General features: G+C 30.8%; 3 protein-coding genes and 2 long non-coding RNA genes across 7 annotated transcripts in view; 2 read left to right on the top strand and 3 right to left on the bottom strand.

Annotated features, from left to right (window-relative positions):
• Nucleotides 1-2,691, bottom strand: part of LOC141449112 (putative inorganic phosphate cotransporter) — a 19,399-nt gene extending 16,708 nt beyond the window's left edge. Inside the window, exons 1-2 of the mRNA XM_074118197.1 lie at nucleotides 2,558-2,691; nucleotides 2,214-2,389 (exon numbers count right to left, since the gene is read on the bottom strand). Coding sequence (XP_073974298.1) covers nucleotides 2,214-2,389; nucleotides 2,558-2,582 — 201 coding nt within the window. The 5' untranslated portion in view covers nucleotides 2,583-2,691. The remainder of the gene's footprint in view (nucleotides 1-2,213; nucleotides 2,390-2,557) is intronic.
• Nucleotides 2,692-8,142: 5,451 nt separating this feature from the next.
• LOC141449130 (uncharacterized) lies at nucleotides 8,143-33,505 on the top strand. Its single transcript, XM_074118242.1, has 7 exons — nucleotides 8,143-8,383; nucleotides 8,542-9,276; nucleotides 11,604-11,675; nucleotides 12,764-12,864; nucleotides 28,512-28,645; nucleotides 32,784-32,910; nucleotides 33,187-33,505. Exons 2-7 carry the CDS (start codon nucleotides 9,084-9,086, stop codon nucleotides 33,340-33,342), a joined length of 783 nt encoding a protein of 260 aa, XP_073974343.1. The 5' UTR covers nucleotides 8,143-8,383; nucleotides 8,542-9,083; the 3' UTR covers nucleotides 33,343-33,505.
• On the bottom strand, nucleotides 15,481-23,752 carry LOC141449167 (uncharacterized). Of its 2 annotated transcripts, none has more exons than XR_012455373.1 (3): nucleotides 23,681-23,752; nucleotides 18,403-18,638; nucleotides 15,481-17,561 (listed from the first exon to the last, which is right to left on the bottom strand). It is a non-coding gene; the product is annotated as an uncharacterized lncRNA (long non-coding RNA). The 2 variants fall into 2 exon arrangements; XR_012455379.1 differs by lacking the exon at nucleotides 23,681-23,752 and adding an exon at nucleotides 18,732-20,219.
• Nucleotides 33,506-39,605: 6,100 nt separating the features above from the next.
• LOC141449027 (uncharacterized) lies at nucleotides 39,606-51,263 on the top strand. 2 transcript variants are annotated; one of them, XR_012455303.1, is made up of 3 exons: nucleotides 39,606-39,905; nucleotides 44,348-47,701; nucleotides 50,264-51,263. It is a non-coding gene; the product is annotated as an uncharacterized lncRNA (long non-coding RNA). The 2 variants fall into 2 exon arrangements; XR_012455302.1 differs by having other exon boundaries at nucleotides 44,348-51,263.
• LOC141448960 (glycogen-binding subunit 76A-like) lies at nucleotides 48,096-71,662 on the bottom strand. Its single transcript, XM_074117883.1, has 5 exons — nucleotides 70,866-71,662; nucleotides 57,500-57,849; nucleotides 56,960-57,270; nucleotides 49,524-49,799; nucleotides 48,096-48,758 (listed from the first exon to the last, which is right to left on the bottom strand). Exons 2-5 carry the CDS (start codon nucleotides 57,845-57,847, stop codon nucleotides 48,614-48,616), a joined length of 1,080 nt encoding a protein of 359 aa, XP_073973984.1. The 5' UTR covers nucleotides 57,848-57,849; nucleotides 70,866-71,662; the 3' UTR covers nucleotides 48,096-48,613.
• Between the last annotated feature and the right edge of the window lie 427 nt (nucleotides 71,663-72,089).

The raw sequence follows: 72,089 nt of genomic DNA, 5'->3' as shown, positions 1-72,089 counted from the left end.
CCGCACCATCTAGCCAGGATTGGGGTGGAAACATCTCACCAGTGTTCCTGTGTAATAGCAGTATTACTTCAGGAGTAATAGCAGACGCCAACCATCTAATCCTGGAATGTACTAATAATACTAAAGGAAGAGAGCGTTTGTGGAGGGCAGTGATAGCGACGGGATGTCCGTTACCTGCCAATTTAAATACTATTCTGGCAGCTGATGATGGCAGAATTTACACAGAGCTCTTTGAGTTTATAACAAACAACAGGATAACTCTGTAAATATTCAAGATGCTAAAGAAGAAATTAAATGGCTGATTTGCTTGCTCAAGAGGCCAATAACAAAGGAAAAAAAAAAAAATTTAAATTGTTAATTTAGTGAATTAAAGTAATTTTTAAACCGCAACCTGGAAAAATAACAAAGAATGAAAAATGGTTTTATCAGAACAATTTAATTGAAATATTAAAAAAGTATTTTACCAATAACATACGAGAAAAAATAAGTAAAGCTAAAATTGCACTAAATAACTTTAATAGTATTCTCTTCTCCAATAAGTGTAATTATAATTCAAAAATGAAATTATATTACGCGACATCTCTTATAATCATGACATATGGTTTCAAGTTTCAATGTGGAGATATAATCATATAATCAAGTTTGGATGTGGAGACAAAATGAATGACTAGAAAAGTGTCAGAGAATGTTTTTATAAAGAGAATCTACTGTCTTCCAGTAAACACTCCAAATTATTTCTAATTGCTTGAATCCAATGTAAATAGTATGTTTGCGTACACCTTTCGCCTTCACATGAAATACATTTAAAAAAATTGTTAATGAAATGGACAATAATCGATTACAAAAAATATTAGCAATGTCAGTAATAAGTAAGAAGATTTGTTGGGCCAAAGGATGGTCGAGCCTATTCATTGAATTCAATTTAATTGACACTGCTAATACAGATGTGAAACAATGGGTTGATCGTCTGATGTTTTACTTAAAAGTATAATGAATTAAGTATAAAATCATTTAATATCCAAAGTTCAAAATAGTTCAAATCATTTATTGTATCCGCATTTTGAATTTAATTTGAGTAAGCATTAGTTAAATTTGGACAATTTTCTGTTTACGAAATTGATTACTGGCGTAAGATCGGAGATGTTGAATTTGACTTGCAACCCCTATAAACCTGTTAAGTCTCCCTTCTGCCCAGTGTGCAGTATGAACGTGAGGGAAGGACCTTTACCATTTTCTGCTTGAATGTTTTCTGCTTGTACCGCTGAGAGAGCGGTATTTGGGTAAAGCGGTATTGGCTGCTGAGGAGGGGTTGAATGGAGACGGTTTTAACTGTTGCAGATCCTTATGCTGGCCATTTTCATTCATAATTTTTCTGTTAGAATAATAAATGTGAATAACGTAGTTATAATTAGTAATAAAAAGGCACTTTATTTTAACACTAATCCAAATTATTCTTATGATTTATCTTTATTATGCCCATTATACTGAATAATCATCGCATAAACGCACATTAAAATAGATATAAAGAAAGTTAGAGTGCGTTTATGCGATGTTTGTTCCGTATAATGGGCATAATAAAGATAAATCATAAGAATAATTTGGATTAGAGTTAATATTTTAACTTTATTAAGTGCCTTTTTATTACTAATTATAACTATGTTTATTATTATTTATTTATTTAACAAGAAAAATTATTATGAATGAAAATGGCCATCATAAGGGTCTGTGACATTTAATAAATTCTATAAAATATCTAAAAATTAAAAAAAATATATAAATATAAAAATACATATTATATCAATGTTGTATTTATGAAATGATGGGTACTCGCTGATTTATGAACTTTTTGTCGTTTAATCAACCCTTGTACTTAACTTTTTAAACTGTAAGTTTTTGTTAAGATTATTATATGTATTAATTATTTGTTTAAATAACATTTGTTTGAATTATAACATCCCTCCTAACATCTTTTTATTATTTTTAATAGTATAGAAATTTTAATAAGGCAGATAGATACAAAAGAATAACTTTAAGAAGGAATTTTACCCTTGTTTGTCCAGTTTGAAAGATTGTTCTTTTTTCAGTTGGTCTGAAATTCAAGTTGGATTTGAAGGAAGAATTTATTTTTAAATCTTAAGACGATTTTTTTTTAACTTAGTTTTTTATTGCTCATTAATGGTTATAGACATATATAAATACGTAAACTGAAGTACCTTTTTAGTTCCATTTAATTGTTCTTCAGAATAAGGGCAAGATTTGGGATCCACTTTCGCTCCATACACTAAGGTCATTTCGGTTATTGTAAAAGATAGGCAGAATCTCATCATGTAAGAGACCACGAGACATAAAAAGCATTCGAATGATACCACATATCTTTGCGGCAAACATGCTGCGTACACATATCAAAAAACAAAGTCTAAATGGACATCTGAACAAAAGCTAGAATCTAATTAAAAATGTATTAAAATTAATAACTAGAGCTAAATTTAATTAAAACTGTCCGGTAGGAGAGTTGTATAAGGGTTGTTTTAATTTAATTAGTTTACTTTTAACTTACATGAAATTAAGTGAGGAAACTTCATGAATAATGAGCTCAAAATCTCCAACAGAACACCAAGTAAACGTATAGTAAATAATTACTTAAATATACTGTACAGTTAATCACATGAATGGTCTATATTAACAAATGCATGCCTAAAATTATAAATTTTTCCTTGGAAACGTTTGAAAATAAGGCTTTGGTAGAATACGTAATAGTTCAGAGCTTACCATAACTTTGTTCGAGAGTTTCTTGAAATATCTGCGAGGAAGAGAGAGAAGGTGGGAAAAAAAGAAAAAGGAAGAAGTAAAGAGAACAGAAAGGAGAAAAAGATTGTCCTTGCTTCTGGACACTTTAACAATTAAACCTACTACATTTAAGAAATTATGCTATCATTTCGTTTTAAACATTTTTCTTTAGAACAACGTGAGCAATAATGTATATTTTTTGAGGACTGTTTTACCTCCACCTACCGATTCTAAGAATAACAGTTCATATTTTTGCTATTTCTGGATTCTCTTACCCCCCCCCCCCCTAAAGAGGAAGTATTGCAACTTGGGATTAACATCCGTTTTGACGTTTTCTAAGTACGTAATATTGGTTTTTATTAATTAATTGTTTATTTGTATATTTGCCATAACTTACAATTATTCTCCAGTCCTGTATTCCCTTTCTATTTCAGTTTTGTCATTTTCCTTTATATTTCCGATTTCAGTTTGATGGCTTGTATTAGATATTTCCATTGAAGCTTCGAAACTAGCCTAACTAGCCTCTGCTGTGTCCCATATGATCAGTACCCACTATCACTTAGAGTTTATTGCAGTCGATGTATGATATGAAATTAAAAGTTAATTCTTTTAATAAAGAATGAATAAAAAAAGCTTAATTTTTCATCTTTTATTCGCTTAAAACATTTAAAAGTTAAAATTCAAGGTAATTATTTTGAAAAAAAGTTAAAAGTATCTAGATAAAAGAAAAATGGAAAAATATACTATCAGCCTGAGAAATTAATAAAATAGCTAAAAATAGTGTTCTTTAAACCTCATAAAATAAACTGTAATAATAAAAGTAAACAAACCCACTTTATGGGTAATTAAAAATAATGAATTTTTTTAATTTTCAAAAAAGTGTTTACACTAATAAAAACATAGTATTTACTTGTGCGAAAATTTCTTTAAAAGTTTTTGGAATTAGAATTTAAGATGTGTCAACATCTATAGTAATTGGTTCCCGGAACTTTTTTTTTTAAATCACCACCGGCCTCTGAACTGTGTTCTCTCGTTACAATAAACACCGTTCTTTCCCAGACAAGTGATTTGTAAGATCAATGAAACAGCTATTCTTAAAAAAATAAAATAATGTGATAAATGCATTAATTAAAATGGCTTACTAAAATAAAAATGGTATTAATAATAATAATAAAGCCTTTATTTATATAAAGGAAATAAAAAATAATACATATTAATTTAAATAAAATAATTTTTCTATAGATCAATAATAAACAAGAAATATTAAAACATTTTAGTTTTCATTTATTTTTTATTTATTTTTATTATTTATTAATTTATTTTTATTATTAATTAATTTATTTATTTTTATTTTATATAATTTGTTTATTTATTTTTTTTATTTTTTCCTTTTTTGTAATTTTTTATTTTTTACTTTAATTATAATTTTTTCCCCTTTTGTACCAGACAAAGGTAATCACTACCTTTGTATCACTATCACTACCTGCCTTTCCCTGAGGGTGTAAAGGTCAGACTTCCCACGGAGATCAATCCTACTGGGAAGCAGAGTGCACTGCGAGCTCTTTCCATTTTCTTCTCCAAACATCTCAGTCCCTGGCTACTCTGGTCCAATGCTGGCCTGCTTCTTGCCGGAAAAAGACAGCCCACCTCTTTGGTTGCCGACCTCTTCTTCTTTTCAGATTGTAGGGCGTCCATTCTGTCGCTGTCAAGGACCATCTTTTATCAATTCTTCGCATTAATTGGCCAGTCCAATCCCACTTCAATTTATTGATGTTCAACAGTACGTCTCTAAGGCCCGTTTTCGTCCTGATTTCTGCACACCTTATTTTGTTTATTTTATTTTTTTATGCTGGTTATGCTTCGCTCAACTGTGTGTTTTTTTTAAATTTTTATTTCTGCATGCTCCATACAATGTATAAATACATTGTATTGTTGTATAATACATTGTAATGCTGGTATAACATTTAACATCAATAATCAAATAATAATTTAGAGTAGAATAGTAATAGTTGATAATACTAACAAAATAATAATATTAAATTAAATGATATAATAAAATAATAAAGAATATTAAAATCATAATAATCAAAATAGAGAGAATAAAAGGATAAATAATAAAATTAGAAAACTGCACTTAAAATAATCAAATGATAAAAGTAGCTAAATTAACTTGAAATAATGCAAAAATATATAGAAACTTGAAACAATTACAGAGCAACCGAAATAGAATTGAAATTAATATAATTAAATTAATTAATTAAATTAGTAAAATTAATAAAATTAAAATGTCAGTACACTTTTGGGTCGATTGAGTGTTGCCATACACTTATTTTCCTTTTTTCAACAGCTGTTAAGGACCACGTCTGACACCCATAGTAAACCACTGGTAGGATACAGCTTTCAAAAATATATTTTTTGGCAGCCATCCCAAAGTTACCCTTCGTAATATCTTTTAAGGACCAGTATTTTTGCCATCCAGGAGCCAGTCTTTTTTGGATTTCTTTGTTGGTTCTCTCCTTATAGGAAATCCTTTGGCCCAAGTAGAGATAATCTTCTACATATTGTGAAGCAGTCCCATCTACTGCAATATCTCTTTCTTCACTATTTGTCATTTTTTGGTTTTACTGTAGTTCGGCTGCAAACCAACAGTGACGCATCTATTAATTAATTCCTTGATCATCTCAATAAGTTCATCGTCTTCATTGGAAATGAAGACCACATCATCAGCAAACGCCAAGTTTTAGATATCTTCCATTTATCCGTACTCCGTATGTATTCCATCCCAAACTCCAGAAAATGCTTTCTGGTATCATAATGAAAAGGAGAGGCGATAGGGGATCCCCTAGTCTTACGACTTTCCTTATTGGGAATTCAGGTCATCACTGTTTATCTAAAACACACGTAGACATCCCCTCATACCTTTCCTGATTATTGTTATATATTTGTATTCCACTTCTATTTGATTAAGAACTTCGAATATACGTACAGTGATGATATACATTATCGAAGGCCTTTCTGAAATCAATAAAACAGAAATACACTGGAATATTGTACTCTCTCGATTTTTCTATCAATTAATTAATTGTTCGCAAATGATCCGCAGTTGAGTTTGTCCTAAAACCCGCCTGTTCCTTTGAGATTGAATCCATTATCTTGGCAGAGAGCCTCCTTTTAATGATATGAGTAAACAACTTTGCCACTGAAGAACATAGAGATATTGACCAGTAGTTATCTAAGTTATTTTTATCCCCTTTTTTATGTAACAAAATAATTTTCAGCGTTCTCCATTGTTCTGGTAATTCTTCCTTGTCAATTATCATACTAAATAGACCAGATAGAGAGGAGGTTCTCCTCCCGCTTTCAATATTTCATTTGGGAAACCGTCCGGACCTGGACTCTTGTTTAACTTTAAAGTTTTAATTGCTTCCTCAACTTCCACCAACTTATTTAATTCGGTTAGTGTATCTACTCCATTAACTTATTCATTATTTGATTCTTTACTTACTTTTCCTGTATTCTAACAAGTCCATGTTTCTTCAGATAATTTACTACATTTATTACTTTTAGTTTCTGAATCAGTAGAAATCAATTCGTTCAAAAGTGATGCAAATCTGTTGAATTTACTTTGTACATTAATTGGTTTACAAAAATCTCCGTTACTCTCATTTTGTAATTTAAATCTGATTTTGTTTTGATAAGTTACAATCTCTTCCTCTGTAATGAACTGTTGTTTCCTTTTTATAATTTTGAATGGCCTTTTCTCGAATTTATCAATTTATGAATTAATTCTATTCTTATCATGCGGTGATCGGAACTAAAATTTAAATTCATTATTACCTCCAAACTTCTCAATAAACTGCGATTACTTATCAAAAAAAAAAAAAATCGATTTCAAAGGTCTGGTGAATTCCAAGGCCACTTTCCTCTTGGGTTATTGTTAAAATAAGAATTTCCTATTACCAACTGGCTAAAAGCAAAGTCGCTTCCTTCATTTCTTCTTCCGTGTGTATTACCCATTATTCTTTCTTCTCCATCCGATCATTCCACAAAGCGGCCATTGAAATCCCCTATCACTATAATACAATTATTCTTCCTTCTGAAACTACCCATTAGTTTATCCAGCTCATCATAGAACTTGACTTTTTCCTCATCTGCGGTTTCCGCTGTCGGTACATTTACTTGTACTATTTTGATTAATTTAGTTTGCCAAAATTTAGTTTCAAGACAACTACTCTGCAATTGATCTCAATAAATTCTAATTTCGAGTTACTATGCTTATTTGATATTAAGAAGCACACTCCATATTGGCCGTTATTAGCCAGCAGTATGCATGAAAAAGTCTCCGTTTCCCTTTTCTATTATTTTACTTTTTTTCCTTCTCACTTCTGCCAACCTGTAACATCCTACTTAAGATTTTCTATTGCAAGTTTCAAGTTCTTCTAATCTCTCTTCTCCCCTCAGTGTCCTAACATTTAGTGTACAAATTCTAAGAACATTCTTATTTGCTGCCTCTTCACTAGCTTATTTTCCTGTTTTATACTTTTTAATTTTTACTTTTCTTCTGTATTTCAATTGCCATTTAGATATCCGATTTGAAAGCCGTTGTCCTCCAATAGATCCAACGATTGCTATACTCTGACCACACATTGATACGAAACATTTAGAAACTCCCTCTCTTCCTCCTTTTCTTTCTCGAGTACATTCTTCGTTCTAAAACATGTATCTATTGCTTCTAGAACGTTTATCTATATTCGACACTCTTTTAGCGAGATTTTTGCTTTTCCTACCCTTATCCAATCTTGCTGGAGAGCTCTCCTCTCTACGCTGCCTTTTGTTTATCGAATATTGCTTATTCCCTTGTTCCTCCAAATTGTAAAAAAAATTCCATTTACCACAACTTAATCATACCTAATCATAACTTGGTCTCCTCTGGTTTTGTGCAGCTGGAAGAATGGGAACAACTCCTTTCTTACCAGACTAATATAAGTCGGAATATCTTCCTTTACTTTGAGTCACTTCCATTCTGCTGGCTGAGAGAGCTTATTCCTTAAAATATCATTTCTCAAGATAACTGAGTTAAGCATACGAGTAAGTATTGGGCCATCATCGGCACTTCCTTGTAATCCTATAATATTAATAATGTTATAGACAATAAAATTAATTCCATTGCACTTAAAATAGTCTTTATTTGGTTCAAAATCAGAGTTATAAGTGTCATGATTGATTAATAAAAACTTATTTTTCCTTCGCTTTTCATCCTGTAGAAAATTGTATTCCTTATTATAATTTTTAAATTCATTCATTTCAGATTTCAAGGAAGTAATTTTATTATTATTATTATTTTATTTGTCAAAGGGCATTCACCCCATACAAAGGAGTTGGATATATTACAATGTACAACACTAAAAATAAAGAAGTTTCTGTAAAATACACAAAATAAATTTACAATATTAATAACAAAAAATTTGAAAATAATTAAAGAGTTAGTTCGAAAGAAAAATATATTTACAAAAATTACAGAAGTCAAGGAAGTAATTTCGTTTTCGAATTTAGAACCTAACTTAATTAGCATCTCCTTCAACATGTTCTTTTTTCCGTAAGTTTAATAGTATCTCATTCTAAATTGGTCTAAAATAAAAATAAAAGCATTCAGATTACAAAAAACATCTAATTTATAGTAAAAGTAAAACAAATACAATTCAATTTACCCATTACTAAGTTAGCTAAAAGAAAATTTAATCAACTGTTCTTTAGTTTTAGGTAATTTTTAAAAGAAGAAATAGTGGGTGAAAAAATCAAGAGCATCATGGATCATCATTTCTCAAACGCTGTTATCTTGCGGATCTTTCCAATTGAAAATAGGAGAGTGGAACGGGCATTGGGAAGTTAATTTTAAACTAGAATTATAAAATTTAAACATTACTCTCTTTAAAAATGCACAATTTTTCTAGAAAACCATAAATATGTCTGAATATAGTTTTTGGAAGTAAAAACAAATTAGCATGTTGAATTTGGATTTCTAACAAAAAACTAAGGGGACATGTATTTTATTTAATTTATTTTTTCTCTCTTATACCTTGAGATACCCTGTTTAATTATAAAAAAGTTTGAAAAATTAATATTTAATATTAAATAAATATCATGGTTAATCATATGGAAAAAACTGATTTTCCAAAAAAAATGTGTTTAGACTAATAAAAATATTCCATGTTCCCTAGTTTGAAACATCTGAAAAGTTGAAGATTTTTAAGAATGTTCGTTTTCCAAGTTATTGTTATTTTATGCAGATATAGCACATGAATTACCAAAAAGCAACAGGTTATAATTATCCCGAGAGTTTCTATAATTATATTCGAGAAATAGAAAGAGATGAAGAACTAGAGAAAGAGATTTTTCCTGATGGGCACGTTTCAGAACTTAGATCGCCATCAATTATGGAAGAAGACTGTCTCGACAATTACAATGTATTATGGAACATTTTAAGGAAAGGTAACTTAGCAATGGTATAACAAAAATTTTGGCATTAGCTTTAGGAATTAGCGCTGTCTTCTGTTAGGCTTCTGAGAAATTGTCATTAATTTATCAACAATCTTTTTCTTGTTGGGATTACTGCCTATTAAGAAGGTTTCAAGCAATTGAATCTGGAATATAAACATTCATGGTAAAAAAAAATGTGTATTTCGCTAACCAAACTTACTTTCTCATTAGATCTTATTTAAATAAGTTTATGTATTCTCAATGAAGAAGTAATACAGTCACCTGTGGCTCCAAGGCACGATTTTGTATTTAATTATACAAATTTATTTGATTTTATCGTACCTTAGAGCCCACAGGGACATCTGTTCCCTTTTTTGACCATATCAAGCAGTCGGCAGAGCTAGCTCTAGAGAGAGTTTCTAAGCTACTACTTCCTTTCTCCTTCTACCTCCTTATCCTTCCTGACATAAAGCTTCTGGCCAAAGATTCTGTCTTCATACTGGCCAAACCGAAGGCCATTGATCCAATAAGACAGCCATGTTCCACTGGTGTTAAAATGAACGTTAGTGGTCACCCAATGGCACCAAATTAACATTGACAGTATAACTCGTTTTTGCCTGAGGAAAATTATCAAAGATTGGCGGTTAGAAGGTTCTGGCATTAAAGGCGTTATTTTAAGTTTGCTGCTCGAGATCATAGCGGTGTTATTAAGTGATATGGACCTAGGTAGAGCTTTAGTGATAATCGTTACATCGAGATCTTAATTCTAGTTGTGATGCCGTTGTTTAATGCAGGTGCCATCTTCAAGTAATACAATATTCTACCTCTTGAAGGTAAGAATTCGACAGACTTTTCTACATCAAGAAAAGATGGCCAAAGCGCAACTTGTTTTCCTTATTTAAAATAACCACGCTCTGCTCTAATGAATACTTCCTAAAGATGCCACTTCCAGAACAGTAAAAATTCCTCAGTCCAGGATCTTCCTACTCGAAGTACGGAAAAATGACCAAAAGACGCGAGATTGCCCTGTAGAAGATTCCAGCTTCTTCAAACTGACAACTTTTCCTTTTTCAAAGTCGATTACTCCGCTTAGAGTAAGATATGCACTCTAGTTTCTCATAAAATTTAGACTAGACAAAGATTGAATATTTTATTGGATAAATCTTTTAAAATACAACTTTTTTTCCTGTTTAATCTTTCTACCAAAACGTCGTCTTTTATTGCAATAATTTTTTTCCCAAATTGAATCATTTTCTGCCCAGGTTAAAAAACTGTAAAAGTGTCTCCTTTAACTTTACTTTAGCAATTTCGATATGGAAGTGTAAAAAGTAGGTGTGTCGTGTGAGTATATTCGCAAGTGTGACTTTAATCCACGTTGCCGAAGTCCAGCATTATTCTACTTCCTTAAATATAAATAAACATGTCTAAATGTTAACCCCATTTTATGTTATGTTCTCCATGATCCTTTCGTTTTATATTTTCATTTTTAATTTTGCTAAAGCTCTAAGAGGCAGCAGCTGCCCCTCCTGATGAATTCCATGCGTAAAGAAAATCCTCTAGTTTGACAAATAATATTTTATAATTGCATTTGACATGTATATATATTTTATATATAGACCACCACTTTTATACTATTGAAATGAAGACAAAAATTGAATGCTGAATCACTGTTTGAAGATTACTACGACATTACTCCAACAAGAAAGAATTACTGGAAAATCCATTATTCGCCTTATCTCCATAAAGAGCCATAGCAGACTGAGATCCCATGAATCGCATTGGCCTGTCAACCCGTCTGAGGTTTAACAGAAAGAAAAGGAAACGGAACTACTCGTATTTAATATTTCTGCCAGGTGGCAGAAAAAATCATTTAAAATCTATGTCTTTCCGTGGTACTTCAGATTTAAAGTCTAATCAAACAGACAGGACTGAAAAGTTGCCACAATTAATTCCAGGATTGCGGGTTAATTAGGATGACTTCACAAACACCACGCAATCTAATCTAATCTAAACAATTACTACAATTTTTTTATCTAGTATGCATTATACTAAAAATCATACTGAGAATTATATTTAGTACGGAAACTTCAGATAGATTTTAACTAGCCTAAGAAATGGAGTTTCCCAAATTATGTGTACAGGCATGTACGTTACATTTACATTTTTTTTACAGCCAAATTAAATTGGACAAATTTTATTGTGACGTATAATTTTTATTGGGAGACCCTTAAACGAGCTTCCCTGTGTATGCCTTAGCTGTTGTCAGTTTTAATTCTGTTTAAATATATTATATAAAAACGTAACTAACAATAATGAAGTTTTATTTTTTTTTTTTGCAGAACAACGGAAGAGAGATTGCTACATTATGAAAGCTGTTTGGGACTCTGAAAAAGATGAAAAATTGTTTAAAAGTAAGTAACTGTGCAATTTTATCCTTCCTTCCACCATTTTTTATTTCCAAAACTAAATCATAACCTTTGACTTGAATTTAATAATTTAATAATGTATTTCTGGGCTTTGCTTTTTGCCAAGCATTTCTTTTCTTATTGATTTGTTGATAGTTATAAATTTTAAAACTCCCTTCAAATGGGTTTTGGTTATTTAATATTCGTCATGGTGTGAATTCATAATTTTATACATTTCTTATTTTAATTTTATTTGCTATACACTTATTAACAAGAAGAACATCAATATGGTCTAAATATGTAACTAAAAATGCATAGTGTAATTTTAATAGTGTTAATGCCGCCTTCATGGCCTAGCCTTACACCAACTTACGACAAATTATAGCATCCTGTAATATAGCGATAAGCTTGATCTCCTTGCCAGGGCGGCGAGGAGTTTTTTGTGTGCAGTGTCAGCCACCATTCCAGTATTCTTTCGTTACAGACGTCACTGTTTATCATCGAAATAGTGAGTGTAAGAAAAACTCTTAGGAAGAGAAATTCTTCCAGCAGAAGAACCAGCAGCTGAACTCGAACAATTTTACAGTTGCTCTATGAAGAATACACGTTATAAATTTTTAAAATCCCTACATAATACCGTAATTTATTGCGAGAATGGTGGTACGAATGATAGATTTAGCCTTTCAATCTGTGGTTGAATAAAATTTATAAAAGTATTTTAATAAAGGTTTTAATTCATTTTAAGTGTAATTTATAGTGTATGAAAGTTTGTTAAATGTTTTGCACACCCTTGTTATATTATACAGCAAATAGCCTCCTTAGAATTAACTGTACATATATGTATATCATACTTGAGTTAAGACAAAAAGGTTTAGTACAATCAACAAAATAACATCCTCGTCGAATAGATCGATGATGTAAAAGAGGAACACGGTAAATATTAAATATGATATGAATTTTCATCAAAGTCATCAAACCATGATTACAAATCAAAGATAGATATCTTTTCGTGGTGAAGTATATACAGACTGCCTAAATAAAATAACCACGTTACGCTATCTCTGGTAACTTTTATGTTTTTTAAAATTTTTTAGAGTGCAAAGTGTTGACCGAACTGGATAAAGAATTGTTGCCTACATTTGCCAAAGTTTGTTTGGTGTGTTTGTATGCTGTTCACAGTTTAAAAAAAAACAAAGTAAGCTATATTTTTTATTTATATTTTATTTATAACAGTGATTTTAACATTCTTCTCTAATAGTAGTCCTTTTAGAAGGATAAAATCCTTGATTAGTACAATCAACAAAATTACGTAATGTCCTTTTAGAAGGATAAAATCAAGTAAGATAAATAATATTATATTTCTATTACTATTAATTCTAAATTCTATTACTATTAATATTACTAGATACAGAACAGAGAATGTCTCTAATTAAAATTATTTAGTAGTTAAATTTTCACATTCAAGTTTTTATTAATAATCAATTAATTTTATAAAACAAAAGCTTCGCCATAGAAGCAGTTCTTAGTTGGTAAACGAAATTTGATATAAGGTCAATAAAAAGTCAAAACAGACATAAATAAGCTGTTTCCATTATTCACTTTTTTTTTTACAGTTAAAATTTGTGGACGTTTATACTTTAATGAAATGGGGAAGATTCCCTAAATGTTTATTTAGACAATTCTTTTGTCTTAAAAAAAAAAAAAAAAAAAAAAATTAATAATAGACTGCCCAGAGTTGTTATTTCAAATTTATAAACACACATTCATTAAGCTAAGAAAATGCAATTAGTTCTCACAGCTGAAATATTTACTTCACTAAATCAAACTCGATTCACCCACTTTGCCTCAGTTTACGCCAGGTTCTCCTCCGAATTGGTACACACACATCTGTAATACCCTCTCATCTTCAAATATTAATTTAGATTTGTGTGAAAATAGCCAGTGATGATTAACTAAGTTTTGACAATAATTTACTAAAAATTTGCTTAATCTGACCATCATTGATATTATCAAGTTAATAAAGAAATATAAATATAAAACTTTTCCAGAAAGTTTTGAACTGGCAGTTGAAACTGTCCGGTCCAATTCAAAATTCTGTTTTGAGTTGTATCAGCAAAAATGTATTCTTTCAAAACGTTTTGAATACCGTACAGTAATGCACTCTGTTATCTGTAATAGAAATCACATTTACTTCTAATTGTACATACACAGAAAGCATTATGAAAGAATATTTGCTTCTTATCAACTAACTTATATATAATAATTATTTAATCTATTGACTTTGTCAAGATGTATCTAATTCATTTGTCAGTGGGTTGATTATAAAGGAGAGTTTTTTGCCGCAGATTTTGTCCACATCTGAAGCGTAAGTTTGTTGTAGAGAACTTGGCTTAAATTGCGTTTCCCTCATATTCACAATTGTTGATTGATTTGACATAAATTGATAATTGCAATGATAATTCTCAGAGGTGAAGAGGTCCTTCGAAATGAAATTATTTTACAAATTGTATCTAAAAGAAGTTCAATTGCATGTTATTGTTAAGAAATTTGACGTGAATCAATTTTACTTGTGAATTGCCATAGAAATTAAGTTCCTCGGATTTCTTAGTATACACACTGGCAAAAAAAATTAGTTACCAAACCTTTCTTCACCAAACTTAATTCACTCTTTAATAGATGGGGATATTTTAATAGTAAATTTAAAAAAAAGAATATTTTAAGACAAACATAAACAATTTTAGAATTTGTAAGAAAAGTAATCTTATTACCTAGGGCAGTATAACTTTTTGAAATCGATTTACCTATTTCATAGATTCCAAGAAAACTCTTCTCCATGCAAATTAATAAATAAATAAAATATATTAATCAATGAATTTCATGAAGGGGGTACTTAATTGGCTGCAGGAAAAGTTATTTTTGGCCTATAATGACAGTGTATCATATTGAATATCTTTGAAAAAGTTTTGAATATGTTATTATCAATATATGAAAATGAAAGACACTTGTTGAAAATTTTTTTTACCAGTTTATAAGCTATCAGAAAACAAATTGTATTCAAAATTGCCATAAAAGTTATTTTCAGGTAGAATGTTTTATAACTATAATTTAAAAAAATTGCTGCCCTAAAAGTAAGTTTTTTGGGCGCGAACATTTTATATGAAAAATTAAAACTAGAAGAACGTTCAAAATTCATATATACGTATATATTGGGACACCCCTTCAAGGGAGCTAAAAGAATCCTGGTTAAATTTCCAGTCTACTAAACATTTTTAACGATTTTCTTTGAACCCTTTTTGCTGTTGTACAACTATAGATCTATAACTCATTTTTTTAAAAATAAAGGAAAATTGGAATAAAGATACTTACTTTTAAGGATTGATTCGGTTAGGTTACCTTCCGAAGTGCTATTTCAGTGTATTGTACGTCGATCTTTCTTATATTTTAAGCAAAATTAAATATTTTATTTAAATAGTTAGAATTCCTTTATTGAAATACACTTTACTGATGGTTTCTCTCATTATCGAGATTTTCTCAACAATGTCTCTGTAAACTACATACATTTGCACATATATACCGTGCGTACATGAACAAAAATAACTTATTTTATTAGAAAAATTCATTGAAGTTCGGAGAGGCGTTGATTTAGGCTTTCCTGTAAGGTTTCTTTTCAGTATAATCTGAAAAGTAACTGTTTACAAATTGGTTGATATTATTATTATTAATTAATATTGAAATAATGTAAAAAAATATGTATATATTTTATTATTAGTTATGTGACTTGTCACTTTATTAATAGTAAGAGTCTGTCTCTTCACTGCATTTAATTGCACTTTCAATCAGAAATAATTAATTGTGCTCTTGAGGTTACTTGCAAGAGGTTATCAATTTTGATAAAAGTAATTAAAGAGCTCACGTCCTCCAAAAAGAGGGCATCAATAAACTGCAATTAGCCTCGCATTTTAATGTTTTTAATTTTTATCATTTTTTTCCGAAGATTTTATTTTGAATTTGTGTAATTAATTAAATAAATGTAGCAAAAATAAATAAATAAATAAAATTTGATGAGGAAAACTGTCTGATAATTTTACAACGAATGATAACAAATCTTTACTGGCTATTATTATATAAAAGTTTGAAACAATATTATTAGGACGGGCTTACTCTTGGTGTATTAGACCTTCTGATCGAGTCGTAGATAAACATCAAACACGCTGAAAGAATAATGCATATAAACGACAAAGTTTCAAAAATTTCACAAAAAAAAAAAAAAAATTTTACGTAGATTTATTCATATTAAAATTTCTCTGCACTAAACAAAACTAAAAGTAACCCAGAAATCTAATTTAAGAAAAAGCGTTGTTTTTATTTAAGTGTAATTAAACTTTTATAATTGGAAAATAAGTGTTATTAAGCCTTTTTTAACTACTGATAAATCACCTCTGGTAGTGCGTGAATGTCCAAAACTAGACAGAAATAAGAATAACGCATACTACGACAAATTTTTTTAACAGTTCCAATTTCCCTTAATTATGTCAAAATTTATTTATGATTTATGTCAAATAGCTATTTATGTAAATATTATTGTCTTTCCTTTGAGTGAGCTAATTCGCAACAATTTTTTTTTTTTTTTTTTTTTTGAGTTTCCAGAACTCCAAAAATCTAAAACTATATAACTTTTTGTAATCTAAACTTTTTGTACGTTAGCCTCTGTAAATCTAGATATCTACACATTACATTTCTTATCTATTCACGGTGTCTCACAAATATAAGGTAGGAATTTTATAAATATTAGCTAAATAATTATTTGATAGATAAACATATACAAGTATTTGTTGTAAATAGTATTTACATTCTTTGATCTATCTTCTGCTGTAATGAAGTTTTGTGGTGAAGGTTAACGAACTGAAAATAGTGTTAGTGTGCAAGAATAGCGAAGAGAGTGACGTTCCCATTTTGTTCCTGTATAAATATACTGAACACGTGTATAACAGAAATATAGTGACGAAACATTATGGCAAGGAGCAATAAATCGAAGGGTAGGCGTGATAACTAAAAGATCCCCCACATATACACCACACATACATACATACACGCTCAGTCTTCTATTTTTATAGTCATTGAGAGTTAGGAACCAGTTTATACAATCATTCAGAGCCCACGTGATTGTAGCCTCGAATGAGTAGTGTCCACAGTAAACCTAAAAAAAATACAGGAATACCGATGTCATGCCAGATAGCAAACGTGAGAGTCTTAAGTCTACAAAATTCAAAGGAAAAAGAGATGAAAGGGATAGAATGTTTGTAAAATATAGTTTAGGTGTATATGAATATAGGGATGAAACAGTCTCCCTTCTGCTGTCTATTTTGAAATGAGGTCACTCAACTGATTGTAACTTTCAATTTGATAATTTATTAGATGGTTCTGTTCTCTCTGTCATCAAATCTCTCTCATATTCTCTGATTCTCAACATCTAATGTTAGCAATGTCCTTCTAGTGCATTTATTCACTGTATTGCAACAAATTTCCGTCTGGTTCAAGAAAATGTCTTTCTGGGTGAGGCACAATAATATAACAGTAAGGAAAATACTAAATAATGCTTACAATTAATTTGTTTCTATGTATATATTTTATTTGTTCGAACATTTAGATTTTACCCTTCATTTTATTTTATTATTTAATTTGATGAATATTAATATCCGAGGTCAAGTTATCGGAGTCTACATGATGCGCTGCCGACTCCCTGACAGGGTACTACTCTCATTACAGAACTCACTTATCACCACTAGACAGAAAAGTGTAAAGGTTTACAAGGGCATACCAGCTGGACATCTCCTGGGTCCTGAATACTTCTGCCTTTTATTTTTAAAGTTTTTAGATACTTTTAAGTGTTGTCTGAAACAAGGGAATTCTTTTTTTTTTTTTTTTTTTTTTTTTTTTTTTTTTTTTTTTTTTTTTTTTTTTTTTTTTTGTGAGGGAATTCTTAAATTAAATACACTGAAAGGAGATTGCAACCGATCATCTCACTATCCTGGCAAACAAAATAAAAAGAAGAAGATAAATACTTGAACTTATTGTTCAAGTAAGATGTCAACTATCGCTTTATGGCATATCTCAAATTTTCTTTTATTAAACGTTTAAAATTTGATTTTGAAGTTGAAGGAATCAAGCTATTTGCAAAAAGTCTCTTTTAATAAGGTTGCTAAAGTAATCTTCTACAAGGACGTTTTTGAACTTATAATTCTAAAAACAGATATTTTTTTTTTTTGACATTGATAAAGCTGTGACTTTGATCAAACGAGTACTTTTTGTGATAATTAAATTCTCCTTTTATTATTTTTTTATAATGTGCTGGTATTTGTAAAGTTATCTTACTATAGTGGTAAACAAAGTCTGTATTATTAACGTAAATATTGCAAAGAAAAAACTGGATATATTTTGTTCCAAGTAAAAAAATTTAAAGAAATTTAATTTTTAAAAAGTTATTTATAAAGCAGAGTTTTAAAAAACTTTCATTCCGAACAGGTTTTTTGTCTGGCAAGACTCAGTTAAGTAATTTTAAATTAAACCTTCTCTACACAGAAGGAAACAGTATTAATAATTGTGAGAAATACTTTTTATAGCTCACCCATATTAACATATTTATATAATTTATACATTATCACTCCTTTTTTTTAACTTTTTAATTTGCCAGAAACTGTCCATACAAATCAACTTATAAATAATAAAAACTTACAGTAACGAATCCCAGATTTAAATCCAGCTGCCTGGCCTTCGATTTTCTCTTCCTAGGAGCCTCTTGTATTGTCCGTTGAGATCAGAGAGTCTTGGTTAGCTTCAATTTGCCCAGGAAATTTGTTAAAACATCTTTCTAGGCTCGAATTAAGCGCTGAATGAATCAGCCTGGTAAATGCCAGTTTTAAGAAACTCAGAGATAATTTTTTTTTAAATAATGTTTTCTATCTGCTCTCACTGAAATTGCAAAAAAAAAAAAAAATGGACATATGTCAAACTTTCTTACTACGTGAGCATAACAAAACATGAAGGACCCTTAGCTTTAACCACCATTGCTTTCCTGATATTTCTTGCCAACATTCTTCACCTCTGCTGGCGGTCCATAAGATTACTAATCCCCATGCATATCCTGCAATCACTTCATTCAAGGTAATTAAATTTTAAAATACCTCATGGAAAATTTAATAATCTTTTGGTTGGTGCATTAAATTTACTGTAGTTCACCTCATTGGTGTTGAGGCTACTTTCAAGGCAAAATGTCTTCAAAACAATTAAATATTTATAAGATAGCGTTTAAATTTTTTTTAAAAAAGTCGAATAGTTATATAATAACTGAAAAGTCAAAAGTTTTTAGATCTATAAATTTTCTAATATTTACATAAAAATAACTTATGCAAAAATAAGATAATTTTGAAAAAGAAGGAAGGGAGCCACTTAATGTTCGCCACATTACCTATGTACATTACTGGGGAATGCTTGTAGAGTCGGGAGTTTATTTTTAGAACCGGTCTAGGCAAAGGGGATAAGGAGAGGTATCTGTTGCGCTAGTGAACGGTGCGTTGGAGAGAGGTAGGCCTTTAGGTGCGTGAAATGCAGAGGTGGCTGTCAGTGTCAATGAACGAATTGTTCTTCTTCTTTATCTTATCTTAATGCACATCTCTTTTTTCTTTTTCTTTTTTTACTTTAAAAAATTATCACTTTAAAAAGAAGTAAAGTCCTATAGAACATGACTTTTCTAATCGTTTTAAAGCGAACGTCGGAGACTAAATCTATCTTTTCTTTCTCTCGTTGTATCTACAATCTTTTTAATACTTTACGTCTCAGACTCTGTTTAAATGGACCTTTACAAGATAAACATATAGTTAGCACATGAGCATAAAGGCTAGTACTTAGCCAAAGAAAGCACTTAATGACTTGGTTGCGTGACACAATTATTGCCATTTAGAACCAAAGAAGATTTTTTTTTTTTAAATTTAATTCGTATTAAAATCTACTAACATAAATTTACTCAATTTGTAAAAGAGAAAAAACTTTATAATAGGCAGATTTTTGATGATCAGAATTTTCCGAAAAGTTTGTGAGTAATTAAAATGTAGTCAGAGAATTTCTTTTATTAGTTCACAATGAAGTGCCGATCCCGGCTTTGTGGCCCGTGTGGTCTCCACAACTGAATGACTAATTAGATGCCTATTTTAAAATATTCTAAAAATTTTGTGTCAGAATTGTCTTGACCAAATTGAAATACAGCATTGACGTTGAGTGTGACATAAACACAGGCGGCAGACAGATGAGGTAATCTTTATTTCTTACATCTTTTTAAAGTATCACAAAGTTTCATTTAACTTGTGGCTCATTTTTCAATGTACCGGGCATCAGCTTTCTGACACCCTCCATTTGGCCTTCTTTCCATTTAGTTCTACAGTCCGTTTGTTCATTTATTGCCCTTTTCATTTCTAATATTTTCATATTTCATCTCCATTTCATTCATTTTGATTGCTTAGCTCTTAAAATCTACATAATAGCTTAAATCTACATTATACGAATGATACTAATTGTTTTCATTGTATTTACTCGCTAGATTTTTGCATAAATGTGACATCTGTACAAATTGACGTCAATTTATTCAATGTGTAACTGTTGCTGTTTGTTAGTCATTTATTTGGGATCCATTTAGTTAACATCAACAAAAACTTAACAAACAAAAATTAAAAATTTGAAAATTAGCCATGTGGTCTGTTTTAAACTTATTTAACTTGTATTTTTTTTAAACATATTTGATTGTAATCTGAATTAAGCAATTAATAAAAACGTTAATATTAAAGTAAATATTTTTTTTAACCAAAGAGTGAGGAACTTTCAACCTCTACCACCTTACTTGCTCGGAGAGGTCAACTTCATCAGGAAAGATTCTGCCGCAGTCATAAAGTCTTAAGAAAGGTTTTCGCAAGAAGCAAAATAAAGAATAATCTGAACGGATTTCGTTTCTGCTTAGAGGAATATTGCTAGAAGCAAGAAATACTCAAAATCATTGGTCATTGACGTCCTTGAATTCTTTTCATTAATGAAAGTAGATAGAATCCTAAAAGAAACTATGGGTGCTTTTTTAAATTGATGGTTTTGCTGATCCCTGTTAAACAACCGCCGATGCAGTTTTAATCCTGAAGTATTTGAAGGCGGTAGGAAAAAACGACATTCACAAATTTTGTGAACAGAAGTAACAGTAAACAAGGGACTGCAATAAATTTCTGTAACAATGGGCTTTCTAAAACAGGGGGATTTTTTTTTTTTTGCCTTGGACTCTTTTAGTGCGGATATGTTAATTAATATACCCTAGAAAATGTCAGCAGGACGGAAGTCTTGGTTCCAGTAGCGAAGAAAGGAGTTTCTCCAGGCAATTTAATTTCTGAGGAAGGTAAAAGAAAAAGAGATAACGTTTGAAAAATAATTTTGAGTTTCTGGTACATAAAAATTCGGAAAACCTGCTGGGAAATCCCTTACGACTTTCTACGCATCCATCTATGGCCAATGCCAGAACAGATATCTCAGCAGTAATTTTAAAGTAATTTCCCTTACCAGTGAGTGAGTTGTAAAAACTCCTAGAAAGACGCAACAAAAATAAATAGCTTTGTCTGTACTGGAGCGGGATCTCTAGGGAGCTAATCACTTCTCATTTTTCTTATAATTAAATATTTTCTGAGATATACTTGATTTTAAGCTAATTCTCTAATATCCTAAGTAATAACTTAAGTTGGTAATGGGTTGATATAGGTGTTTTTATCGCTTCACCATTATAAGAAAGAAACACAATCGAAACATATTTCTCCACCCTGATCAATTTTCTCATCATTGATGAGAAGTGAATGTTTTTAAAATTCTCACTTTGAAGAAATAGTTTGCAGTTTCTATTAGACCTCTTTCTAGATGTTTTCTAAGTTTTTTTATTAATTGAGCATCTTTGAAAATATTTAACAGGAATAAAAGTAATATTTATTTGGTTCAGGGCAGTTGCACTACAGAAGAAACGTTCCCTAGAGACGTGTTTCGGTAGTAGGCTATTTTAAAAGTCCCTTAATAAGAAGATTGCTTAGGGCGATATTCAGTTCGAGGGCGCCAGACTGTGCTACCAGTAGAATTCCAAAGCGTAATTACAGATATTTTCAATGCCTTGTCAGGCTCCATATTAAACAAAAGTTAAATAACTGTAAATTCCTTTTCATTTTTATTTACTTTTATCATTCAATACTCGCTACACAAGTTTTTTCACCTTTGAAAATTAATATTGCGATCATAATTATTAGACGAGATAGCATGGTTCCCAATCTATTCTAAACGTTAAATTTGAAAACAGAAATTAGGCTTGATATTTATAATATAAGCCAGAAATGACTGTTGATTAACTTGGCGACCACTAGTGTGGTGGATTTTGGCGTGAACTGGCGGCGAACTGGGCGGTCACCTTGAGAAGTATGCTGTCCACACGCCGCCTTCGTGAACAATTATATAATATTTAGTCAATAGAGCAAAAGAAACTAATTGTTTAAATTAAATTCATTGATATTATTATTATTATTATCATAATAAATTAAAATTAAACAAATTTTAAATATATTTCACTCCATAATGTATTTCTTTCACTCGTATTATACAAAAACGGTAGTATTTATAAATGCTTAAATAACTACGTTGTAACTACTAGTATTTGGATTGTACTAAATTTGTGCCTTGGCATTGTTTATTTACTTTTATACATTTATTTTTTAACATGTAAAGTTACAGAAGATGCCAAATAATACCACTTTAGCTAAGTTTTTTTTTTTTTTTTCCTTTGGCTTATCTGCCATAACTGTTTCTCGAATAATCATTTAATGTAACTAATGTTACTGTCGTCTGTCCATTTTTTGTTCTCTCATTTAACAGCTAATAAGATTTTAATTGACCACGTTACAATCAATGTTAACAAAATTAATATCTTTTTTTTTATAACATTGTTCATCATATCTTCTTTATCTAACAGGAATTGATTAATTATAAGAAAGAAAATTGCATAATGAGGAAGTATTAGTATATGCCTATGATAGCCTCTTGGTATTGATTAGAGTCAAACATGTACAACTAGCATGTTAAAAAATCTTTTATTTGGAAGTATTATCATTTTTAAGACGCGTATAAAATTTGAGGTCATTGGCGCCCGGAGACTTTTTCAGTTGCACATTTCCTCGGCCTCTGCACAGAGTTTCCTCGTTACATCTTCTAGGCTTCTAGGAAGGGAAAATGTATGGTGGCACGAGATCTCCGAGTGGGAATCCAATGCACCAACCTCTGAGAATTTCCTGGGAATTATCTTCTAAATTAACTAATTATGTCATTATTGGTGAACTCTGATAGATATTCTATTGTTAGTATTTATGAGTTGACCACGATGGGAATTCAAAGCGTTTTAAACGATTTTTAAAAAAACTATTATTCTTGCGCTATTTTAGTTGCCCTAACCTCAAATTTTTGCTTCTGTACTCCAAGTTTTCATAATATCTCAAATTGTAATTGAGCATTATAAGCTCTTTGCTTTTAACTACATATATTTCTATATGTTGTACGCTGAAATCATATGAATTTGGGGGAACCATTTCCTTTCTTTCTCTTATGAGTTCTAAATGAATTTTTATTTGCATTTATTTATTTTGTAAAATATTTATTCAGTACCTAATTGGTTAGGACCAAAGATACAAAATTTTGCTAAGTATATGCTCTGAAAAAAAACCTAGTCCCTAGGTCGAAACTCGGTATTAAAACAAATTAAACAAAAAAAGAAAGAAAAATGACTAAAATTGGCAGTAATATTTATTATCCTTGGTTTTATGAATCAGTTACTAAAAAAGATGAATAGAATTCTATGAAATTTATTGAAATTTCGTCTGAAATTTCGGCAACATGTAGACATTGACGATGCGCAGTTGAAATTAAAAGAGCTGTATATATCGTACAATACTATTTAGACTTACCAATAAATAATAGCTCCAGATAAGCCAGTAGTATTGAGGTGTTCTACATCCAGACTAGGTGCAAGAGTATATTTACTTAATGATATCTTTATATAAAAAGGCATTTTATCTTCAAACTTTTATTGGTGTATCGTCTAACAATAAATATGTTTCGTCATTTAATGCACTTAACAAAATATTCTAAATATAGTCATGAGAGGGAAACCAGAATTTTTTTTGTCAGGAGATTGTTTTTTTGTTTTTGTTTTAAATATTCTTTTCATTTAGAATACTAAACAATCACTCTCTTAATTAGAAAATATGTTCACAAAATAAATTAGCATCACAATCTCTTTAAGCTGTAAAATAATTAATAGTAATTAACAGTTATTAATAATTAGATTTTTAGGTAAGGTTCTCTAAACGGCTACAAGACAAGAACCGTCGAGTCGGAGTTACAGCACTAATCTGAGATGTATCTTGTTTAGTTTAGAAAAACTGGCCCAGTATTTCAGAAAAAGCTGATTGAAATTCATTTAGTTTGAAATAATCAATTAGAGTAGTAAATTTTTTCAGAAAACTTAGTAGTTTGGTTGACTATCAAGAACGATGAAGTTAATTCAAGGCAGTATGAGACTGCCTGGATTGATAACTCATTAGTATTTTTACGCATTGTATGGATATTGTATGTATGGGCATTTAAGAGAGTAACGTCTGCGGATGTACATTGAGTGTTACAATATTTAATAAGGATCATCAGTAGAAGAGGATTTTTCTAAAAATATAATATAAAATTATCTTTTGTTTAACTTACATTTCTTTCGCACTGTAGCATTCTTTTATTGCATTAAATATTTATTAGTTACTTTTCTTAAGTTACCGATCATTTGACAAATATCAGTTCTTAATTATTTTGTTTCTTGTTAAACCGATCTTTCATGACCTTAAATTACTGTGAAATTGTTCTTTTAATCAGAAAAACTTAAATTCTGACTTGGGTTTATTATCTCTCTTTCAGCTAGTTGAGTGAAAGCGTATACCTCTAAAAGGCGAAAGGCTGATGATATCCAAGTATATATGTCGAAATCTTCCCGCTCCTTAAATCCATAGATTCAAAGTGTGTATCATTGCATCCTTACTTGATGGCAAGCAATGCAGCATCGTTTCCATTGAGCACCGCCTGCGTTTTGGTGGTGCCGCTCAATCATCGCCTCCTTCGAATTCTTGCATTTCACTCCAAGAAAGGCTTAATTCTTATCGTTTTGAAAAGCATAAATTCCGAAGACCGGTGGCAGATCAAGCCTTTACTTCACTCTTGATTCTTCCTAGGAACAGGATACCTGTAGGCCTCTTTTTAAACCTCTACTGATACAGGTAAATCATCATGAGTATTCTCCGTTCATAGCTGTCTGCTACTGTTTTGATGCTCCTTCAGCCTTTCAGCCAAGAGAAAACTTCCACTTAAAAGGGAAGGGTGAAGAATATCTGAAAACTCCTACAGCAATCTCCGAATTAGCATTAATGTCAAAATTGAAGAGTTTGCAGCGAAATTATAATTTAAAAGATAATAATAATGGTATAAATGTAATTATTAGCGTGCATGTATTTATTAGCATGTTTGTATTTATTAGCATGTTTGTATTTATTGGCGTGAATGTATTTATTGGCGTGAATGTATTTATTGGCGTGAATGATTGTATAACTGTATAGTATTTAGTTGTAGGTATAGCTATTGTAGCGGGTGTAGGAATATTTATAAGAGTACTACACCCAGTTAGAATTAAGGACTATTAACAGGGGAAGGAATATTTATAAAAGTACTTCCCTTCAAGAGCAAATAACCTTTTGGCCAAGAAATAAACGAGTTGAGTCTACATGATATACTATAGGGAAGCACATCGATAATTTACTTAGAATTATTTTAATTTATCTTACTGATAAGAGGCATACCTAAGGGTTTAGATAACCCCGAAATGAGGAAAATGTAAGGGATGGCAACTATGTATCCACCCTCCCCCTCGTCGACTGAGTCGATGATGTAAGTGGGGATGTATGGAGGCATTGTTCGTTACCTGGAGCTCCACTAACCTTGCTGGTCAAGGTTCAGCGTCGGATGCGCATGGGTTACAAGAACATCCGCCATCCCAAGTAGTGGAGTAATATGTTCGAGAAAGAACAGATATTAGAGGCGCTAATAACCTCAGCTGTTGATGCGCCAAAAAAAAAAAAATAAAAAAAATAATAATAATAATAATAAGTCTTTATTCATTTCAATAATTAATACATGTACATAATAATTAATAATTAATTCACATAAAAAAGATATTTTGACAGACATACTCATAGTCAACCTACCGACTGAGTGGTTGTCTTTGAAAATCAAAACACTCCTGACAACTATAAAATAAAATAAATGTTTAAGATTAAAGAAAAGCCTTAACGCACTTATCCATAAAGTTAAATTACATGCATTTCTGATACTTTCTGATCGATATAAACTCTGGCTTCAATTTGTTCAGATTTAACAGTTGTACGAGTAATTAAATTCAGCTAACAAGGAATATCTTCCAAGCGGATTTAAAATAGTTGATTAAGCACCTCCAATCTTTGCCATTCGAACAATCAATGAATTCACTGGATAACACTATCTCTTTACTAAATTATAGCAATCGAAATTAGTTTTGATTTAAAAGATGTTTTATATAATTTTAGTATGGATGTTGGTCTAGAATAAGAAGAAAAACGCCTTCTATTATCGTACTTTTCTCTAATTTTTGGAATATGAGTAAGTGATTATCAGTTTTATTATAGTTGGGGTGTTGGCACTGAATGACTTCGGCATCTATTACTTAGGGTTTGTAGTGCCGCTCATAGATCGCCTCCTTCGATTCTATGAGGTCTAACTGTACAAATATTAGAGCCCATTTATGTCTCTAAAATTTTGTCCGCAAAGTTAGCTAGCCGATCAAACAACGTCACACCGTTGCCCTTTGCGTCAATAAATTTTAAAATTTAAATAAAGTTTAAAAAAAGTTGCTTTGCGGAAGTGAGATTCTTTTAAAATTTGTTTTAGTTTATATACACCTCTACTCAAAGACTATCGCTTCACTTGGTGATTCTTTAAATTTAAAGAATTTTGATTTTAAAGGGATTTTGGCAAGCTCAGATGGCGCCATTAGTAGTGAACAAATATATGTATAAATTTAATTTTATTAATCATCTGACTTTTTTAATAAGTTCTGTATCACACCAGATTAATCGGTCCAATTAATTTTTTTTTATGAGATAATAACAATATCTTTCTTTATTAATAATAACTGCGTAGTAATTGTTTTGTAAACTTGAGCTAAAATAAAACATAAGAACATAATTCACGTGTGTGATGCGTGCCAAATCTTTACAATATTCCTTGTAATCTTCTAGACAAGCATTGTTTATGTAGATTATATTTTAATAGTTATCTTTTAATTATTCAATTAAAGCCTGAGTATTTATTTACCTTTTGAGATTTTATAATAAGTAAACTTGGTACCATAAAGAACACAATAATGCACATAAAAATAATTCTTTAAATCGATCAATATATTAAAAAAGAATAAAACCAGTACGTTATATCAGCATCCAGAGCTGACCAATTCATATTAAATTATTAAGAGCATTAAATGTTTGTAAACCATATTGCACTATAAAACATCATATATATAATTTACTGCCAAATCTGGTTGGTTTAAATACATTGTTCCATACATGGATAATTGATACTTTGCTGTAAATACGTTTAAGAAACTTTTTGTAATTTGAATAAACTTATATTTTCGCCTGTTCTTGAAAAGATATACATATATATGTTCTTGAATGTAGAAAGTTAACGGTACAAGAATTTTATAGAAATACAAAACAAACACAATCCTTTCACAATCAATGAATTGGCGGGATTGCTGAAAGATGATCCTGAAGAAACAGCGGATGCGTATCTCACTTTGAGTTAAAAATTTTTGATTTACCTATTCTTTGAGAATAAGAAAAATTGATCTAGCACTGTTGAGACTTCTCTGTTTGGGTATCCATCACTATTCCTCTTCATTAATTACGGACTAACATACTACATTACATTTTCGTTACCTTTAGCTTGAATGGGATTCCTTGTTATCGCTTTTACCATACTTTTTGATTTTGTCGCATTCAGCTTGAGTGTTGCTTTCCTAGTTCTTCATTCCAGTTGCTGATGCTGGAAATTCTCAACAGAATCGACCATTAGAACATGTCTTCGTATTTTAGAATACAAGAAAAAGCAAATCTTGCAGATAATAATCAAGTTATGTTTACTTCCCAAATTGTTATTCATTAGTTATTACATTTTTGCTTATTAAATTAAAGGCTTATCAATATCTGAGTTCAATGCTCCTGAATCTATTCTAAGCACTTCTAGCCTTCTTAAAGTGAGGGAAGAGGCTCATAAGAAGAGGAAAACCTTTTCATATTGTTTATAAAAGAGTACCAATCTACTATCAAAAGTAATCTATCTATTCAGATAAGATAAGTTATTTTAACAAAAGTCTGGCTACATTCTGTAAAACCTTTCGAATTTTTTCAAAAGAGTTGCAGTTTCTCTGTTCTACCATAGAAATTGTTTTCCAAGAACTAAAAAAAAATAAAAGAAATTGGACATTCACTTTCTTTTAATCAATGATCATAATCGATAAGTCAAAGTTTGGTATTCCTAATTAAAATACTATCTTTAATTTAACAGTAAAATTAAAACAACCGTAAAATGAATCTAGAATTGGTTTAACTTATATAATTTATTGTCGAATTAAATTTTAATTAAAAAATTTCTCCTATGTTCGTTTAGAGATTTAAGTATTTCATTCCGAATCTGATGTTGGCTGAAGCTCTTTGGAATTTCAACCCTCATCATCCTAAAAGGCGAGAGATGTGGCGAACTTTAGAAGAAATACCAATTCTAAGGGAACTTTTACCACCTTAGTGAGTTTAGCCTTTACTCTTAATTTATAATAAATCGTAGCGGAAATCAGAGCATAGAACTAAAAGGGCTTTTTAAAACTGGGTTACTTTTATTTTATTTTTTTAAAGAACGTGTGAATAGTACAACTCTGTTTTCTTTGCTAACTGTGAAGGATTTATTTTTAGACTTATTTGCATGAACAAGGTAAACATGAAAAAAATATAGGTCAAACAAGACATCAATAAGGAAAACGAAAGACATACAATTAAGCAGGCAGCGCACTAATATGGTAAAAACAACTGAATAAAAAAAAGATGGGTATAACAGAATTTAACAAAAATGAAAAAATTACAAATGGTCGTTTATTATTATTGGCTAATTCTTACCACTTTCCTTTCAGGGTTCTTCCCTTCGTTTACTCTCTTGTTTTTGTCGCATTTGGTTTCGTTTCGTACATTTCTGTATCCACTCTCTGTCTAAAAATTGAATACTCATTACGAAAACTAAAAATGAAGTGTACATATTTTCCCTTTTAATTACGAATAAGTAATTAAAAAGTGGCATTTAGTTGCAACATCCACTTTTACACTTTTACCTGGAAACTGAAAAGTGCTTATTGGATATGTTCTCTATTCATAGCTGTACTTCAGAAGACGTTGAATGGTGTATCTTTCGTTTGAACATACCCATATATTACACTAGTAATTGAATCATATAACGAGTTCCCAGATCTCAGAATCAGTTGGAATTTCTTTGAGAAGTATTATGCCATAGTACTTAATCAAGGTGCACTGAATATGTAGTTGAGAGGTTTAATCAGTGGCAGCATTAGCTAGTAAATGGAAAATTTATACAAGGGTTTTTTGATTGTGGCATGAATAAGGATAGTTCTGTTAGAAGTCTTAATGTTTCAGCTACCGAGAAATAGGTGACAATCCTATCCATCTAGATGGCCATTGCTTTCCTAAAATAGTTACATTTGTACTATAAAAGAAAAAAGAACTTGTTGGTTGAAACATCTAAAGTCATCCAATCACTATTCCTGTCCTTCTTTCCCGACTACTCCGTGAACTCCAGTCCTTCTTTGAGGATAGTTATCGTAAGGAGGCTATTAGCTAGACCGTTTCTGCCTTATTAAGTCCTTATCTCAGACTATCTTACTTCTATTACGAAGTGTTTATTTGAAGTATGGAAACTTCGCCATTTCTGGTGTTTTTTTAAGATTATAGGAGAACTTTTATATTTGCACTTCTTACTACTTATAGTAGCTGCAAAGATGGCTAGGTATGAAATGTGTTGTTTCAGCAATTGTCGCGAGGTACCATTTTTTGGTAGAATGTTCTCTGCTGGTCGAGCTGCTATTTCTCCAATTAGGCAAGAAATACCTTTCTAGCAGTGGATGAATGGGTTATTTTACCAGGGAAATGAGCTAGATGCCTTACTTTCTTCACACGTGAAGCTTGGTACGTTAGATTTGAATGGATTCCAGATTTCTTTTAGTTTAACCCAATCTCCCTTGCTGTTATTTATAATGTTTATTATTTTTTTTATTACAAGCAAACTAGTATCTTTTTCCTTCATCTTTTTCTTTTAAATATTATTCAGTTTGCGTGTATTTTAGGTGTGTACTTATTTATGTCACTTTCTTTCTTGCTTTTTTTCCAATTGCTATAACAGAAATTATTAGAATTTTTCCTTTTTTAGATATCTTTCTCAATATATTTACTATTTTTTAAAAATAATTAGTTTTATTAGCAATTTTATTTTATTTCTCAAAAAACTTGGTCAGCGATCTCTAAGCGTTATATTTTATGTTCTATACAAAATTACGTAATAAAAGTTGAATAATTGCTTAAATTCTGGAAAAGTACTCAATTTAATATTATTTATAAATACTGATAACTATTCAATTGTTCATCTTATTGGTGAAAGATTTCTTTTTCAGAACTTAAATACTTAATTTCAAAGTGTCACACCAGCTGCTGCTGGTGGACGCATGTTCACCTTAGGTGTCCCTGTACAGCCGCGCCAGTGAGAGTCACGTGATCACGTGATCAAGCTGTGTGTTCTTTTCTGAAGCGGTTTTAATGCAAACATTTCTCTCTGGTCGCAGATAACAATTTATTGAGTACTAATTAAGTGTGCTCTCTTCTGTGTCTGGCTGTTTTAAAGATTTCTCTTTTTGATAAAATATTTGCTGTATTCTACGTTAAATTCAATGGAAGATTCTTACAATATTGTACTATTACAACATTTTTCTTAAATCATTCAAATTAAAAACCGTATTATTTAAGTATTTTATAGCGAAAAGTACCACCGAATTATCTAGGGTTCTTTTTCATTTCTCTTCTTAACCTTAAAGAGAAAGTATTCAACTCGTACAGATTTTCTACTTTTGAGTCTTTCAAGGAAATATAAGTTTTTAGTTACCTAATGCCCAAGCGTGAAAAGTGTTTTTTCTGATTGGCCTGTGTGTGTGTGTGTGCACTGTAATCACGAAAAATTGCAGAAAATATAAATTTGATATTTTGTTTAGGAGCCACAAGATGACAGAATTAGTAAGGTTTTAAACCAAAATTGGTCAGCATGAAGTGCTTCTTAACGAATAGATTTTTCAGTATGTTGTGAGTTAAAAAAAAAAAAAAAACATTTGATTAAATGTTAAGTGTATTAACTAAAACATTTTTCCGGAAAAATCGATTAAGGTAACTCCTGAAAAAAAGAGTTCCATTTTGTTCTGCAATGTGTCTTCCAATAGCTCTTGGCTTTTGTTAAGTGTATCGGTTCTGTTAAGAGTGGTTGAATTTGTTGCTGAAATCGAGATTGTAGTAACTCAACCAGAAGTACCATTAGTTATGGTATCTATTCAGCATTCAGTTATGGTAGCTATTTTTTTTGGTGTAACAAGTTCGACTTTCGAATTCGACTGAGGCGCTTTAAATAAAGCGGATAGTGGCTAATCGAAAATATACTGGTGGACAAAATTAGCGCACCACTCAGTTTTTGTTTAGTTAAAATTAAATAAATTATTTTCCGCTTTTGTTTTGGACGTACATCACTTGTCTAAAGCGATTTATGGAGACAAGATGTCATTCAAGAAGAGATGTACAGCAGAGAGAGAGAGAGAGAGACGATAGGTACATCCGGCACCTGGCTTTGCGAAACAGGAGAATAACGGGAAATGAGATAAAAAGTCTCATAAGGCAAGTCCGAAATGTTTCCATCTCCAGCAGGACTGTTAGAAGAAGACTTAATGAAAGTAACCTTAGAGCCCGGCATCCTGCTCGTGGCCGTCTCCTTACCACAGTTCACAAAATGACCAGGTTTCAGTTTGCATGTGAACATGTGAATTGGACTTGAGACAACTGGAAGAGAGTTCTCTTTACAGATGAGGTGAGAATAGGCCTAAATTCTTCAGTTGGCCGTAATTACAAATGGCTTATTTTTTCAGCCAACAATATTTTGAAAGTTCAAAATTTGCACAAATTGGAAATCATAAAAAAAATAAGGGTGGTGCGTTAATTTTGTCCATCAGTGTATTTCTCTTGCGATCCAGGCCCTATGGAACTACTGATTCACTTGGTTTGAACTGCAAGGAAAGACAAGCAAATACAAATAATGTTAGAAATGTAAATAACTTCAGCAGATTCGTTTTACCTCGAGCTAACTTACCTGTGTAGTTAGATGAAGGAAATGTGAAGAGTAACTGATTTACATGTCTAAATAATTCTTTCAGTTGTTCTTTTTTTGGTTTTTGTAATTTTTTTAGTTAGGAACATGACTGTCCCGTTTTAGGCAGTGGAATGTTCACCATTTGCTCCTTAATGCTCCTTTCTCATGCTGCTATATATTTATTAAAGTTATTTTAATTTACTTTTATTTACAAAAAAAAAAAAAAAAATGGGCGAATCATCCCCAATTAGCCTGATAATTTGTGTAATTCTAGCAAAATTATACATAAGAAGTTGATAAAAAATATTATCAAAGACAGTTGAAAATAACTAATTTTGTTGTCTTTGATATTAGTAATCTTTTTTATTTAAATGATTTTATCGATTTTTATTTTATTGCAGCTATTTTTATATGAATTCATCATATTTTTTAAAATAAACCAGGTATTTTAGATTTAGTTGAAATGTACTTTATCTTTTGTTTCAGTCCTAAATATTCTACTTCTGAATCAAAGCTCTGTGACAATGAAGCAGCTACGATCATACAAGCTGCTTATAGAGGCTACAGAGTTAGAAGTAAACCTGAAGTACTTGAACTAAGAGCTTTCTGGGAGGTAATTCTCTTTGTAACAATATTAAAAATTGAATATGTGGTTAGAGTTTTATTAAACAGTGTGACTTGTATTAAATAACTCTTAGCAAGCAAATAAGAATGAATAATAATTACAATAATATGTAAAAAAAAATGTACATTAAAATGTTGCTTTGAGCGGATCAATCAGTCAAAATGGTTTTGAGACAAGTAATACGTTTTACTTTCAGATAGATTGATTCAGTTATCAATAATCATATATTGACTTTAAAATAAAAATAATAATGAATTATTACAGGCCCTAAAGTTGGTGAACAGGGTGAAACAAGCGGCTGCAGATAAAACTGTGGGAAAAACTCCAAAATGGCACGATACAGGTGCATTTTTTACTGAAAGACAAATAGCTGCCAGAGAATTTGCAAGAGAGCTAAGAACCAGGACTGGCTCATTTTGAAAATAGTAATGACCTTTTTTTCTCGTTTCATTAGTCAAAGCAAAATTACTAAAGTAGTTTGTTTCTCTCGAAGCAGTAAGATTAAAGAGCAAAATTGATGTAAAACTTCTTTTTGTTTATTATATGAAACTATTTCTATGAAAAATAAATTGTTCTAATTGTATCAGATTTTTAAAATATTAAGCGTTAACCACATAGTAAAAATTCTGTGATATCTTTAAATTTGTTATTTATTAATATTATCCAGCATATACCTTTACTAAACATATTACATATTTATATTAAAATTTCTTTTTCCTTAACTTGATTTGATTTTGAGATCCCAATTTATTTGGGCATATTTTTTGTGAATGTGTGTGTAAGTACAAAAAAAATAACAGTATTTATAAATAAAACTTGTTTAATGAAGAATTAATTTAATAGCCTCTTTTTTCACTAAATTAAAGCATAATGTCTGTATATGTTACAATATATTGTTAAACTTCTGTGAATACATTTTTTTTTTTAAGGATAGTTTAATAAAGTAGTTTGAAAATTCACTAGCTAATAGCTCTGTTTAGTGAAGAGAAAATGTTGATGATTCGCTCTGTACGCTAAGTCATGCAGTCTCAAACCTGTCAGGTATATCGGTATTCTTAAAGGATCACATTATCATATTCTACCTGTCTTAGTTTCCAAAGCCCTTTCGACTTGAGTTTAACCTCTGTTTTCTTTCTCTTCTGAATCTTATTTTTTCTCACTTGGATATAGCTTACCTCCTTTCTCTTGATGGTGAATTCAGTTCCAGATACAGTACCTATGTCCTAGCAAGAACAGTAGGTTACTGGACAGTAAAATCATTACAAAAATAAATAGTTTCTTTTCATTTCAAAGAAAAAGTATCTTTTCAAATAATTTTTTTTCTATTAACTTTAACTCGTTCTAAATTTCTTTAAACTCTTATTTATTAAATTATTAATTAATTATTTATTAATCAGAACAGATGGTAGACCTCTCGTATAAAATGAAATAATTGTTTAATTAATTAATAGATTATTTATTTTAGTTTTCATTTAAAGTGGTTTAATTTTTTTAGCTACTAGTTAGCAGTCATAGTTGCCTGAAGCAATGAATCATGATTTCTTTTCAAAGTTGGAGGCAATTTGAGAATGATTTCGTCACAGCCACCTCTGCTCCTTCTAACCTCGGTCTCATATGATTTAGGGATAAAGAAGCGCTGGGAAGAGTGAGGCACATCAGTCAGAGATATCTGACACCTGAGTGACATGTGCTCTCTTCTCACCCCCATCCCAAACAAATAAATAATTAACAAGTACTAATAATGTGAAAGGTGAGATCAATCGAAAATCCGATGTAGAGGACAGAAATAGGGTAACCTTAAGAATGTATGAAGACCGGTGAAAGTGAGATTACGAAACTGTCGAGGAGAATCCGGAGGACCTTCCATTACCTCGTGAAAGCTGGAGGAACGCTGCGCCGACGACACATAGGTCATTAAGAAGTTCGAAGAACAGATCATGTTGCTGAATAAAATGGAAGGAATCGTTATTATTTTATCATTTCTTTTATAAATATTTAAACTATCATATGGTTATATTGGTCTTGAAATCATTGTTATTGAAACTTGCGACTTTTCAGTCCAAACTAAACATTCCAATATGAGCAAATCTTGAAGATTATGATCGAAACTACTGCAATATGTTCCTAACTCTCCATTCTATATCTCAAATCTCACCTTATACTTCTGATCCTACGTGACCATCACAATCAAAACTCAACACCATAAGTTGCAGACACACTTAGCACAACACCACAATCCTCTCATCACAAACTTAGACACACCTTTACGGTCACACAACACCACAACGTGTCTGAATTCAGAACTAAATCAGGAGTGTCATTGATTGATAGCTTCCTTTTTCATGCCTATAGGTCAAGATATTCTGTAGGATCAGTGGCAAAGAAATAAATTGTTGTACAGTTTTGCTTATACAATAAATGAATCATATAGTATTAGTTTATATATTATAGTTTTTATTATTATTAGGGGATTACTTATAAAAGGAGAGGGAAAGTATCTCTTTTACTATTAACATTTTTCCAATAAATAAACAGTGGCTACAAATGGAACTCAAAGTGGGGATCACCTGCTTACAAGTCCACGCTCGTAAACACTGCAATAGACACCCACCTCCATCTCTCTAACTGTTACCTACAACCACGCCGGGATGCTTCCAATAATTGTTTTTGATTGGGCTTATAGTGAACAAGTTTCAAAGCTTTTTTGTGGATGGTGTTCGTTTCCAAGACATATAATTATACAATATGTATAAAAATTTGTATATAATGTAAATATAATATATATATAATATAATGTACTATTATATAATTTTAATTTAAAGCGCCCCACTATCAGAGGCCTTCGGCGCTCGGAACTTTATATTTATAAATGGTCATGTGTAATATAATGACACTTGTTTTATAATTTATTACTAAAAAAAATAAATATTAAAATGTGTTAATATAAGGAATAGCTTTAATCTTGGTGTTGCTAGTTTAGAATAAATCATGTCGTGTAACTTAACTCTGTTAGATTCTCTCTGGACTATCCAGATTTGAGTTTTACTTTGATTTATGATTATATAGCCTGAATCCTGATTTAAGACATGGTTGGTTGTAATTACAAAATAAAAAAAGCCTTTATTACTTTCGGCCCTTTTACATGACGAACATATTGCATATTAAATGTTCATCAATATACATGTATTATTTTACCTAACTAATACAAAGATTTTTATTTTAATAGAAGTATATTAAATGGAAATATAAAGAAAGTAAAAAAAAAATCCTAGAAGTAGTAATTTTGGAAACAAGGCTCACCCACCACTTGGCAGAAGGTCTCTCCTAAAGCAGCCCAATTTTCTATCTTCATTGCTTATTGCATCAATTTGGGCCCTTCTCGTTTATATACTCATCACTTCATCTTAACAACTATCTTCCTCTGCTTCTTATTATTATTATTTAGTAATGCTTTTAAAGGATACATTTCTTCATAGCATGGAGTCGGCTACGATATAACAATAAATATAATAAAAAGAAAAATAACTTAAACAATAAAAAAAAGAACTAGAAATAATTACGAAATACATAATTTCATATTTTAAATTACAGAGTATTAATTTTTTTTATATTTTAAATGAAAACACACAGTTACAATTAATACAAAAAACCTAGCAAAGGGCTTCTTATGCAATCCAGCGAGAGCCTCTTTGATCTAAAAGTACAAAAATGTTATTTTTTCTGTCAGAACAACAACCATATTAAGTGAATTAGCTCTAGTATGTTGAGAAGTAAGCAGACTCCCATTACTAACCAAAACTTGGATGACAGCACTTCAGTGTCACCAAATTTATTGTAGCATAAAATGAATAATCTAGGAATGTGTGGAAAATTCTGTTAATAATAATGTCGTGAGATTCAGATCTAAGCAAAGGCTTTAAAATTATAGAATAGCTTTTACTAGATGAAATTCTAAGTTCAGCTCTTTTTTTTTTTTTTAATTATTTACTTAGTTTTTTCCAGCCCTCAGAAAAGAGTTGGTAATGTGCAAAACAAAACCAACATGCACAAATAAATAACTTGAAGCAATAATCTAACCATAATTTTGTATGTCGATGATTTCGCTACTAGAAATTAGATTATACCCAATTTAAAATAAAATTTACCATAAAAAATCTATAGTAATTTCTATTCGGCAATATCGTATTATACTTGGATATCATACTTATGGATGGTGGAGTTTTGGTGAACTTTTGGCTTAGATTTTTGAATGTTATTGTTTAGCAGCGGCAAATTAGTTCTTTATAGTTGATTTCGCGATTTAAATTTGGATAAAATTCTGTAGGAACTCTAGTAAAATTCTTCTTTCTCCTACTCCAGTAACTGTATTGCGATGGTGTCAAATTTACACGATTATTTTACAGGAAGTGCTTACGTGAAAGAGGGAATTTAGTGCATTGTCGTCTGTATGTGGAAAGGTATATATATGAACTTGAAATAAGAGAAAGTTCAATTGTAACGTTTAGCTATGCCTGTGGAATCTGAGACTTGGCGACCAAAATCTCTCAGCCATAAATGTCATTAGAAAATCGCTTTTTCAAACAAAGTCCATCAACGGGCAGTGAACTACATGGAGCTTCTAGGAAGAGAAAATGCTTTCCTAGAAATACTTGCACAAGTTCTTATTCAAATGTATTTTATTTCTTACATACTACGTCACAGCATGAAATGTGAGGTGAAGATAAGGGGCAGCGTTCTCAGTTTACACACTTCGCACAAGTCGGCTTCATTCTGCAATTTTACCATTTGAAGGATAAAGAAACTGAGTTGGAACTTAAGAGCAAATTATTGAAGGAGGATCATAGTAGTGAATAATTAAAAGGCATTATCGTCTCCTAAGTCTTAAAAGAGGCTAGTGTTTTATTTTCGGCGAAGAAAAAGTTCTATTGAAGACTCAATGGTTTGCTCAAACATGACCACCAGTAAAGTATTATTACCAGTAAATTGTAAACCACCAGCTTCTCTCTAAAGAAATCCTTTTCAGAAGTCTGTGAAGGTTCTTTATACGAAACGCTATGGTAGAGGACCAGTTCAATAGCAGAAAAGTTCTGTTTGCTTGTCGAACAAGTACGATTATTTTATTTAAACACATTGGACATTTTCCAGGATCATAAATATCCTGGAAATATATTATTATCAATTATTTCCTCATTAATTCAAACATCCTTTTGTTTATTCTATCTGCTTTCTTCCCAGTAGGCTCTGTAAATGTCTCAGTTTACCCTTAGACTGGACGCTCCCATCTTTAGGAAAAGTATTTTCAGATAAATGTCATCCCTATCATGTGAATTAGTCCGATTCTCATCTTAGATCAGAATACAAAAAGATTTCTCTCAGGTTAGAAAACATATTGATCGTTGAACTTCTTTCACTTAATTTATTAGAATAATAGGTCCATTATTTATTGATATTTAGCAAAACAGAATTATTCAATGTTTTAAAACTATTTTAGTATATATTTTTTTATAAAACGAACTAATAAATATATACTACAGGACGCAATAAAAGCAAAGAATAATTGAGTAATAAACTTAGATACATAAAATTACGGGTTGGTCAGTTTAGTTGTAATATAAATTTAATGTCGTACTTTTAATTCAATTGTATTACATAAAATTCTTTAAGATTTTACGATTTCTCTTCTTCCTCACAACTGGTTATTTAAACAAAAATGTTATAAGAGAAATAAATCTTAATAATCTAAGGTAGGATTATAAATTTAGTATTAGACATTATATGTTTACTGTACTCGTATAATGGCCCAACATTTTATTTTTTACTCTAAAGAAATCATGGGATACTCAAATAAAATTGAATTGAAACTTATAATCCCAATTTTATAATTTAGTCTAAATAAAAATACTTATAAAGAATTTTGCGTCGGAAATAAATTTTAACGCTCAATATCCAGCTATCCAGTGGGTCTACAACTCAGCTCTGAGTCTTTACCACCTCATTTAGTCTTCTGTTGTGACTGCTCTCCAGCTGAGGATTCCTATCAAACACTTGTTATGGTTTGCATCGCCATCGTACAGCTTGAGTTCCTAAAATGTTCCTTCTCCTATAGCAGCGCCTCTGCCTCCTTCTGTGCGGCCTCGTAATTCTCAAATACATCTCTGTTTCAAGGCTTCGTACAAAATACCAAGATTTAGATTTGCATAGAACTCTTGTGAACCAAATTTTCGTGTAAATTGGGGGCTTATATCTATCTTATATACAGCTACTCGCAAAACATTCTTATTTTTTGGTAATTGTATCTGGTGGATTTGATGTACGCCTAGAGCTCAAGCTGATTTCCATCTGTTTTCTCTTGTTTTGCCCCCTCAAACTATTTTTGAGGGCGAAACAGAAAGGAAATATCTCAGAAATGAAAAAGTACAGGAACTCAAACTACAGGTTACCAATCCCTTTCTGACCAAGGTTTTGTCAAAGTTTACCAATGGAGGTTAGGACCGCTTTGAATTGTTTATTTTCCCAGTGTTCTTTATTATTATTTTTTTTTAGTTTAGAGTCCTGATTATCAAGTGCGTTTGAGTTTCATTTCTTAAGAACACATAAATTTGTGGCTCTATTTAAATATAATTTTAGGAAGTGTTATAACAAGTGCCAAGCAGTCTGTATTTTTGTTAGTTCTATGTAACAAGATTAGTTAGGATTCCCCATGAGCCTTACTATTATAATTATAAATTTGTTTACTGTACCTAACTCTTAGAAAAAGTTTGGCAACAAATTCTCTTTCTTTCCCCTTCTTAAATCACGTGACTTATTGTGAAACAACAAATTAAAATAATTTCTTGAAACTAGAAGGCAGTTGAGCCGCTTGTTTACCTGTTTGGCCCCTGATTTAAATGCCTTGTATTCTGCTTTAATTCGCTGAGGCGAACGCCTATGTCCAAGGAAATTGAAACATATCTTCATGATTGATCTGCTCTAATTTGTTGATGGTAAGTTGTTAGCATGTTTGTACTCATAGTGGTAAACTTATAAAATTCTAAAGCTTTTATCATCAAACTGTGTTTTTACTTTCTTTTACTAACTACTGCAAAAGGGAAGTACTGTAATCATGTAAAATTATCGATTTCGAATTTTCTCCATTTTACATTTTGATGTCCACTAGGTCTGAAAAAGTGGTTTTAAGTAGAAGTCTGCATGGTGTGAACAGAATAGGCATTTGAAAATGTAAATAAAACTATTCTAAACTTTTAGATCAATTTAATTCTTACTAACATTAATCTGATTGTAAAACTGACTTGACACTGTAATAGCACTTTCAGCGTCCGTATCATTTCTCAGAATAGCCTAATGGGATTTTCTTAGAAATATTATTTAAATAAATGCTATTTATCCAAATATATGTTATGTATAAACGAAATTTAACAAAATATGTTGAAGTTAATTTTGAGTCACTGTACGCGCATACAGACCGTCCATTAACATCCTTTTCAAGATCTGGGAAAGAAATGTAACTTTCCATTGAATACGCAATCCTCAAATTCATCAAGATTGTAATATGTACACTTGAAATAAGATAAAAAAGAAATGAACTTCTGCATCCACAGCACAATATATAATTTATTCCTCTCTTTCTTGAACAACTCTCGAAGGCCTTTAAACCTCATCTCCATCTTATCGACCAGCAGAGGGTGATTGCTAAGTATGTGAAATCGATTCCCTCTCCAACTTCTTCGGACATTACTTCCTCATAAATTCTGTCATGACTGACCTCAAAAATATAATCTTTTTTCTCATTAATATCCTGCAGTATGCAGACTACTTCCCACCTTAACTAATAAATAAGTTCTCTTTCTCGAAGTTCGCTTTCCATCTTCGTGTAGGACGCTAATGGTTCAGATTTCATACACTAGAACTAGATGCACTATTCAACTACCAATAAATAGACATTGCACTAAGTATAAGCGATATACACTTCACATTTCGATCAAACTAACATTACTACGAAAACTGTTACTTGGAGGAAAATATATATATATATATAGGGCTTTGAAGTTTCTAAGGGTTGAGAATTCTGTAAGGAGAGAATGTTCTTACACGTTCATTCAATCAGAGGACGTTAACTAGCAGACAATACATGCAAACCTGTCTTAGCTAGAATTTCTTGCAGATGATACAGCCCTCACCATCGAATTATAAGTGATCTCTTTTCACTTAGTTTTAAGAACAAAATTAGAATTAATATTTTTTAGGGGGAGGTGACATTAACTTTCTTCTATACATCTAGTTGCATGTATGTCTCAGTTCCGCAAATCATATTCACATCAAACTGTCGCTAAGTACCTCTTGGTTATGTATGTTTAATCTACCTATACTATATAGTTTTTCTCGATTTTCTAATCTAACAAGTAACACATCATTTTCGCATCCTTTTCATACCTTGTTTGCATTCATATTACCTCTTTCGTGTTAAAGTTCGGCCCAATTTAGTCTTTTACACTTTCAAGAAGTATTATTCCAACCCTTTTTAGGTTTTTGTAATTCTAGTCTCTAGATTTTAGAGGTTCATTCTATATTTTTATATAATTTTTAATAAAATTTGTTTACAAAATTTTCATACATCAAGATAATTTCCCTAGCCACGATTAAAAAAAATAATAACTCCATGCTAATAAAACTTGTGCATCAGGTATCCACCTTCCTTAATCTCAATATAGTTGATAATAAGCATGTTCCTTAAAAAAATTGTACTCGTATTTATGTTCCCAAGAAGTTTCAAGTCTTAACTTACACTTAACTCTTGACACTTAACTCCACTAATATAGAGTAAGTAGAAATGGTTTTGCGCTGAGTCCTAATTATTTATGCTTTTCTTTACAGATTTCTGTTAACATTAAAGTTAGTACTATTCTGAATCTTACACTTTTAACTTGCCCTTGTTGAAATAAAAAGTTTAATTACTAAAAGTTTGCTAAAATTTAAGCTGCTTGTATTCGCTTTAATTATTTTCTTTTTTGTTTTTAGGAAGTTAAAACCTTTTTTTTCTCATCATATTAAACATTTCAATCTCATTTTAAATTTTCGAAAATTTGGATTGGTGCATAGCTTTCCAGAAAAAACTGCGCTGTATTTCAAGTTATGTGGTTGCATATTTAAAGATATATTAGTTTTTTAAAGTATTTTTTATCATTGTTTGATGTAGAATTATTTAGTTTAGAAGACGGCAAATTATATTAAATTCTTTCTGTTCTTCTTCACGCAACGCAAAAGTAAAATCAATTTTCCCAAGTTGACTTGTAAACCCGGATAGTCAGGAGCAGTAAACAGCATGTGTCCTCGGTATTTCTTTATATATAAATAAAAATAAGTAGCTGTAATTAGTTCAAGTACAACATCTCCAATCTGATGCAAATATGAGTAGTAAATAGCAATATTCTTTTCTTTTCAATATCGTTGTGACCCAAGAATTTAAAGGACTGTATTAGGAATAAGTTTTAGCTCCTTTCGTTAATTGAAAAAATTCAAAGATACTAAAAAAGCCTACCTTTTCCTGTGATTTTGACTTCTACAATAATTTAAGTGTTTTCTAAACAATTGCTACTAAATATTGGGTCCACTAAAACACCCTTTATGCATAACGGGACAAACTAAAGATAAAAAAAACGACAAGCACTATATTACGTCTTAATTATGATTTGTTATTAAGAAATAAGATATGATCACGGTTTGTCAATCTTGGAGGGGTTTTCTTAAGAACAATTAATTATTACGTTTAAGATTTGTTTAAAATGTTGAATGCCCTCTATGTTTGCCTGATTTTGCTAACAGTTGGAGCTCTTGTTAATATGATTTGAAGTGTGGAATCGAATAAAATTAAAAGATCTTTGAGGCAGAGGTGTAAGAGAAGTTTATTGCCATCAAATTCTTTAATTTGGCCGAAATTGGTTGGCTAAAGATATCTTAACAGGCAAAAGTTAAGTTTTTTTTGCCATGACTCCAGCTTAATAACGCTGAGCGTTTAGAGTATCTATGTTTTCCATAGTGTTGATAGAAAGATGAAATTCATTGAAAGTCAACCATGAACAAACTATTGATCAATTACACATCATCATTAATTTCATCTTCATCATCTTGTCCCTCCATTTTTAATGCGTAAGTGTAGCTGGTTTCTCTGGTCAATTTTGGGAGATGTTGGAAAAATTAGTTCTAGCCACAAATCCATTCTTTTTAAAGACCGATTCATGGCAGGTCTTGACTTATTTAACATATTCTTTTTTACCCTAAGGCGTCTTTTTTATTTACTTAAAGTTTGTCAGAATTTTATATAAAAGGAACAATTGGAATTTCATGTATACATGGTTGTCTCCAGTGAACAAATTAATTTTGGTTTCTAACTTTTACCTAATTCAACATAAACAAGTAGAACAATCTTATCTTTTTTCCTCTCCGATTCTCTTAAATTGACAGTTGACTGTTTAGTCACGAACTTATCATTTGGTTTTTATCATATATATTTAAATTGTTACTAAAATAATTTTTTTGTTTTTTTTTGTTTTGTCGCTAACGTACCCATTTGATTAGGTACCACTTAGCCATTTGTAAAATTTAGTATCCATGTTAGAATCCCAAACTGAAAATTCTAAAAGAGGATGAAAAACTAAGAAATCAAGGTTTAAGATAACAAACTAGGTATCTGAAAAGTTAAATGCACTCCTAATCCAAACTCGGGTCTTCTAAACTGTATCTATCTTTTTTCTCTTCATTTTTGACACTGCCTCTTTGAGAACAACGGGGTTAAGATCTTCATGTTCTGTCTGAACACTTTTTGATAGCCGACATCGCTTCTAGCTTGAAAAAGCTTGTGCATCTTATTAATTTTAGAGTTTAAAAAGTTTTAATCTTGGAATCCAACAGGTTCGACATATACATAATTATTTCACTAAGATTTCATTTAACTCTTAAGGAATACCAAAGCCGGTCAGTCGTGCAGCCTGCACTTTTGACTACCTATCCTATAGACTTTCCCATCAACACTTGTTAATGTTAATACCGTTCTGCCTAAGGTAAACTAACTTCGGTTTTATGCCACTGATTAGAGCATTATCCGAGTAATTAATGTTATGACAGATTAAATGTAATTTAGGATATGGTATTGTTCTTGCCCAGATTGCTGGGATTTTTTAATTAAAACATTTTAAAGTTGATAAGTTTCAATTTGAATCATTTTTAGATTTATTTATTTACAAATTGTAAATTACAATATATGAGCATTTTGTGTGTTTACGAGTATATTATTTGGTTGAATGGTTTTCATTTTTATAACCTATATTTTAAATTTTATTATTTGAGCTATCCATTAATCAAAATAGCTATTTTTCAACTTATAGCAAGCACTAATGGAGTTTCACTCTCTAAAAAACTAACTCTGTTTCAGTGTACTAAACGCTAACTGAGCAAAACAGCTGAAGCAAATGAAATGGCGCTACAGTGGGTGCGTTCCACTTGGCGACCACAACGACCACGACCACGACCACGACCGCGATTTTGGCCGTTCCACTTGCTTGTGGGCGTTGCGATCGAAAACCCAAGTGGAACGGACTGTGGGCGTTTTAACCGTTCATGTAAACATTACATATGGCGGCTTCGAAAATAAGTTAGAAGCTTGAAGAGGTTATTTATTAATTTAAACCCCATTTATAAGCAGTTATAATAAACTTTATTAATTATTGGTAAAGTTGACTTATATTAAAAGAATATATATAATTCAATTTTTTATATTACATTTTAGTGGAGTATTTATAAAATTTACGTATAAATAAAATTAAAATGTCTTTTGTGGCAACAGTTGGATATTTATTAATAATGCTTTAGAAAGTTCTTTATCTAGTTCCGATTAGAGTGGAATGTAATTTTACAAAATCGCAATGATAAAAAGCGAAAACTTAGGCCACGTATTATTAGCTATCAGTGTAATTGATCTTTATTCAGATGAAGAATTTAAAAGTTATTTCAGGTAAATGATTTTGTGTTATTCAGTGATTTAGTATGTAAAGGGTTAAGTAATTATTTATTTATTTATTTTTAGTAGACTTTCGAGAAACACATTCTATTATTTACATGAAATAATACTTTCATTTACATGAGATAATTTTTTCGGTCGCCATATTTTGTTTTAAAAATTGCGCCAACTCTGAACGCCCACTTCGACCCAGCTTTTTAGGTGGGGCGTTGTGGTCGTTGTGTGGGCGAAAATAATGACGTCATTAGTGACGTTTTCGCCACGACCACAACGACCGCGGTCGCCAAGTGGAACGCCTGAAAGTATGTTTTGGTCGTTGTGGTCGCCAAGTGGAACGCACCCAGTTTGAATCCTTAGATGCTATAAAAGAGGAAAAAAGATAAGATTGTTCTACTTGTTTATGTTGAATTAGGTAAAAGATAGAAACCAAAATTAATTTGTTCACTGGAGACAACCATGTATACATGAAATTCCAATTGTTCCTTTTATATAAAATTCTGACAAACTTTAAGTAAATAAAGTTTGAAGTCGTAATCGTTCTTCTTAAGCAGACGGGATTTTAACTCATTAGAGCACTAGGTATCCCAATTTGCAGAAGTAGTTTTTATAGTTATGAAGCCTTACCTTCTAACTCGACCTCGTTTCATATCTAAGGAAACTCCGCCTTTTTGCAGGCAAGCCTTCGTCTAATTAACCTGCACAGTTTCGATACATAAGCTAGAAAAAAAATCAATGAATCTGAGGTATTTGGAAGCGTTGCTTTCTTAGTAACAGGGCTGCAGTTCTTTTTGTAATCAATGGTATCGTCCGAGGGTAACTTATTGCATCCTCGACCGTCAAGATATAGATACGACGGAGGCTTTCCGCCTACTTTACTTTAGACCATCTGGCTAAACCAGACAAGCCAGTTTGTTTAGAACAGATCGTCGTGGCTGAGATGCTGCAGCCAGACGCAGTTTTTAAACATAAATCGACTATATGGCTGCGCCTGACTTGCACTAAACTCCATCGTCAATTGTAAATTTTCAACGATTTGGTTCTCTGAACGACGCGCTGCTGGTCGTCATCCTCCAGCCATCGTCATCCGTCAGCCTTGCAAGTGATCTAAGAACCTCAGCGAAAAGTGACAGCTAAACCCAAAGTAAGTGTGAGAATAAGAGCGTGCAGAGCATGAAACTAGAGCTCCAAGGTACCTTTTTCATGGGCTTCAGGAAAATATTTTTCCTTGAAATCAACTTAGCTACATTTGTACTAAAAAATGTAGCGAAACTGTCGTTATTGTAGCGGGCAGTTCTCAAAGTGCATGCTCGTTTTCTGAGGGAGACAATGCAGACCTTTTAGTAATAAAAGACATTCAATCTATTAACTGCTTCTTTTAAGGCAATATAATGTAGTTACTACTATAACTTTCAAATAAAAATAGATTTTATAATTTTATTTGAGATCAAATATTTATTTTCAATGGTGCATGTTTTGCATTTGCATCTCACAAACCTTCTTTGTTCATAATAAATGTTTAATATGAACATAAACTTTATGTTCATAATAAATATTTTTTAGACCCAAGATTACGAAAAAAAAACATTATTTAACGAGTTAAAACGGGTTTTTGTTAAAACAAGATAATTCTTTACCGTTTTCTCCTTTAATGGGTTATCGTCAGGTCACTTCCTGTCTCCAATAGTTTCTGTCCTACCAATCTCCCTCTCTCAATTCTCGACCCGCCATCAGCCCACCAATGTCTTCCTTCCTTGTCTTTGCTAGCCTCTTCTTCTCTTCAACTCCATCCCGTCCGCCCACTTCATATTCTCTTTAAGTACCCTCACCGTTTAAGCTTTCTTTTTCCCAATCTTTCTTTTTTCTTCTCTTTATTTACACCCACATTTCTAGATGTCCAACCATCAGTTAAGTTGAAGCAAATACTGCTGCTGTTATAAAATACTATTGGGAAAATATCAGGAAAGGTTTTGTCAGAATACTCAACCAGAAATGCGATTTTATGGATTTTTTTTTTTGCAATTTTCTCGAAAATGGCATGAAATATTTATCTTACATAGCGAACACAGTGACATTTCTAAATTTCATTCATTTTTATTTGAAATGGGATTTTTTTGCCAAGGCTATCTCTATTACAAAAGCTAGCACTTTTATTTCTAAAATAATAATATTGGCGCCAATAGTTTTTTTTTTTAGTGTACCGTTGTCCGGCCTCTGGACGAAATTCTTTCGTTTTTCAAAATTCATCGATGAAAGATAATTAATTTGTCGATTAGAACTTACTGCAGCGAAAATCATAGGGGTGTACCACACCAGATTTCTTGTTTTTAAAATTTCAGCTTACCTTCAATACTTCAAGTAAATAATTTATTCAGTTTTATTTTGCATGTACTTTCTAAATTGTTTATTTTACCAAGTTAATTTAGTTAAATTCAAAATTTATATTTGAATGAATTTGAATTTAAACTCATGAAAACAATCAATAGATAACATCAAATTTAGAAAGAACGAAGGTGCAATATTCACCAAAATCTGACATTGTTCTTTAATTATGACGGATTTTTAAATTTTCGAAGAAATAGGATGAATTTCACAATTGTAGAACATGTTTTATGTTTTTCTTTAAATGTTTTGAAGCAGGTATCCTTAACTCCTGGAAAGCTAGACATATCATTTCATCTTAGGGTAGCCGAAGGTTGGACTTCTCTGACAACTGGAGTAAAATTCAAGCAAACTATATTTGAAATATTGGGTTGCATCCAATACAGTTTTGTAAGCACTTTAATTTCTATTATATTTTGGATTTTGGTAGGGAAAAAACTAAATTTTAGTTTAATTACTGACTAATGTACGAAGTTTTAAAAACTGATAAGATGATGATAAATTCTTTAATTTCGCAAATGTAAGTATAATAGCTAATAGCTCTAGTAGCTTTCATTTAATTCCGCAGATACATTCTATTGCCATAATATTTTATTTTCCACCTCTCCCAGGAATAAAACTATATTTTCCCAGAAATTTATTTCTGACTAGCTTTAAAATAAATTATAGTTTGTTTGTGCTTGAAAAAATTATCTCTTTCTTAGATCTGGAAGTTATAATAGACACAGCTAATTATTTTTTTATAACTGCCTAAAGTTATAGGGTATCAGAAAAAACTCTAAAATACACAAAAATATTTTTTTTAATTAAAATACAACTATTTCCATTATTTATTCATTTGACTATACAATAACATCAGGTACAAATCAAGTATACAAATCTATGTATCATTACGAATTCACAATAAATACAAAAAATATATTCAAAAAGGCAACAATATATTACTTTTTATTTATATATTTATTTTTTTTAAAGGGAATAATTACCCTATTTAAATATTCCAAGTCTATAAAAATTTATTTCTTTTAATTAATTTCTATATAAATTCTAAATATATCTCTATATCATAATCTGTATTTACTCAATACATATATACACATTAGGGAATTTTTTATCGATATTTAATTTCATCATGTAGAAAGGAAATGGGGCTAAGATAAGATCTAAGTTAAAAAATACGATGGACAATATTCTTTAAAGGGAAAGGGGAATGACAAGGACGAATTTCATGTTCAGTCTTGAAGTCAGGATAATTTGGGAACCTCAAAGAAAGGGGGAATTTAATAATATAATCTCTAATTCTCAGTAGAACGAACCCCATGATTCTAAAGCAGATGAAGGTAGATAAGCAGAAGTTACAGGTTTTGGTGGACCTTCGGGTACGCACTGGAAGCTGTAATTAGCCCCATTGTAGTTATCCCAATAATCTTCTCCACTAACAGTATATCTGTAAACAAATATTTTGAATATTTAAAGAAAATAATATTTTAATAAATAATAATATTATGGTTAACTTAATAAGATAATAAATTTGAAATATATAATTCTATTGAAACGATATTTTACCAAAAAGATTGGGACAAATTTAAATTATGAGCGATAATTATGTTTTTCAATTAAGGTGCAACATCGTAGGTACCTTTTGAACCCGTTTTTTTAGATTTAAAGACAAATTAATCTGATGAGATTTTTCTGATGTCAAATTATAATAATTCCACTTTATTATAACATAAACTTATGAAACAAGTTTCAGCAGAAACCAGTGTAAACCGGGGCTAAGTTATTTAATAGATGATCCATGACATTTAGAATCTAGTCTCTCGAAATACAAACTACATGTCAACATTATATGAGTGAGTGTTTGAGAGAAAGTGATAGTCGTAACAAACTCCAGTTTACCTAATTTTACAAAAAATAAAAAAATACTAAGTTACCAAAAAATACGATTAACAACTCATTATTATTAATTGTTAATCTATATAGTGCAAATCTATTTTTATGTCCAAATTATCTTGACGAAGATATAGTAAAATAATAAACTACATAATTTGAAATTTATTTCCAAGAGGCCGTTTCTAAAACTTTTGCTTAAATTAACTGCAGAATACTTTGAAAATGTTCTAAAATTTTCCTACACATATTTCATAGATTTATGTAAAGGAAATTAATCAATTTCCATTCTTTTATTAAAGTTGAAATTATATTCACTTACTTAAGAGCGAATTCAATTCTTTGACCAATTTGTATATTGGAAGCAGGAATCGTAAAGCCGAATCTGTCAGAATATCCGTCGGATGAACCGTCTACATAAGTACATAAGGCTTCGCTGATAGTATTCCATTTATCACTGGTATATCTTACTATAACTTGTTTTTCAAAGTTAATATTCACTACTCTGACTGTTCCTCTTAAATTCAAGCAACCAGTACTTGTCACAAAAGCGTTCTCCAAACATACTTTATTCCTTGCCATTCTTTCTGTGAACCATCTGTTAAAATAATAGCAATCTATTAGACAAAAGTTCGTTTTATACTGGTAACTAATTTTTAATAAATAAATAAATAATTGATAGTATTTCTTTGAAGGCATATTGAATAAGCAAATGAAAAAGAATAATAATAATTTCCTTAATTTATACTAAAACATTTTTCACGTTAACCAGTACATTTTCTGGAATGAATTTTTTTTTAAAAAAAAGGTATTTCAATTAACTGAAAAGTTATTTAATATCGCTATCAAATATAACCGTTTTATTTGAAACAAGTTATAAATTTAAGAACTTATTTTATATAATGGGTTGTATTTAGATAGCTATGTTAAATGTCTTTTAAGTTAATTGTATTGGCTTTTGTTAATAAACAAGAAAATAGACCAAAACCTAAATAATTAAGTGGTTTTTGAAATAAGTAAAGGAGATTATAGAGGTTTTTCTTTTATTTTCTTTTACTACAGTAAGAAAAGTTACGATTATGTCAAATTTTCTGCATCAAGTTATTACTGGAAATACACGTTTCGAGAAAATGGTTTACGTTTAATATTTAAAAGTACTCTACCACTCTAACTTTATATTCCGCATGAGAGAATGACATTAGCAAACTCACTAAACAGCGCAGGTATAGTATTTTGTTTTGATTAATTTGAAAATGACTCAGGAAATTTTTTCTAAACTTTGAATTCTTATTTTACCCAGATAGCACATGTTCGTACTATAGAACAGTTTCTTATGTAACTTTTTTTTCAACGAAAATTCCTTAAAGCACACTTTTGGAAAAAAGGTGAGTACTTTTCCTTCATTATGACGTAAAGAGAATTACTGAATTTCTGAGGATAAAGAAAATTCTCTAAGCGGAATCACGGTTCAAATAAATCCAAATTTATTTTTCACTTTTTGGAGATATTTTTTATTTCTACTTCGCATTTATTTTTCATGCTCGTTTTGTAGTTATTTTTATTTTGTTTAATTTGAAGTTTTTGAAGTTATTAGAACAGTTTTTGGGAAGGCTGGTAGGAGTCTTCCCTCTACATTCTCTTCATTATTTTGTATGCTTTTACAAACTCTACAATGAAAGTGTCTAAGAAGATTTTAAATTTCAATTTTAAAGAAAATGAAATGGAACTATGGAAATTGCATCAAGTAAAGTATTAAAAATATTTAGTAGGGGCCAAATCATTTTTTAGAATTCAAACAAAGTGTATTAATAATTCTGTTTACTTAATTTTAGATGAGTATAGATAATAAGAACGAAAGATAGGGATAGAAGTGTATCACAACTCACAATGAAAGTGCTCTCAAATTAATCTGCAGAAAGGCAGTTTATACTTAAAATGTATAAAAAAAATAATTGATATCATGTGAGGTGGCTACTTTTTACATGTACTTTTCAAAATAAAATTTATTAAAAATTGAGAAGTTAAATATGTTTACAAATAAAGATGAGACTATTTATTTTTATTTTTTTGTACAATACAAATCAGTGATCAGAACCCACTTTAACTCCCTCTTTCCTTTTAAATTACCTCTTCAGGAACATTCTACTAAAAAGAATATTTCACTTTTTGAAATTAGACATCCCCGACAATTTTCCTTACTCTTACTGCTTTGAGAGTGCAAAAAAAAAACTAGATCTACTTGAGGCCAGAATCAAAGACAATCAAAAAGATGAATAGAAGAATAATGGCAGCCATATTTGAAGATCTCCCGCTTGTAGAGAGCCTCGAAGCAGCTGGAAAAACCTGTGAGAAGCTGGTGCTAGTCAAGTGGTCCGTTAGTGTTAAAGTGGGAAATGGCCTGCAAATCTTTGAAAGGGAAGTATTAATTAAGGAGAACTATTGCCAAGTGAACAGACTCCAATTAATAGACTATCCGTAAAAAACAACAAACTTTACTCGCTTTATTAGAACAGAAATGTTGCCAAAAAACAAAAAAAAAAGCTCCCCTTATCTAATAGGCCACACAAAACAACTGAACGCCGAGCTGATAACTTCAAGACACAATTACTGACTAGAAAGAAGTAGGTCGAACACAAAGACGAGGACTGCAGATGGACCTGAAGAGATTGGAAATAGTGAGATGACACGGAACAGAGCTGCTTGTGGCGTAATTTTCAGGAAAGTAAAGACTCTAATTCAATCCGGACTGAAAAACAAATTAAGAAGAAGAAATAGTTCTAACAAAAAATCTTCAAAGTTGTTAATTTTCACATCATGACCATAAAATTAATGTTAGCCATGCTAATAGTCACTTATTCACAAGTTATTTAACTAAAATAATGAACGCATTTGCGACTAAAACAGTATTACAAAGAATAATTTTTGTGCTAAAAATAATAATAATAAAAAATAGGCAACATTAAACGATAAGAAAGTATGATAAAACTAACAACAAAACTTAAATTGTTGCTTAAATTGACTATCACTAATTTTAACTAATGTTACTGGCTGCTCTCTAAAAAAATAAATAAATAAGAAAATGGCTTTCTCTTAAGGTAATTTAGAATTTCAAATTGGCAAACCTTCTTCCAATGTTCTAAAAGATATTGGCGGCAGCCAACTATTTAATCTAAGATAAGGAAGCTAGTAATAGTGGCTGAAGCTTGCTCAGGTTTAGCTACGGCAGAGAAAAAGTAAGTGGCTAGAACTAAGATTTCTCAGAGACCGTTATAGCCTAAGATTAAACGAATTCAAATAGTGTATATATTAAACAACCAGTTACCCCTAGTTATTAAAATGTGTGCATTAAAACAGACTCGTGCATAAATGTACATATATAATGGTGTAGGTAGCTTCCTTTGTGCTCTCTAAGGCTGAGCCAACGGAATCTAGAAGTGAAGGAGGGTTAGATATCCTTGGGTCAACAGAGATGAAGAATGTCTGTAAGAGATAGCTAGCAGAAGCAGCTGATGCTCCCTTCGCTTCTACCCTGATGGGGGAAAAAATAGGGCTTATTTCATACGTAGATCGTCTACAAGTGTATGGCGAAAAACTATGGTCGCATTACCAAGAGAAAGAAGCCTTACAAGTTAGGATTTAAAATCTGTTGCAGTATTTACTTTTAAGATATTTTATTCTCATATACAGTAAAACGGAAAACATTATCCGTAGATTATAAACAGTAAAATTGTGTAAGTTAAAAAAAAAAAATAGGAGCCGAATCCTCAATTCTGTAAGTTTGAAACGATCGTGAACCTTCCTCTAAATGCGATAGGAAATAAAAAGTGACATAAGCCCTTTTATCGAGACAAACTTTAGTATAAAGTAACTGTTCACGGGCGGAGACGGTACCTGCTTTACACATTTTAGACAACTGTAAAATAAAAAAAGGTATTGAATTCGACGCCCCACTAGCGGCTATTAATGTCACAGCTTCTTTATTCTTCTATTTATTATACTATAATCTGACGGGAACTCGACATTTTCATTCCGTAATTTTCAACTTTTAATTCATATATATTCTTTATAATATGCGGTTTTATTTTGTATTTTTTAAAAATTTGGAAGGAAATATGGTCCAAGCTTTTCACCTCTAACTCCCCTTAAAAATATTTTTCACTTATAGCAAAAGTGAAAGTTCTAAAACTAAATTAAAGTAAAAATCGTTCGAGATTAGCTTTCGGTAAGAGACTTATTTCAAATTATCAATAAATGAAATTCTCAAACTTTAGTCAACACAACTAATATTAAAGAATATTTAAATTAGATGAATACTAAATATTGAATTAATAGTGCACAAGTAATTGAACCGAATATAGAATTGGCACTTCAAGGAGATTACAACAACCCAAAAGTGGATTTTCTCACAAAAATGTTTCCCTAGCTAAAAGTGATAGAACTAAATTTATGCAGTGCATACAATGTAGAAAATTATTAGAACCATTGTCGAAAATATCATTGAAGTGTAACTTCTGATTGATTGATCTGGTTCAACAAGATTTGGTTAGTTCCGCGCATTACACTCAATAAAATATGAACTCTCTGCAATTGAACATCTTTGATTTATGTCCTAGATGGGTTTTTCTATGTAAAATATGCTACGCATGACTGAGAGTCCTATGTCATAGTCATCATTTCACACATTCCCTCTTATTTCGTCAATTTGGAATTAAGGAATAGTGTTTTGTACCATAACTTATTTTTACAAGTGCCCTAATTTATTTTGCAAAATGCCAGAAGCACTTCTGTCATACAGAGAGGACTCTAAACTAAGTAGACTATTAACTGTTTTCAGTAGCTCTGGACTCTTTTAAGAAATATTTTCACACATTTTTCTGACGCGTTTAAGAGAAAGAGAGAAAAAATAATAATCAGATTTGGTAACTGAAAATCTCAATTAATGAAAAGATTCAGATTATGGCAAGACAAATAAATGAACAATTAACATTCTAACAAATCAGGAAGTTATGCGAGTAAGAGAACCAAAGTGGTCTAAACTTGTAGTAGGCCGCGGCACATAATGACCTTCTTAAAGACAAGGATATAAATATATCCAATAAGGATTGTTAAGAACAGCTTTCAGTTATTTACGTAATCGAAGTGTGTTGGGAATACATTTTTTAAAAATGTAATTATGAAGGTTATTCGTGAAGTTTTTTCGTTACGGTACTCATTTTGAAGAAAAGGCTGAATAACATTTATTAAAGTTTCAAGTTAGGGGAAAAATTGTAAGATAGAACATTGAGAATTGTAGTAAATGATAAGACAAGTGAATGTTTCTTGTCAGATTTATAAGAAAGGGCAAGAAACCAAAAAAATCATATTTCATAAACTATTACATTTAATTTTTAAAAAAAATATTTTAAAAGTTCTCATTACAAAACTTTCACAGAACAATATAGAAATGCATGAAAACAATCCGTTTTTTGTACTTTTAATTTATTTAAAATTGATACGTTAATTAATTATTTCAAATAATTATTTTTAATATACAATCCATCAATCCATCCACATTCAAAGTGGCAGATTATTATAATTACCTTATAAATTAATAAATAATTAGAACATAAATTAATGGTTCACTGAAGATAAGAACAATTTAATGAAGAGTCATCTCTTCAGCCGATAATTTTATGGCCTCGTCCTAAGGGTAATGAAGAAGTCATCTCCTAGTACATGGCCTCATCCTACAGATATTTATATCTTGTGTTGATCTTTAGATTTATTATTGTTGAAAGATGGACAAGATTTGGCCATTTTCTCCCATTCTCTAATTTTATCATTCACAAAGCTAGATCAGATAAAATAAAAGACACATTATATAAGTATTAATGTCTAATCCGGGTTAAAAATGTTGTTGGGCTCCAACAAGGTCAAATATTTACTTGCATTCTGCAGAAAAATTGAATGGAAGGAATGTTTTTTCATCGCTGACTTTCACTTCTTTATTAATTATCGCTTTCATCTTAACTATGGAAAAGCAACCGTCAAATTTCATTCAGGAAATAATTAGCCATGTTTTTATTATTAATAATTTTATTAAGGGAAGGAATTAGCGAAGTGTTTAGCGTACTAGACTCTCCCGTAGGATCTGTCGTACAACTTTAATATTTCGACGTTCTCAAGGATATATTCAGTGTTTTACAACGTGCAGATCGAAGTGGTCGAATCGGCCTGCAATAACTTTTGGCATCATTCAATTCAATTTAAATATTAATTTTATAATGCTTTTCAAAAGCATCATTCATGTATCATGATGTGTAAAGCCCTTAGTGGGCTGGAATTTGTAAATATAACTAATGAATAATTTTCATATAAATCATATTGGTCAATAGTTTAAGGAAAACATTACACCATAAATTATTTTGATAGCTTCTTTGTTTTAAAAATAAATTGTACCTTTCCGATCATTTTTTTTTTAAATAATGAAATCAATTAATAATTTGAAGTAAGCATTATTAACATTTATTAATTCTATTTGCATGTGCGTGAATTGCCGATATGGAATCAAGATTTACTATTTTTATCTTATTATTTACTTTTGGGCTATAATTAAAAAGACAGTAAAAAAAGAGATACCATTTTTGAAATAATGCGCACTATTATATCGAAGCTCCTATTATCCTACAGTACTATCTAAATGACAATTATACATAGTAATTTATATTTATAATTTATACGAACAAAAAAAGAAAAGAAGTATCCAATTAATCTAACGGCACTCAGCCAACTAAGCACATAATTTCTAAAATCAAAACATCTACCCCCACATTAGAAACGTTTAATGATTATTGAGATAAAATTAAGAGATCTTAAAAACTACATAGAATTGCTTTTAGCTGGCAATATTATCAAACTCTTTAAAAAATATGTGCAATGCTATAGTTGTACATTTCATTTGACCTAACCTAAGGTTTTATCTGTATCACAAAATGTATGTTTGTTTTTTTTTCTTCGACTGTACTTCATGCAAATTAATCATGCAGTAATATAATTTATGCAAAAGAAATTAAAGCCAATTTTCTTAATCCTTTATTTGTTTAAGGCGCGTCATCTGAGGTCATTGCGCCCAATGCCAAGTGCGGTACACTGCCGCTCTTCGGACCGTGTTCTCTTTTCAAAGATAACAATTTTTTTTTTTTTTTTTAGAAGAATTTAAAGTATTATCAATATTAAATTAAACTTTTTTAATGAAAAAAGGTGATTTTTTCAAATCATTTTTGAAGCAGTGGAAATTCCGTGGCATTTAAAGAAAGAATACTAAACCAGTGTTTGATAATTGTGGCAAAATAAATAACTCGGATATTTTCCAAGCTGTCCTTGGAAAAAGCATAAATCTAATGCGCATAATCTATAAAAGAGAAAATATCATTTTCTTTTTTTTAGTGTGATTTGTCAGAATTGTTTTTTGAGTGTGCCAGGTATTCTTTTATGAACGCTGGTTTTAAATTCTTTTAATTCAATTAATCTTTTACTGATTCACTAACTAGCTTAGATCTTTAAAGACAATAGATTTTTAATTGAAACTGCATTTCAAAGTGTTCGAGGAAATACAGTCATAGAATTTTAAAAGAAGTAAAAAATGCAGAGATTAGATTGGCTTTAAATTTTACTCTATATTAACCTTTTTTTTATAGTCATTTTTTCGTAGCCGTTTACTCAGTCTACAAATATTTTTTATATTAAATTAGGAAAATAATATTAAATTGATTTTCTTACCCTTGAGCGGCAGGTTGAGAAAACAGAGGCACGAGATTTCTGTAATCATTTCTAGCGGAACTGACTGGAGGCGAAGATGTTGTAAGGTCCACATTTTTCAAATCTTTAAAGGCTGATTTTGGAATACGTGGTATTTCATCCAAAAAAGTATGTACATCCGCTAGATCAAGACCAAGTACGTCGGCAAATCTGACTATCTTTTTCTCACCGTTAGTACTACCATTAGTTCGACTTGATTTTAATGATGAAGACCGTTTCTTAGATTCTTCTCTCTCCGTAGTTGATGCTGCTGTTGCTGAAGTGGACCAGGTCTGTTGACACAATTTAAATATTAAAATCTTTACTTACTTTGCCAATTTCCTTTTTTTCAAGTGCAATACAGAGACATAATCTACAACATACAAAATAATAGTTAAATTATGCAAAGATGATAAACATTCAGAATACTTTAGAAGTTTGATTTCTCTGACTATGTTCTCAGTCAATTATTAAACTATTGAACTATCATAAAATAAGAATCACTAATCAGACTTTGCTTACATTTTGTTTAGTATCGCAAGAGATGCTTGAAGCTGTTTTACTAAAGTTATACTGATTGCTTGTGCCACAGCTAGTGTTTACAGTGGTGGTACTAGAAGATATTCTCAGTGAGGAAAACAGACCATCGACTGGATCTCCTCTGTAAAGATCTATCAGAGATCCAAACGTTGGCGGTGACATACTTGGTAAATGATGCATAAACGTTCCAGGTATTATCTGCGGCGAACTGGCCGCCCTTTGGTCACTAGCCTGGCGATGATGGTATAATTCGCCTCTAGTTTCCAATAATCTTTCCCTCAGAAAACCTTCTGGTAATGCTGTATCCACACTACACCCATGGCCCGACATTTCTAAAAACACACAAAAAATATGATTTCACTCAGAATGCAAATAAAAAAAACTTTAATTTTTTAATAACTTGATTGAATTTGACAACTGCAGGTGCAATTGCTCCTAGGTATTAGTAAAACTAATAACGACGCAATAACTTGAGAGGAGTTACTATCTATCAGTGACCATGAGTTAATTACGGTCCACCTCTGCCGAATTTATTATGAGACAAGCGTCGTCACAATCGACGGTTGGGATTAAAACAAAGAGTCTAATATAAAAGCTAGTCCATAAGATGGCGGGAATGTAATTTCTCTGGTGGTAAATACAAATTTAAATTTATTACCTAGCAATTGTAGACTATAGTAAACTACGAATAATGCAATATTCGTATAGCAAAGGCTCAGTGGACAGACCATTATTCTCTCGCGGAGATCCAGGGTTCAAAACCAGCTATCTCTTAGATTTCTTTCTTACAAGCTACCACCCGTATGTTTTTCATAAAAAAAAGGCCCTGTGAGCTCAGATTCTAAAGGCGCTTTAAATTAAAAAAAGAAGAAAAAAAAACTAATGTGTACAAACAATAGAAGTTTATTGTTCAATGAATTGCAGCGCCTCGTTGACCTAAAGTGACCTTACTGTTAAAGAGGACTGTTAATCGTTTCTAGAGGACAAATTAATCATAAAAATTTGTAATTACTAGATAAATTTTCAAACTGATAACAAAAATATCTTCCAATCTTATAAAACAAATATAATTGAAAGTTGTCTGTCTTTTAGATTTTGAAGCACTTTTTTTTACTTTTGTTTTAATGCGCATTACACTTAACGATGATAAATAAGGTACTATATCAAATTTCTGGAACGATTGTAATTTCTTTCCTGTGTTTTTTTTCAGCATAATCCCTAACTAAATAACAATAATTTTATAGATTATAAATAAATGTACGCTGTTCAGTTCATATTACTGAAAAGAAGATTTAACTGAAGCAATAAACATATTTAGATTTAATAAGCGAAATGTAACTATTTTCGAAGTTGACAATGAGTTCTTCATTTCCACTGTTTTGCTAATCAATTGAAAAAGTTTTATCTACTTGTAAACAGTATCCTACTTTTGCCAGGCTATTTGCAAATCTTGATTTCATTATTGTCTCCCTTCTAAACCTCAAAACCTTTCCAAAAAAAAAAGTCTACGGTCCTCTCATTGGAGTAATCTCCACGCGCTCTATGTACAATAGCGCAGGATAATCCTGAACTGGTCGCCTAAAACCTCTGACTGGGAAAAAATTTTGCATTACCTCTCAAGTAATTAATGAGCGTCTTTTATGTTCCAATAGCCCCACTCATAACATTGCTTTAGGACAGGAAATAAATATTTGTTAAGCTTAGTTTTGTCCAGATCTTTATTTAAGAAGAGAATTATGATGGAAAAATGTTTTAATAAAATAAAAAACACTAAAATTAAAATTAGATTACTTAAACTTTAGAAAACTAATGTAACTCTGAATAACTATAACTGTCAAAGTTGCTCAAAATCTTAAAAGTTAGGAATTCTGTTGAAGAATTAGTACTAGCTTACACTACCCATAAAGATCTAAAATTTGATATCGTCATCTCATTAGAAAGTTAAAAAAATTAATCATCATGAATTAAGCCGAAGTAATTCGTGGACAAAACACTCCGTTGTATAAAATTTAACACTTTGAACAGTCGAGCCGGAGTTACAGTAGGAGTCAGGAAAAAATATTTATATAATAATGGTTTATTTTAAAAATTAAAATCGGATCCCCATGAACTTGATCCGAGAGGAAATTGAAGAAAATCTGGTATTCTATTAAAATTAATATCAACTAATAACTGAAAATTCTTGGATTTACACAGAATCATGCCGTACATATAATTTTCAAAGTTTGATTTGATTCTATTACCTGTTCATTAACTAAGATGAGTCTTACGAAGTTAGAATGTGCAACTTAAACACCACGAGCCGTCATTGTGTTGATAATAATAGAACTAAAGAAGTAAAACCAAAACTTACGTCACCACTCCTAGCGACTTGAGGCCCAGAAATAAAACACATAATAAACATGTAAGGTGAACACCATTCCAGGATTTCGAGAAATTAGTACTGCGGTGAAAAGAAGAGGGCGCTAATAATCTTAATAGTTTTATGCACAACCCAATTTATTGTTTTGTTTAAATGCTTCTTCTTTTTTTACCTGATGTGTTTTTAGTTCAGTGATAGATTTTTGAAACATTAACTTCATGTGAGTTATGATTAGTTTTGGCTAGTAGCTGGTCGGTCAATGGAGTTATCGACTGTAACCTACTTACAAACTTCAAAATTTAGCACTATACTCGTAAGTAGCACTTCAAAATTTCCAGTCTATTTGCGTAACGCGTACATACCATAGTAATGATGGGCGAATCATGAGAAAAATATAATTTTTTGTTGTTTGTTTTAAATATATAAACATTAGATTAAAAACGAGGACGAGATAAGCTTTATTGCAATTTATTACAGTGATGTTACCCCCTAAGACGCCTGTTCTTAATAAAAAATCACATCGATGGAAAATATGTATAGGTATACACTGGGCCAAAAAAGTCTGTGAACACTAACCTAAATTTTATTACTTTTATTATTATCTTATTAGAAACTTCTTTTATTTTCAAATGAGATATACTATTCGATAGAGAGAAACCAGAGTTTTTCATTTTATATTCAATCTTTTATTTTTGTTCAGCAGGAATATCACAATTAAATGTTTAACAAAACAACACCCCAAACGAATGCAAAAAAAGTCTGTGAACAGCTGTATAAATATGTAAAAACATTAAGATAACAAACAGAAAAACGATTGAATAAAGTTTCAAAGTTCTCTATTGTATTGTAGAAACCACTACAGTCAGTTTTGTGAATAAATAATCTAATTAGTACATATTTAACCACTAATATGGAAGTTCCCAGACCAATTCGAGAACTTATTGTGACGTTGCGAAATGAAAGAAAAAGTATTCGAGAAATAGGGAAGATAGTTCAAAAAAACCCTTCAACGGTGCATAATATAATTAAAAAGTACGGAAATGTGATTAGTAGGCCACGCAGTGGACGGCCACCAAAACTTAATTCCTTTCATAAACTGCAAATTCTGAAGTCTGTTCGAGAAGAACCCAGGACAAGCGCTCAAAAAATCAGTCAAGAATTATCAAGTGGTTATGTGTAAGCGTAACACCACAGACAATTAGAAATAAATTACAAAAATACGATTATTGCGGTCGAGTCCCGAGGAAAAAACCTTTAATCAATAAAATAAATAGTAACCGCCGATTGGATTTCGCGAAAGAATATGTTTCTAAGCTTTCTAGTTTCTGGGAAACCGTAATCTTTTCAGATGAGTCGAAATTCAATGTATGTGGGTCTGATTGACGACAAAAAGTGTGGCGAAAAAGAAATGAAGCTATGAAAATGAAAAATATGAAGCCTACTTTTAAGCATGGGGGAGGCAACATTCTGGTGTGGGGTGCATGAGTGCTAAAGGAGTGGGCAAGTTAGATCTAATTAATGGTATGATGGACCAATATGTGTATGTGGATATATTAAGACGCAATTTAAAAGAAAATTCAAAAAAAATAGGGTTGGAGGGAACGTTTGTCTTCCAACAAGACAATGACCCGAAACATACCGCACTAAAAACTCGGGAATGGCTTTTAAATAATACACTCTGGCGTCTAAACACCCCTCCACAATTGCCAGACCTTAACCCAATAGAACATTTGTGGGATGAAATCAGCCGCGAAATAAATAAACGAGGAATAAGAAACCGTGAACAACTAAAAAACGCTATTTTAGAAGAGTGGGATAAAATTCCAACATTGACGACCACAAAATTATTAGGATCGATGAAAGCTCGCTTGTTGGAAGTGATTAGGAACATAGGAGGTCCTACAAGTTTTTAAAATTTATAATTCACGTACAATGTGTAAGAATGATTTATTTCTGCAAAGTGTTCACAGACTTTTTTTGCATTCGTTTGGGGTGTTGTTTTGTTAAACATTTAATTGTGATATTCCTGTTGAACAAAAATAAAAGATTGAATATAAAATGAAAAATTCTGGTTTCTCTCTATCGAATAGTATATTTCATTTGAAAATAAAAGAAGTTTCTAATAAGATAATAATAAAAGTAATAAAATTTAGGTTAGTGTTCACAGACTTTTTTGGCCCAGTGTATGTGTATATAATTTTGCACTGATTTTTCTTCTTCTTTTGTATCGTTTCTTTCTACTGGCTCATTTATCTTTCTAATATTCATTTTCCATTTTTGTTACTTCTTTTAAAGAGGATTTTTTTTTATGATATTAATCCTGAAACTTCTTGGACTTTTTATTTTAGAAAGTTTTCAAAAGTGCTAATTAAATGAAAACAGGAGTAATCCTAGAACGAATTTAAGCAACAACCAAACAAATCAATCTTACTTTTCGTTTATGAATTATTCGTCAGTAGGAAGGGAAATTCTAAGCTATTAGGAGATCTTCTGGGTCCTGTAGCAAGGAAAACAAAATAGCAATCGACCCCATGCATGAGCCACTTAAGAATCACAGCTGCCCAAACAAATTCAGGGAAAACAGCCTGAATTTCCTCTAACGTAAACCACTTCAGACAAAGATCCTAAATCTAGCCTTCTGAAGGAGGTGGTATATCGTATCACACGGTGTGTTCAATTAATAGTACCACCTTAAATAACGCAATTCTTTTTCGTTTTGATTTTCCCCGGACTTTTTACTTTTCACTTACTTCTAAAGACGTAAATCATTTACTGTTTGTTTTCATACAGAATGAATTTTAAAAATTACTGCTTTCACTTAAAAGTTTTTTGTTACAGTAAACCTTTATTAAAATTAACTAGCATTTAGTAAATTCCCAAATATTCAATAATTACAATAACAGAGGGTCTTGGAGAGCTTTAAGAACAGAGAATAGAATTCAGCTGCATCTCCTGTTATAGATTGTAAACGTCCTACTTTTTTTTTCTTTTTTTTTTTTGGCAACTTCCGCTAAAATTTTCTACTCGTGAACTTAAATTCATTTGATTAGAGTCCGTCCATTGATTTAAATAGTCTAAGACCCTATAATCTCAGCAACCAACGTTTATTTGTACTTATTTATTTCTGGGAAACCCATTGTGTGTATAAGCAAAAACAAACATAAAGCATAGGATTGACTAAAATAAACTGACATTAAGTTGACCAGATGTTTTTAGCAGATCTTGACTACACAATGATAAAGGAGTAAAGATTTCTTCATGAAAAGTTTTTAAGGTTATAAATATCTTAAAATCTATTTTAAAAAAAGTAATCAAAAGTGATAAGATAAGAATGAAAGTAGAACTCTGTATAAATATCACCATTAACCTTTAGCTTTGCGATATTAACGACAAATTAACCTAGATTTTCTTCGCCAATTATAGATATTTTTCAATTTTTTAAATGAATAAAAAAAAGAATAATTAATAAGAATGGAAAATAATGAGGGCAGGATAGAATTGAAAGTGATTTTTTTAGTTGCATCAATATGTCTACTATTTCAAATTCATTGTTACATTTCAAATTAAGAGGACTAGTTATCGTTATTTCCGGTAGACCTCAATTTCCAAATTTTGGTACAACCCCTATACTTTCTCTTTTGAAAAAGAATTAAATGGAAGAGCAGTAAGAGAAAGCAACACTAAATTATTACAGAAGAAGCAATCGAAAAAAAACATACGTATTGTATATCAGGAAATAATGTTTAAAAGAAAAAAACCTTGATTAGTTATGTTAGTGCTTTATTTAAAATAGTCCCTTACAAGTTCAGTAGAGCAAGGTCAAATATAAAAACTGTAGTAACAATTACCTTTTCCATCGTCGCACATTCAATCTTCGTGAAGGTGAACACGAGAAAGAAGGGCACGGTGATACGTTATAAACAGTGAATAAAATAAATGAAACAAAGTATATTTGTACTAACAACAACTTCTGCCAACAATTAAATGTCACTGGGGTATTCTTAGTTAAAGAATTAGGATTGCAGTAACTCTCTATTAGAATAAAATAATTTTGAAAGCAATACTGATTTTATGATCTCCCATTTCTCTAAATAAATCCAATTAAGGAAGTAGGACTTACAATGCGATATTCGTAAAGGAGAGCCCGAAATATTTACCGCTTCCTAAGAATGTCCTAAATATTTTCTCAAAGAAATGATTCCATTCGATCGCAAATGTGAACAAAATATTTCAAAAAAAAAAAGAAAACTCGCTAGGACTTCAATTGCCAGCAGAAAAGATCCATTCGAAAGAATCTATAACCAGAAGAACGTATTAATCACGATAATCTCAAAAAAACTGTACAATTTTGGTTATTATTTATTTACGGATTTCTTTTAAAACGTATTATATTTAAAAATCAAGGTTTACAATTTTCATAGTAAATATTTTGTCCAGGGCAATATATTTTTTGGAGTTTCTAAGAGATCCGCAACTAGAGCTTTTCTCTATATTAACAAATAATAAATCAAGTTTGAAGAATTTATGACATTTTATTGCTGCATTAATTGTAGAAGATTTTCAAGAGTGAGTTTTACTTAAGAATTGTTTACTTCTTTACAAGCCATAAGAGTAGTTCTTCAGCAGGAAGAGGAAGCATTTTTACAGAACACCATTTTCAACAGGGGCGCTTTCTGTGTGTGTGTTTTAAGGTCGCCTAAATTGAAACAAAAAAATGTTTTTAGCGAATCCTCTCTTTATGCGCACAAAAAATACGCAAATAAAATATCTAGAAAGGTTAAACTGGTTTTATTTTTAAATTAACTGTCTCTTTCGACTGAAAAAATTGTCAATTGAAACTACGATATGATTTCTTTTTTTATGACGTCCAATGAGCTGTAAAGAGGCGCCAAGGATACTTTTATTGCTATTATTGTAATCGTTAACTCGTTCTTTTTTAACTTTTTATTATTTCAAAACATACCCAGGCAGCCAAAGGCAAGGAATCGACTGATACGAATGTAGAAAAGATTATAGAGCGATGCTCGAATGTCGAGAGCTGTTAAAGAACGCTGGTACGAGAGTAATTGTTGAAATTCACATGAGCCATGGGGTACGTGGGCAAATAGTGTCTATTTTGCCCGTTGGTCCCCTCCTCGCCAATGAAATTGGGGAGAAGTAGATAGAAATCCATGTAATCAGAAATAACTGGATAATTTCGAATTACTGCAAATACTAGTAAACTTAGGGGTGAATAAAATAGGAGAAATGGAGGTTCAGTCTCTCACGATGGCCAAGATGGTTTGGTATTTCACAGGATTTTTGGATCCCAGTGAAATTCATAATAACTTTCTGAAAAACTTTCTTTTTGCTACAATCTACGGATTGCAAATTATCAGTGAAAATATTAAATGATAATGTGAGTCTTATAATGGTACAAAAGTGAATGATAAAAGAACGTTAAAAAAAAAAATCTGATGCAATGTACACATGTCTTCTTTTTCATACCACAATTTTCAAGATTATAAATTGAACGGAACACATTTACAGTTGTAATCTCGTGCTCTCGTAGAAATGTCAGTTTAGAGGGACGCCTACCCTCTGCCAGAACTGCATAAAAACCAATTGTCTTGGAAAAAAGTATTTCTAATAAACGTTCATGTAGGCATAGTATTCACGAAGTGGAGAGATCTTAGATCCCATTTTGTAAAAAATTTCAAAATGTCTGGAGTGAACCCTTACACAATTTTCACTTACTGCATTATCGAGGTGCTAACGCAGAATTTAAAAAATATTCAATTCTTTATACCTTTAATAATAATAATTGTCTTTATTAATTAATATTTACATTTATCTTCATTAATGACATAAAATTAAAAAATTACTTACAATATAAAATAAATAAATAAATACCTACTTAGAATGCTTATTCTATTTTTAACTAAAGACTTAACTCTTGGTCTCCTTTATACCTTTATCTAGATTGCAAAACTGCATATTGCACGAAATGATTCTTTTAATCTACTGACACGAATTTTTCTTGAAAAATTATTCAAATTAAAGTGATTTATCATCTAGATATGAGGCTTAAAGAAAATCTCAGAAAAGTGAAAATTTATTGAGTAAAGCTTACGATTTTCCATTTTTTTTTGTTAACTCAGAATTTATAATATATAGAACCTTGGACCGTACGTACTAGACTGAAATGGTTCTCTAGATGGTACACCAACCATTTCTCTCTCCCACAAGGTCTCTTAATCGAATATAAATTTGGAAAAACAGTTTCAAATGAATATAGCAGAAGTAACTTGAGTAATGACGTATTTACAATGTTTCAAATAAACGTAGCAGAACTATCTTGAATGAATATAAAGCTTCAAAAAACTTGGAAAATCTATTTAATAAAATGATACTTTTGGTTGAAGGATTCGCCTGTTCGAGATATGAGGTTTCACCTTCCTGAGGTATTTGTTACCATTCAGAGATAGAAAGGAGATCTAAGAACCAATTTTCTTTAAATCTGTGGACCTTAAAACGGACCTTTTTTACTGTGAAAACTCAATATAAAAAAGAAAAACCCTATTTAAGCACATAATTTGGAAACATTTTAGTATGGGGAAACTCAGTACTCTGATAAAGGCACTAATTTAATTCCTAAGCAACAAGTATTTCTGTTTGAAGGTACAAGAAAGTTATTAGTTAGGAAGTTAAAACATTCCTCCAGAGATACTCTTAATGTGACTAACACTGGCACTTCAGTAAACCCTGGACCTAAAAATCTATTGCACAGTAGCAGAAAAGACATCTGCTCAGGCTATTTTAAAGACGCGTGTATAGGAACACATGAAATACTCGTATTATTATTTTCAATCAGCCCTTGCCGTCAAAAATTCAACACATCTTAGCCTCATTAATGTTCTGAATAAGGTATATTTTTAAGAGAATATGGCTGGTAACTGATGAGCACAAGGTGTTTACAGTGATTTCTCTTTTCTCTCTTTTATTGAATCTCAGTGAACATAATTATTTTGGATTTAGGATAAAGCAAGGATAGGTTCCTTACCAATGGTAGTCGTCAAGGTTACGAGGGGACAGCTTAACACTAAAAGAAATGTAAGTAAATATAATAACGGGTTAACTGGCTGAACAAATACCAGGCAGACTAAACAACGCGTATTTATTTACAATAATTTATTAAAGAGCGCCCACACCAGTAATTTGCTCCTAAGTATCCCGCATGAATTAATATCTCGCCAATCTTTTGTTTAATTTAAATACCTGTATCCTATTTGATAATGTTTTTAATGAACTTGAGTTAAAAACACACAAGTCTAAAAGGATGTGGAATTAAAAAAAGAATATAAGTCCATGAATAAGATTCTTTCTATTAGAGGACTCAAAAGAACACCACAGAACAAATAGTTCAAACATCTTAGAATTAGGAAATAATGAATGAAGCAAATGTGAACGTGCGCTAAAAAAAAAACTCGTTAAAATCCGTCTACTGAGCTAATATCGCGAACAGTCCAGTCATAATAATGTTCCATTTGTTTTGTTTTTTTCAAGGACAAAAAACAAATGATTCGAAGATATCGAAACAGTTTCATCAACACGAATATGAAAAAAATAACTATAAACCACCTATATGACCCCTCACCGTTTCTATAAAACAGTGTGACCATAGAATTAATATTAGATAGCATATTTAAATATGTAATTTAGATAAAACAGATATGTTCATTTTAATGTTAAAAACACACATGGTATTACATATATCAACATATTTCAAGGAGATATTTATTATTTTAGAAACAGTTCTTCAGGAATAATCTTTATTTTATTTCATAGCAATACTTCAATCAGTGATCAATGTCAAAATGCCTTCATAAATTGTTGTAAAAGACATTACCATACTGTTTAAAAAGAGTACAACTTGGAGCCTCTAGAATGGTGTGTAGCATTAGTACTTCATAATGTATTAGATTGGGACTTTTATCTTCTGGACAAAACTAACTTAGTTGATCAAATTGATCCCATATTTTGAAGGCTAAACTTCAGGTTACATTACTTCGGAGAAAAAAAAAAGTAATCGTCTATTTCTTCTTCAGGCGGAGCTTAACTTCCCCAACCAACTACCAATTAGGTGTTGTGGACGGTGGCGGAAGCTCATACTTTACTATAAACAATTTTTTCTAACAAATAAAAAGTAGTCATACATTTCCTTACAGTAGGCGAGATTCGAGCTGGGGATCTTCCTCTTACAAAACCAAGCTCTTGACCACTAGACCAACAAAATCTCAACAAAATTGAACAATACCGTATTTCTTTGAACACGGTAAGTTGGCAACACATTAAACACTCCATTATAAGACTCAGAAATATACATTATACTCTCCTCCCCACAATTTCCTTTAATAAGATTAATCTGGACAAATGTTTCAAATGAAATTAGTAGACCAACATGAATACACTGTTCAAAGAGAAACGTTAGATCCATTTTCAAACCAAAAAAAAGAAGCTAAATCTTAGATAAGTTATTAATTCTGATTGGTAGATTGATTTCGCTTAGTTACAGTCGCCTGAAAGGACTCAATTGGTCGCTTTTAAGATATTTTGTTCAAAGTACGCAACGCACACAAATCTTCTAAAAAAATAAACTATTTTTTCGAATGAAAGGCCTGAAACCGAATGAACTAAAAAATAAATTATGATAGCAATTCATTCCTGGCCGCACTTAAAAGCGTAATGTGACAAATTGACAGCAATCAAGGCCTACCTCACTAAGTTTAACTAAACAAAGAACCTTAATTCACGGCAATATATAGCTCAATGGGGAAACAACTGCGAAATATAAACTTAAAGGCTGGGTGTATTGGATCATAATAAGGTACACAATTCATTTTTCCATTTTTTGAAAAGACATCTTACGTCGAGTGTTAAGGGATGAACGAACAAAGTAAATGCAAACATTGTTAAGGGAGTTGTGGATCATCTTACGGATATAGCGTTGTAAATGGGAACTTTGTATTTCCAACAATTAAAAGAAGAGATGACATGAGAATAAATAATATGCAGTTAAAATATTAATTTAAGATTTACAATTTTTTTTTATGAGAGTTTGGACAGTTGAAAAGAAAATAAACATTATATTTTAGAACATTTTATTTCATGCTTTACAGTATATTCTGTTTTCTCTACAGAGTAACAGATTTTTATTATTTTGTATTTAAAATCGAATGCATCCCATATTCTGCTATAAATTTGTTAATCTAGATAATGTTAGCGATAGATTTGGAGTTTAAAGAAAAAATAACTATAGAACCTCAGCAATGATAGGAAATCTTGAAAGTTTCACTCCAGATTTGTTTTCTCGTATTTTTGGCAAGAGTATTTTAAGGTTATCAGTCGGCTTACTAGATTTATGAAATACTACAATTCATGGCTTATGATGCCTACAGCAACATCGTTTCTCCATTTTTTCAGAAAACTACCTAGATCGAAGGCAATCGTTTCTGAAGCTACCTAGTTAAAAACGAGAGATGACCTTATCAAAAATTATATAAATTTGGATCAGGCAAAGATATTGAAGATAACGAAATTGATTTCTCCGCGGCAAAATTAGTAGTTAAGGTAAGAGAAATTCTAGATTTTCATAATTTTTTTTTAAATCAGAAACTTAATATTAACCAGTTTGGTCCCTCCAGAATTTTGAATGAACAGAAAAATATAGAATTTTAATGTCTTTACAACTGTAAAAAAGTTTTATTTTATAATTTACGTCACATTATGAGATATAAAACTCATAAGTGCTTGAGTCATAAAATAAAACTATGGAATTATGATTATTTCGAGCAAATAACTTATATATTTGCTTCCTTTTGGATACAGCCAAAATAAACTGAATAAAAGTTTGAAAATAAAATTATTTCTAGCAGCTAGCTACTAAAATAGCTTATACTTTGCATTATTGATACTTATTTAAAAGTTAAAAAGACAGGCATGAGAAAGAGAATATATGTATATTTTTTTGTTAATGTTTAATGAAGAGTGAAGAGATTTCATTTTTAAAGGTTTAGTCACTACACATTTTTTTAGTAGGTATTCATAAAAATTATTGATAAATTTGAAGATATTCATAATTTATTAATTATTAAATAAAATAAAAATTGGTTGAAACGTACTTGTTAATCTCCTAACTCGAGATATCGTTAATTTCAAATTAAAAAACCTTTCTCCTTAGCCTAACAATAAATGCATTATTTATTGATCAACTAAACAATAACTAGTAAGAATAGTAAAAATAAATCCCTACTGTACAAATAACGGGATACTAATCAACAAGAAATCCTGATAAAATAAAGTCAATACCATCCCTTATACAACTGTCCTACCGGACAGTTTTCGTAATTTAAAAGATTTATGATAAATTTATTTATCAGATATACATGAAATTTCAGGGGAAAATCCCAGGTTAAATACAATATTTATTAACATTCTATTTAACAGGGATTAACAAATATAATTAAGTTAATTACGAATTGTTTCAGTCATAAAGTTTCTTGTTTCCTACTTATATTATAAATATTATTAATATACTATATTTAAACTAAGAAATAAGATGATATCCCTCCAATGAATCTCTCACAAAAGTAGTTTTTTATCACTTCACTTGATTTTAGCAAGAAAGGGAGACCGGCGAGTTAATGATTAGCTAGGGAATAGCTGAGGAGAATGAACGTCTGGTGATAGCTGAGGAGAAAAATTGTCTGGTAACTTCTTTCCAATGAGTGACACTATTCCAAGCGCATTTTTATTAGTAACAATTAGTTTTTTAAAAGAAAACTTGGCTTTTTGCCATAAACATGGCTATGATTTTTACGGAGTGAATTCTCTATAGAATACTCTACAATATTATAAAGAAATACAATATTATGAAGTAAAAAAATATCAAACTTATTCATAAACAATTTTAGAAATCCCCTATAACTTATTTTAAATTTAATTTACCTTTTTTATTTTGTTTGATGTCTTAAAAAGTAGACAACTGCGAGGTAATCTTTCTTTAATGTTGGTGAGAGGCAATTTTGTATTTTATTTTGGGAGTACAAAAGATATAACTAAAACATGTAACATTTGTTAAACACTAGGATTACAGTATCTAACTTATTGCACTCGACTCGACTACCGGGATGTACCAACACTTACTAAATACGAATCCACTACAACTCACTTCTTGACTTCTCTAGGTTCAGTGCATGGACACAATTCTCCTACTCGCATTCAAAAGCTCCCCACTTTATTTTTAAAAGTTCCAACAGCCCAGTGCTGCTATCATTCGTCTTATTACTAATTTTAAAATTGTAAACTAAGATAGTGCCTATAAATAGTACAGACAATAAATTCAGGTCTTAAGGATAACAAAAAAAAAGAGTATTTAAAATTTGGAGAATTAATAAAATAATCTTTTAAGAAAAGCTTTGTAATTTTCAAAAAGAAGAAACGATTATTGCTAATTTCAATCATAATTTTTGTCTTATTTTTTGCCAAGCTTTCGTCCTGGGGTATAGGTCATCTTCGGGGCTTATGCTTATTAACAATTATAATATTTTTTACATTGTTTACTTCAAAGATTAGTGTGTCTTCTATCCTGTTCTGTTATTTTTTAAAAAAAAGAAGACTGAAATTGGCAATAATCTTTCTTCCTTCTTTCTGAAATTAATGAATCAGTTCACCAAAAACGATGAACAATATTCTATTGGTCGACGACGCTTCCACAGTTCGCCTTGCTGCAATCTCAGTACTTCATCATTCTCCCTGTTCACTTCATTATCTTCTCTACTTCCACTTAGCGATCTTATCGTTATACGTTGTCCAGTGACTGCTGGGTTCCTTCTTTTTCTTCTCTGATGTCCTTACTAGATTCAATAAGGTGCGAATGTTCCTTCTAAAATAGCATTCTGTAGATAAATTGGCTCCCTTGGCCATGCATGACATATCGGTGAAGGCTCATATTCCGTTATAATGAAACTTGTACTATAAAAATCGCTATTCTTCTTTACCACCGACTTTAACAATGTCCCCCATTCAGAAAACAAAATTTTCTATTTAATTTTCTCTAATCCCACGAAGAATACTTCGGAAATTTTTCTTTGTTCTCGTTAAGTTCCTGAGTTTCCCATTTTTCTCCAATTTTGGCTACATTATCTCATTAGCGCCATCATTAACACCTTC

This window comes from Rhodnius prolixus, unplaced genomic scaffold, assembly GCF_049639745.1.
Source record: "Rhodnius prolixus isolate KJV_2025 unplaced genomic scaffold, Rpr scaffold_1, whole genome shotgun sequence".
Classification (NCBI taxonomy): Eukaryota; Metazoa; Arthropoda; class Insecta; order Hemiptera; family Reduviidae; genus Rhodnius; species Rhodnius prolixus.
Note: the sequence above shows the minus strand (reverse complement) of the source record. Positions and strands in the feature narration are given on the sequence as shown.

What these genes read in the sequence shown, in the direction of transcription:
- LOC141448960 (XM_074117883.1), bottom strand. Translation starts at nt 57,847, where the DNA reads ATGTCGGGCCATGGGTGTAGTGTGGATACAGCATTACCAGAAGGTTTT. An exon ending in TCTCAACCTGCCGCTCAAGG is followed by an intron (nt 49,800 to 56,959) that starts GTAAGAAAATCA and finishes TTATTTTAACAG; the next exon opens with ATGGTTCACAGAAAGAATGG. An exon ending in AGAATTGAATTCGCTCTTAA is followed by an intron (nt 48,759 to 49,523) that starts GTAAGTGAATAT and finishes ATTTGTTTACAG; the next exon opens with ATATACTGTTAGTGGAGAAG.
- LOC141449130 (XM_074118242.1), top strand. Translation starts at nt 9,084, where the DNA reads ATGAATTACCAAAAAGCAACAGGTTATAATTATCCCGAGAGTTTCTAT. An exon ending in ATGGAACATTTTAAGGAAAG is followed by an intron (nt 9,277 to 11,603) that starts GTAACTTAGCAA and finishes TTTTTTTTGCAG; the next exon opens with AACAACGGAAGAGAGATTGC. An exon ending in ACAGTTTAAAAAAAAACAAA is followed by an intron (nt 12,865 to 28,511) that starts GTAAGCTATATT and finishes ATGTTCGTTTAG; the next exon opens with AGATTTAAGTATTTCATTCC.